A 72089-nucleotide genomic window follows, 5' to 3' on the forward strand; every position below is an offset into this window, starting at 1 on the left:
CTATCTTTAGGATTCGCGTCAATTAGGGTGTCTGTTCCCTAATTCTTAGATTACCAGACTTAATAAAAAGGGGCATATTCGATTTCAATAATTCAACCATAGAATGTAGTTTCACGTACTTGTGTCTATTTTGTAAATCATTTATAAAACCTGCATGTATTCTCATCCCAAAAATATTAGATTTTAAAAGTGGGACTATAACTCACTTTCACAGATATTTCCTTCCTCGGAAATAAGACTTGACCACAGATCGATTCACGAACCTATACAAATATGTACATATATATCAAAGTATGATCAAAATATAATTACAACCATTTTTATTATGTTTTAAAGATTTGAGTGTATTAAGTCAGCTGTCCTCGTTAGTAACCTACAACTAGTTGTCCACAGTTAGATGTACAGAAATAAATCGATAAATATTATCTTGAATCAATCCACGACCCAGTGTATACGTATCTCAGTATTGATCACAACTCAAACTATATATATTTTGGAATCAACCTCAACCCTGTATAGCTAACTCCAACATTTACATATAGAGTGTCTATGGTTGTTTCGAAATATATATAGATGTGTCGACATGATAGGTCGAAACATTGTATACGTGTCTATGGTATCTCAAGATTACATAATATACAATACAAGTTGATTAAGTTATGGTTGGAATAGATTTGTTACCAATTTTCACGTAGCTAAAATGAGAAAAATTATCCAATCTTGTTTTACCCATAACTTCTTCATTTTAAATCCGTTTTGAGTGAATCAAATTGCTATGGTTTCATATTGAACTCTATTTTATGAATCTAAACAGAAAAAATATAGGTTTATAGTCGGAAAAATAAGTTACAAGTCGTTTTTGTAAAGGTAGTCATTTCAGTCGAAAGAACGACGTCTAGATGACCATTTTAGAAAACATACTTCCACTTTGAGTTTAACCATAATTTTTGGATATAGTTTCATGTTCATAATAAAAATAATTTTCTCAGAATAACAACTTTTAAATCAAAGTTTATCATAGTTTTTAATTAACTAACCCAAAACAGCCCGAGGTGTTACTACGACGGCGTAAATCCAGTTTTACTGTGTTTTTCGTGTCTCCAGGTTTTAAATCATTAAGTTAGCATATCATATAGATATAGAACATGTGTTGTAAGGGTGTAAGTCTAAATTTATATTTATATTTTAATTTTAATTTTAATTTATATAGATACGTAGTATATATTTTAATTTATATCTATAGCATATCATATAGATACGTAGTATATATTTATATTTATATTTTAATTTTAATTTTAATTTTAATTCTAATAATAAGGGTATGTTAGCGAATGTTGTAAGGGTGTAAGTCGAAATTCTGTCCGTGTAACGCTACGCTATTTTTAATCATTGTAAGTTATGTTCAACCTTTTTAATTTAATGTCTCGTAGCTAAGTTATTATTATGCTTATTTAATCCGAAGTAATCATGATGTTGGGCTAAAAATATTAAATTTGGGTAATTGGGCTTTGTACCATAATTGGGGTTTGGACAAAAGAACGACACTTGTGGAAATTAGACTATGGGCTATTAATGGGCTTTATATTTGTTTAACGAAATGATAGTTTGTTAATTTTAATATAAAGATTTACAATTAGACGTCCCTATAAATAACCATATACACTCAATCGGACACGATGGGCGGGGTATTTATATGTACGAATAATCGTTCATTTAACCGGACACGGGAATGGATTAATAGCCACTAGAATTATTAAAGTGGGGGTGAAATTATGTACAAGGACACTTGGCATAATTGTTAACAAAGTATTAAAACCTTGGGTTACACTCAGTCGACATCCTGGTGTAATTATTAAACAAAGTATTAAAATCTTGTTACAGTTTAAGTCCCCAATTAGTTGGAATATTTGACTTCGGGTATAAGGATAATTTGACGAGGACACTCGCACTTTATATTTATGACTGATGGACTGTTATGGACAAAAACCAGACGGACATATTAAATAATCCAGGACAAAGAACAATTAACCCATGGGCATAAAACTAAAATCAACACGTCAAACATCATGATTACGGAAGTTTAAATAAGCATAATTCTTTTATTTCATATTTAATTTCCTTTATTTTATATTTAATTGCACTTCTAATTATCGCATTTTTATTTATTGTTATTGTATTTAATTGCACTTTTAATTATCGTACTTTTTAATTATCGCAAGTTTATTTTATCGCACTTTTATTATTCGCAATTTCATTATCGTTATTTACTTTACGCTTTAAATTAAGTCTTTTATTTATTTAATATTTTACATTTGGTTTTAACTGCGACTAAAGTTTTAAAATCGACAAACCGGTCATTAAACGGTAAAAACCCCCCCTTTATAATAATAATATTACTTATATATATATTTGTATTTTTATAAATTTAAACTAATATAGCGTTAAGCTTTGTGAAAAAGATTCCCTGTGGAACGAACCAGACTTACTAAAAACTACACTACTGTACGATTAGGTACACTGCCTATAAGTGTTGTAGCAAGGTTTAAGTATATCCATTCAATAAATAAATAAATATCTTGTGTAAAATTGTATCGTATTTAATAGTATTTCCTTGTAAAATTTAATAGTATTTTATACCCCTTAGCTTTGACATCAGTAACTGACCCGATTAACTTTGGGTCTTTTTATACCCTGTCAGTGACCATCGGCCGATGGTCTAATCCTTCGGCTCGATGGTCCAGACACTCGGTCGAGTGTCCGAGTCCTTCTACCGAGGGAAATTACAGTCGGCCGGTGGTCTTGGCTTTTGAAAATTTAAAAACTTAACACTTTTCATACTTCAAGCTTTACCTTCTTTTCCACATTCACTCCACCTGGGACTGATCTCCACAGTATAAATACAAACACGCTTTGTACCGTTAAGCTCTAAACAACTTGTTTTCAAATTTTATGAAAGATAAAGAATTCCTTTCACAGTAAACCTTTCCGAGAACTGAGTTGTTAAGCTTACAATATGAAACAGAAATGCACATGCAACTAACTTATGAATGCAAACATTCTCAGATATGCATGCACATGCAAATACACAAAGCAAATTACTGTACAAGATCTAGTGTGTCATGATTAGCAATATTATAACAGACATATTCAATAACATTTAACCTTTTAGATCTGTAATAAATCAACTTCTAACATCAGTTTCATTAAACAATAGCATAAGAAGAGTATATGATGTTATCAGTACAGGAACAGGTAATACTGCTTATCATGAATCACACTGCAAGGGGCATAACACATCCTTTTGTGAGTTGACATATCTAATTGATTAAATCTTTTTGATTCGGGGATCAGAACTGAACTATATTGACATGTTATTCCACAGTTCATTCATTAACTTATTTGATAAAGCATATACAGAACAACTTTCAAATATATATCAGTAAACATTTACCAACTTTCACCCTAGACTTCGATGATCACGTTATATTAATTACTTTAACATTTTTCAATGCCAGATTTTGATCACAAAGTCAGTCCTCATTTGAGATCGCACGATGTTTCAGGTAGAACAATTGAGTACAATATGTTGACGCTGTCCTCTTATCACATCAATGTACTTTCAATTTGATTGAACAGAACTATCTCACGATATTTCTAGCAACCCTGTCAGCCATGAGCTTCTACCTTAAACTTACACTTTTCGTTTAGATAACATTGTTAATCTCAAATTTATTGCATACTTTGTTAAGGCGCATACCGGTCGCTATAAACCCCATACTTAAAAGAAAATAGTATGATGTATGATGTTGGATGGATGGAAGTGATATATGTATGTATATATATATATGTATGTATATAATAACATGTATGTATATATGTATGTATATATATATATATGTATGTATATATATATATGTATGTATATATATATATATGTATATATATGTATGTATGTATATGTATGTATATATATATATATATATGTATATATATGTATGTATGTATATATATATATATATATATATATATATATATATATATATATATATATATATATATATATATATATATATATATATATATATATATATTTGAGTGATGGAACGCTAAGATATCCTCCAGAAGATATTCCCTCTATCCAGGTCAATAGGTACAATCCCACACCACAGACAAAAGATGTAAAGTTCACTAAATGAGATGTGAACTGGATGATTTAAGTTCTCTATATCTGATGATCTGATAAATTCTCCCCCTCGGATGTAGATAACTAAATCGTTCAAATAATTCTCCGATTGGAATATCTGTTGTCTCAGACGTAGATAATGTGAAAATCTTCGAAGCTTTGTTCAATTCTTGATCCATGATTCTCTTGCAGTTAGGTGGTGCATCATGTTATTTATAACTTTAAATAAATAAACAGAGACATAACATAACTTGCAAATTTTTTTTTTTTTTTGATTTTCTGATGTTGCCTTTTCTCCATAAATAAAACAAACAAAATAAATAAATAAATACAATTATACATGATGATGATGCACCACTGTCTTTGACGTTAGTAGTAACTGCATGGAAAACCAATCTTCTGATGTTGAGATCTACAACCCGATGACGTTGCAATATACAAATCATTCTGTGTCTGTAATTCAAGACTGCACTTCTCAACCCTTCAAGAGAAAACACCTCCCTTTGGGTATCCGATATGTATGTTGTTGAATTTCGGTCGAAGTAATAAAGGTAAATAGAAACAAGTATTGCATCCTAGACAAAGTATGCTCACCTTGGGGACTCAAAAAAATTATCCTTTGCTACCGAGTATAAATCGTAGTAGGGGAGACCTCAACCGTCTGTTGAGTTTCTGAACAATCATTTCTCAGTACATATTCAGTGATAAGTAGGTGACTACCCTCAACCGCTATAAATCTTTCCATGATTTCTTCATCATGATATTTATGCTTTGTTAGTGTGATCATCTCTATCTAGAATTAGGCCAATAAAGCCCACTAACACATTATCAGTCATCCTGTATTACTTGGTTGTCACACCTTACATGTCAGTTCAGTATTGCAATCACTTCCTCCTAACATAGAATAAGCAACTCATTTTTAGGTTTTTCAAATTTTATGGATTTTCCATTTTTCAATTTTTATTTGTTTTTCTGGTTTTTCCGATTTTTATGACTTTTTGATTTTCTCTGTACAAAAGCATAAAACTATCTAAAAACATAAGCAAACATGCAGAAATATCATCAAATACAAATCTATCATGCAAATGACAAGAGAACATGCAGATGACCTACAAACTACCATGCAAAGCTATACATATCATACACGTAGTCGCAAGACCTTCACAACTCAATCTCTTGGTTAGGTTCCTCTGTGTTAGGAACCTCAGGTTCAGGAACCATGTAGGAAAGCAATTTAATACCTATTTCTTTTAACAGAAAATCAAAGCGTGGTTTATCAAAAGCTTTGGTGAAGAGATCAGCCCTTTGGGCTGTAGTGTCTATCTGCACTACATCTATCAACTTTTTCTCATAGCAATCTCTAATGAAATGGTATTTAATCCCTATATGTTTCGTTTTAGAATGATTTACGGGATTTTTAGTGATAGATATGGCAGCAGTATTATCAACATAAATAGGAGTGTTAGAGATTTGCAAACCGTAGTCACGTAGTTGCTGTTGAATCCAGATGACCTGTGATGTACAGATGGCCGCGGCAATGTATTCTGCTTCACAAGTGGACTGAGCCACTGCTGTCTGCTTCTTAAACTGCCAGGTAACTAGTTTGCTACCAAGAAATTGACAACTCCTGATGTTAACTTGAAATCTTTCTTACAACCTTCATAGTCAGAGTCACAATACACTGTGAGATCAAAACCATCCTCACATGGATACCATAACCCTAAACTCGGTGTATCTTTCAAATACCTCAGAATCTTCTTAACCACTAACATATGATGAACATTAGGATTCGCCTGATAATGAGTACACAGACAAACCGCAAACATTATATCTGGTCGAGAAGCTGTAAGATACATTAGAGAACCTATGATTGCCCTGTATAACGCTTGGTCCACTAAAGCACCCTCACAATCAGGTGATATCCCATGATTCATAGACAACGGAGTCTTAGCAGGTCTTTCTACTTCCATTTGAAACCTCTTCAGAATATCAGCAACATACTTGGTTTGATGCAAAAGATGCCTTTATCCATCTGAGTTACTTGCAGACCTAAGAAAAACTTTATCGTTCCCATTGAACTCATTTTGAACTTCTGCTGCATGACCTTCTCAAACTCATCAACCATTCCCTGATCTGTTGACCCGAAGATAATATCATCAACATAAACCTGCACTAACATAAGATGTTGTCCCTTCTTCTTGATGAAAAGTGTTTGATCAATGACACCTCTCCTAAAACTGTTTTTAAGCATATAGTTGGACAACGTTGTATACCATGCTCTCGGAGCTTGGTGAAGACCATAAAGTGCCTTTTCAAGTCGATAAACCTTTTCTGGGAAATGCGGGTCTTCGAAACCAGGTGGTTGTTCAACAAACATTCTTTCATTGATCTCTCCGTACAAAAATGCACTTTTAACATCCATCTGAAAAACTTTAAATCCCATGAAGGATGCAAAGGCCAAGAAAATCCTAATAGCCTCCAGTCTCGCTACTAAAACAAATACCTCATCATAGTCAATTTCAGGGATCTGTTGATATCCCTTCACCACCAATCTAGCTTTGTTTCTGATAACAATACCCTGTTCATCCTTCTTATTTTTCAAAACCCATCGAAGACCATAAGGCACACAACCATGTGGTGGATTGACTAGCTTCCAAACCTTTAAATGTTTAAATTGTAACAGCTCCTCTTGCATTGCACTAACCCACTTGTGATACTTCAATGCCTCATAAGCATCTTTAGGTTCGATTTGACACACATAGCATGAGTGAGCATGCACAAACACTCTTCCTGATTTATTTAACGATGAATAGAAAGCTGTCACTACATTTGCACTCTCTGTCTGAACATCGTCTGCTACTGTTGAACTTACACTTGTCACTGGAACCTCTTATGTAGTCGGAACTCCAGATGTAGAAGCTCCATTAGACTTCGCCTGAGGAATACTAATGTGAGGAATGCCTCTTGAATCCACATAATAATCATCAAGACGTTTAGGTGGCAGAATAACACGATTGGATCTACGTACACCTCCTGCTTCAGTTGGCGGTTCAGGCACTGTTACAGTTGGTGGTTGATTATATAGAGGATTAAGATGTTCCTCTGTCAGTTGCGTTCGACTAACTTCCTCGTCATCTTCAAGCTCACTATCTTCATCTGTATATACTACCCCGTCCTCATTTGAATCAAAATTATCTCTAACACTCTGCGGACTTGGTTGCAAGCTAGAAACCGTATTCTGAACTTGCACTGGAATAGTAATAACATTCTCAGTAGAGTTTTGAGAATCAAAGAATATCTGAGTTAGAATTTCTTCCTCTGTAGCATCTGGTGGAATATTGAAGGAATCAAATAACTTATCATATTCAAACTGCCATGCGAACCCTTTACTCACACGAGGCGGAGCATTGCACTGAATATTGACCTCATACCGTTCTTCCACACACTTTGACTCAGTATTATACACCCGTTTGTTCAGATTCCCATATCCCAAGAAGATACCAGAGACAACCTTTGAACTAAATTTCCCTCCAGTGTCTCGTACCAGTATAGTACAAGGAGCACCAAAAGGTTTAAAATGCTTAATGTTTGGCTTTCTTTTGTGTAACAGTTCATAACACATTTTTCCATGTCTCTTCACCACTAGAACCCTGTTCATCACATAACATGCTGTACTCACGGCTTCACCCCAGAAAACAATCGGTAGACAAGAATCAGCTAGCATAGTTCTTACGGTTTCAATCAAAGTCCTATTCTTTCTTTCAGCAACACCATTTGACTGTGGTGTATAGGCAGGACTGAACTGTTGTTGTATCCCCTTCTCATTGCAAAACAGCAGCATATGATTGTTCTTAAATTCCGTACCATTATCAGTACGAATCTTCCTAACCGTTAACTTATATAAACATTCGAGCTTCAGAATCAAAACTTTAATATGATCGAAAGTATCTGACTTGTGTTTCAACATCACAACCCACGAGAAACGGGAATATTCATCTGTAACTACCAAGCAATAAGACTCTCCGGTGAGAGTTTTACAGCTAACTGGACCAAAGAGATCCATGTGCAACAACTCCAAAGGAATATTAATTGAATTATGCTTCTTGGCATTATGTAACTTTTTAGTCTGTTTCTCTTGCTTACACGAAAGACAACCTTCAGGAATATGAAAACTCTTAACATTCACACCTTCAACTAATTCATTGTGGACTAGATTATTCATCTTCCTTAGACTCAGATGACCCATACGCTTGTGCCAGATAATCGACTCCTGTTCAGTAGCTTTAGAAACAAAGGCTTGATTGCCTGTAGCTGCTTTAACATGAGCCTTACGCATATCAAGGATATAGAGATCCTTGCACCTTGGAGTCGTCATCAGAATCATGTCTTCCGGAATTACAAACTCTTTTCTCAAACTATAACACAACTTATCTTCAAAAGCAACAGTATACTTTTTGTCAGCAACTTGCGAAACTGAAAGCAGATTGTTCGACATCTGCTCTACATAATTGACTTTATCAAAGCTAACGTTCTCATTAGCAATAACACCCTGAGCAGTAATAAATCCTCCTTCACTACCTGCAAAAGAAACTGGTCCTCCATCCATTGTTTTCACATTAGAAATCAAAGACAAGTTCCCTGTCATGTGCCTGGACGCCCCACTATCAACAATCCAAGTACTGCAGCGTGGATTGTAGGTGACATGTACATTAAAGTAAGAGGATTAGTTAGAAAGGGCCACCCATTCCCTAATGGCAGTGGGTTTTCCATCAACGCCAACAACTGGTAACTCCACCCATTGTCCTTTAGATCCAGAAGGACCTTCAGGATTTTGAACACCCTTAACTTCTGATTTAGGTTTCCAAACTGTGTTTTTAGATAATGGTTTTCTGTAGTAATCATTAGTTTGAAAAACCTTTATTTCATTTGTTTTCACAGAAGAAGATTTAAACACTGGTGAAGGTGATCTCCTATTAAAGGAATGATTTGGACTAAGATCAACCTTCCTTCTGGGTGTCTGTCAAATGGGTCTACAATTCACCGCCCTGTGTCCGAACATCCCACAATTGAAGCAGTTAACATTATCAAAATAATGAGAATAAAATAATTTGCGTCTAATCGGTGAAAATTGTCTCCTAGGCGGTTCAGCATGTTGTCTAGTCGTAGGGGGTGACAAGACTTGTTGCTTAACAGTCTGTCGACGACTAGGCGGAACATACTTGGACAACATTACCAGAATTGGAACTCTCACCCTTTGGTGGTTGTGCTACCTTAGGACATGTTCCGTTTAACCTTCCCTTACTGACAAACTTAGGTGACACTCCCTGAGTGTTCTTCTGCTTAATTTGTTTGGGAGTCACAATGCTCTTAGAGTGAGCCTTTTGACTTTCAGTCACCTTACTGGCATTAGCAGGGTTTTTCAGGATGGTAACTGGTTTAGTGACAAGATTAAAAGGTTTGCTGTCTTTCTCAGTGTCGATATCAGTATCTGACTCTGTTTCATAGACAATATCTATAGGTTTCTTTGACTCAACCACCTTACTAGAACTCTTAACAGGTGTTTCCTTAGGCTTACCATATCCTGGTTCTACAACCGGACCCTTACATTTCTCAACTGGTTTGTTAATATACTCACCCATAAGTGGTGGGGCAACCTGGTCATAACTTAAACCCTGCTGGTTAGGATGATTAAGAGTCTGTTTCACATAAGACATCCTCTGCCAATTGTCAATCCTAGCTTTCTCAGACTCATATTTCAACTTAAAGGAATCCTTTTCTGCCTTAAGAGTCTCTATCTGTCCCAAATACTTAGTAATCACTTTTCCATCATCTATAACAGTTGATTTTAAGTAACCTACCTGATTTTTTAAAGACTTAATCACATCAACATAGTCTTTCTGTTTATTAAGGTAGAAAAGTGCATCCTCATAGTTCTTTTTATTAGTCTGATTCTCTAAACTTAGGTTTTTAAGGTTAATTCTAAGCTTAGGGTAGGTCTCACATGTAACAGATATCTCATTAAGCTTAGTGATAATACATTCAAGCCTCTCAATTTCCTATTTATAACCAATGCATTTAGAACAATTAGAAACTGAGTCATTACATATCTTATCATTACCGGACGTGTTAGCCATGAATGCATAGTCATTTCTTCCAACCTGAGAATCTGCATCTGATTTTGATTCGGACTCTGAGCTCGTACTATCCGAGTAATCAGCCTCATAACCTCCTTTACCCTCACCTTGATCTGAACAAATTGGACTCTGAACCGTAACAATCTTCTCATCACCACTCTTAAGATCACAGTTGAGCAAATGCTCCAGCTCTTTCCTGAACCAAGTACCAACATCACAACTCATCCCTTCCTCTTCATCAGATGAATTAGTAGTAAACTCAAGATCTGATAAGTCCTTAGCTTTGCGAAACTTATCATACAACTTATCCTTGATTCTCTTCCTGAAGCACAGTTTCATAAGCTCTTCTGCTCTCTTCAACCTAGCATCACATTTGCACACATAGCATGTGCAATTTGGATTATCCTTACCAGTACAACCTGCATTTTTTCGAACAATTCTTTCTTCTTCAATTTCAGCTTCACTTTTACTTACAAACACAACGTTAGCTATCTGTGTATCTACCGAGATGGACCAGTCACATACTTCATCAGCATACGTTGTAGTCAAAGCCTTAGATTGAACAGAACCCGAAGATTCTTTCTCTACAATAACATGTTGTGGAGTAACTGAGATGGTTGTATTGTGAAAAGGATCATGAAAACCGGGCTTGGGTGGTCTCGTGCAAGTTTTCTTAAAGTGACCATATTCATCACAATTGTAGCACCTAACCTGTGACATGTCAAAACCAAACTTCGAATCACGATTTAAACTCAATGACCTTTGTCCTGTTCTCTTCAAGTACTTTCTAGCATGTCTCACAATGCTACCCATACAGTAGAGGGAATCCATCCTCTCAAGCTCGTCCTCATCAATCTGATCATAGTCTTCGTTTTCAAGATGACTATTAAGCACTTGTCTACTAATCATATCATTGTATGAGTTAACAACGATAGCTGCCAAAGCCATATCTTCCTGAATAGATTCGATATATCTCTTCTTGATATTCTCAGTTTGAAACACAGGAGTCTGAGTCTGATTCTGAGTCTGAGTCTGAGTCTGAGTCTGTTGAGTCGGAGAAGCCTCAATCATCTTAATTGTAGAATTCTGAGCTTGTAATTTAGCATTAAAGTAGCCGGACTGAGATGATGGTGCAGACATTTGTGAAGCATTGGCTGTTAAGTATGCTGTCTGTAGTGGAGCATGAGTACCAGAAGATGTCCCAATAGTGGATGCCGCAGCAGCTACAGAACCAAGTATCTTTCTCTTTGCTTCATCCTGAATGTCCTTCTCCATCAACTTCGAAGTAAAAGCTGTCAGTGTCAACGTACGGCCTGATGAACTGTACCTGTTCTGAATCTTTTCTATCTCATGATCCCACTTTTCTGGAAGACCATCTTTCAACACCCTGACTGCCTTATCATCAGGCACCTCAATCCCATTATCTGCCATCCTTGCAACCAATAACCGATATCTTTCTAAAGTTTGTCCTAGAGATTCTGATGGAAGAGCTGCAAACACCCTCCATTCATCCTTCAAAACCTTACCCTTAGTCGCACGATAAGTAGCTGTACCCTCTGTTGCAGATTGAAGAGTCAACCAGATAGTATACGAGGTTTTGTTTCTGTTCTTAAATTGCTGAAAAATCTCCTTTGACAAAGCTTGGGTTAGCTGAACATAACATCTACACTCAAGATTGTACTCTTCATGCTCTATAGGACTAAACTGTGTAGTTTCTTTGGGTTCACCATCTGCTCCACATGGCCATACATACAGATTTTCAATACATTTCCAAAGTCTAGAATCGACTCCGTTTAAGTAAATAACAAACCTAACTTTCCAGTCCAAGAAGTTTTTAAGATTGTCAAGTCTAGGTACTTTATTTGATGAACCAGATTCACTTTCATTAAGTAACAGTTTTTGTAGTCCAGGTGCAATTACTAACGCACTGTATTCATTCATCACTTGTTCGTTTGTGTCAGACATTTTAACTGATTGAGTATTAAATTAAATGTAGTTATAAGATTCTGTCTCAAAAGAGGATCGACCGACGGACAAGACAATCGATCGGAGGTCTATGACAATCGGTCGGAGGTCTGTGACTAACGGCCGATGGTGTTAACTTTGGAACTGAATCTTAGAATTAAGACCTTCGGTCGATGGAAGCTACTATCGGTCGATGGTAGTGGACGATCGGTCTATGGTCAAGAGACGAACGGCCGATAGGTAAAGACAAACGGTTCTATGATATGACAAACTGTCCTCCGGTTCAATATGGTAAAGACAAACGGTTCTATGATATGACAAACGGTCCTCCGGTTCAATATGAGACGATTGGTCGATTGTGTCTGACGAACGGTCGAGGGTCGGGACGAACGGACGATGGTCAAAGACGATCGGCCGAGGGTAGTTCTTACGTATACTGGGCAGGAAAAACTAGGGTTTTCGCTAAAAACTTCAATTTCGATCGATTTTGACGTTCTAAACACAAACCAAACCGTTAGAAACCTAAGAAACTCACCCAGTAACAAAACTAAACACAAAAACACAAGATTTAAACGTAAAAATATCAACTTTTAATCAAAAACCCGTTTTGACCAAAAACCCTAAAATTGAAAACAATTAATTCGACTCAAAAACGTTTAGATCAGCAAGCCTAGGCGCTGATACCACTTTGTAGACGATCTGGGACCTTAGATTAAACGTTATACCTAGAGTAAAGGCGGAAAACACTAAACTAGGATGAATCGAGTACGTTGTTCACTTTGGGATCAATTTAACCAATGAAATATTGATAGAATCGACGCCTAGATGATTGTATTCGGTTGGGGTATGGTCTGGGACAATGGTAACAGCAAAATACGACGGCTAAAGGGTGTAGGGTGTGTAACCTAACAATGTAACCCAACACCCGTATTTATATATAGTTACAGCGACCATCGGCCGGTGGTCTCTGACCTACGACCGATGGTGATAGTCCCTCGACCGATGGTCTCTACCATCGGTCGATGGTCTGAGCTGCCAACCAAACAGCTCGAACCATTTTACGTCATCACATTAATCAAAACAACCACAATGTATTAATGACGAAATCCTTACACGACTGAAATTGTAAACACAATACTAATAGAACATATTACATAATAGAACTTGGGATTATGCACCAACACTTCGTATATCAATTCAATGGAACACTTGAAATAAAATTTTTTTTGTTTTTTTTTTGTTTTTTTTTTGCGAGTTTTACGGATCGAGAGTCGTACAATTTTTTCTTTAATTAAGTGATAAGAAAATGATATAATATAATAAGAAATGACCACTAAATTTTGTCTTAAGCTTTTGTTATACGTCAACTAAGACGTGGAAAGTGTGTAATCACATATGATCCAAATTCTAATGGGATCCAAAAATATAATTCAATAATATATATATCTACGGACGGTTTAATTACAATGTTTTATAATTATTACGTTCTTTCCAACAGTTATTTTGATTTATGTTAGTGCTTATTATATTTTTTGGTATTATTGAACTTATTCTTATGTTAACGAAAAACTTTCGTATACAAAGAGTCTTTTTACTTTACGAACATGTCCTTTAAAATCAGATGACTATTGTGAACTTACAATTATATTATATCTGTTTGTTTTAATTTTGAAGGGGAAAAACAACTACTATCATTTTGGGGATACTGTAAATTGATCTTAGTTCATTTTTAACATTTCATTATGAATAATCTCGTGGGATACGATCGACTTACTCGGTAATATAGATTGCAAACTTGTAATTAAAATGACAAGGTGTGGTGTTCATAATTACGGTTAGTAATTTCCACAATGTCAAAATTGGACCTTCACTTTGTTAACTAACACGTACGAACTCACAAACACAGATCATGTAAAAGATCTCAAATCTCTTCGTAGGGATTAGATTGGATTATGTTTTAGAGTATCTTTGGGGACAAACAACATTCTTTTTGGTTGTAATGTTCTACTTTTAACAATATTGGTGCCGCCCATGGATTTTAATAACTTAAGAATATCATGAAATGTTAGGATGAATGTTTTGCATTCTTCATAGTTATCTAATGACGTAATACTACTAATGTAACTCAAAAACAACAATCATCGACTTTAAATATATAGTCCGTCTCGGGTTCGAACCTCGTCACCCGCTCTAGGAATTGAAATATATTCCTTGAAGATGGCCCAAAGGGAAGGTTTTACCGACCCGCTCCGGGACTAAGGTCTGGCCCGCCTGCCCCTCGGGATGGTTTAAGGGTCGGATCCTCAGAGTGTTGTTCGGGTTTCCTGCCCGAAAGCGCGTGTGTGTGTGCAAATGATGACTAGGCATCGGTCCGGACTGATGCAAGCTTGCCTTTCAAAAAAATATATATAGTCCGTCTGCAAATAAATTCTAATTGTATTTTTATCATCCCATTTTTTTTTTAACGGAAAAATATTATTATTATTATTATTATTATTATTATTATTATTATTATTATTATTATTATTATTATTATTATTATTATTATTATTATTATTAATCTCAGTTTATCATCCCATTTTACTTACATAATAATGAATTAATTGCAATAAAATTAACATCACTTTTGATTTGTAGAATAATTTTAAGTAATAATATTAAAATTTATCAAATGACGGGCGATTGAGGTGATTCAAAAGTCCAGACGTCCGTATTTCAGCGATCTACAACTTTGATTTATATGAGTTGGCGTAATTTACGCCACCCTTGGAGTAAATTACTGTTGGAGTGCGAAGCGAGTTATACAAGGATTCGGAAAAAGAAAAAAAGTCGGTTCAAGAGATAAGGCGCGTCGCGGCCTCTCCTAGGCGCGACGCGGCCTAGAGTGTGAACAGGGGTCGAGCTGAAGAAAACTTTTGTTCCGAATTTTGCCTTGAAGGCGCGGCGCGGCCCTCAATGGGCGAGGCGCGGCTTTGCCTGACGGGGAAGTTTCCAAAAACGTGTTTTCTTGTTCCCAAAGCTATTTCCTTGTTGAGTTTTGCCTATTTAAGCATCTTATTGTAACCGATACATGTATTCACAAATTTTATCAATAAAAGAACTCTCTTTGGTGGTCGAGGATTAAAGTAATCATTCGTGATTACATAAAACCTCGTTAAATTCTCTTCTCTTTATTGTTTTTTGCTAGTTTCTTCATATACATCAATTATTTTCGTTTATTGTAAGTGGGTTTGGTAACCTAGGGTTATCAAGTTTTGTTATGGCTCACATGCTTTATTCCTAACAAGTGGTATCAAGAGCTTTGGTTCGGTTTCAAGGGAACAATGGCGGAAAAGAGTGATGTGAAATTGATAAGTTTGATGGGAATTACTTTAGCTTTTGGAAGATGCAAATTGAAGATGTGCTCTATCAAAAGAAGCTTTACCAACCATTGAAGGGTGTTAAACCGAAAGAGATGACTCAAGTCGAGTGGGAGTTGTTGGATAGCAAGCCCTAGGAGTTGTTCGACTTTCTCTGGCCAAGAACGTTGCTTACAACATCGTGGGTGAAACCACAACGGCGGGTGTACTTGCGGCTTTATCTAACATGTATGAAAAGCCATCCGCTTTGAATAAAGTTTTCTTGATTCGGCAATTGGTGAATGCTAGGATGATGGAGGGTTCCTCGGCGACGGATCACGTTAACGAATTTAATTTGATTTTAACTCGTTTGAAGTCGGTGAATATTAAATTCGATGATGAGCTTGAGGCATTGTTTTTGCTATCTTCATTGCCCGATAGTTAGGCCGGTACGGTTACGGCAGTTAGTAGTTCATCCGGAACTACTAAGTTAACTTTTGAAGGAATCCGGGATTTGATTCTTAGATAAGGTATTCTTAGGAAAGATTCGAATGGAAGTTCGGGTTCGGCTCTAAGTGTTAGTCGGGGAAGAGCTAGGTCAAGAAGTCCGTCAAGGAGCAAGAACGTGGTGTGTTGGAATTGTCAACAAGTTGGTCACTATAAGTCAAAGTGCCCGAGTCTTAAGTTGGTTGGGAGTGTATCGACTGTGGTGATCGAAGATGCGTTGATGTGTCAAAAAGATGTTCTTGACGAATCTTGGGTTTTAGATTCGGGTGCCTCGTATCATGTTACCCCATACATGAACGAGATGGTGAACTTCAAGGAATACTCTGGTAAGGTTCGAGTTGCGAATGGGAGTATACTTGAAATTGCGGGCATTGGTGATCTCGTGGTTAGACACTTGAATTATGCTTGGATCTTGAGGAATGTGGTGTTCGTTCCAAAGCTCAAGAATCAGTTGATTTCGATTGAGCAATTGGATGACGATAATTGGCATGTCCTATTTGGAGATCAAAAGTGGGTGGTGTTTAAGGGAGATTATGTGGTTGCTCGCGGGTTTAAAAAGGAAACCATGTATATGGTTGAAGTTCCTAAGGAGGAATGGCTGGGTGATTTTGTGGAGGCTCAAAGTCCTAGCATGCTAATGCTTTCCGGAATTGTTGAGGGATCTTGTTTGAGTAGGAGCTCAAAGGAAGTTGAAGCTAGTGAAAATTCGGGTCGAATTGGGTACACTAGAGCTTTCGGTACTTCGGGTAGATCCTCTACAATGGCAACTTTGTTGTGGTCGATCGAGGAAGTTGAATAAGAGATTTTCTTAAGAGTCATGGTTAATGATACATCCGTACAATGGGAGTTGGTTCGGGATGGAAAATCGGGTTTGTCAAAAGACGTGCGCACGTATGTGGTCGGTGTTTCAATGGTGAAAGCAAGGGCGGTTATGTGGAAGATCAAGGGTGTGATTGCGTTCTCACACGGCTGTCTTGATGGTATTATCTACATGTTTGATCTACCGGAGGGTTTATTCTTTGTTGAAAAGTTGAATCGGGTGGATGATGTTGTGTACTGGTGGATCGCTTGGGCGATGGGGTTAACAGGGTCGGGTCGGACTCAAACGATACGTTATCTCCTAAACTGAGGAGGTATGTGCCATAGCCAAAGAGAGGTTCTTATTTTTCCCAAGCTAGTAACATAAAGATCGAATTATAGCTCAGCGGTAATTTTTTGGTGTCGAAAGACTTCACTTGTTCGAAGGTTATCGAATGAAGTGCAGCGTGATTCGGGTGCAAATACGGCGGTATCAAAAGGAGGTATAATTAGTGGGTCAAGTTGTTATTGTGGGATGAAGATGATGTTGATGATGTTAGGTTAAGATGGATGCTGTTTAACGTCTCTTCGAGTGGGAGATTGTTGGAGTGCGAAGCGAGTTAAACAAGGATTCGGAGAAAGAAAAAAGTCGGTTCAAGAGATAAGGAGCGTCGCGGCCTCTCTTAGGCGCGACGCGGCCTAGAGTGTGAACAGGGGTCGAGCTGAAGAAAACTTTTGTTTCGGATTTTGCCTTGGAGGCGCGGCGCGGCCCTCTATGGGCGTGGCGCGGCTTTGTCTGATGGGGAACTTTCCAAAACGTGTTTTCTTGTTCCTAAAGCTATTTCCTTGTTGAGTTTCGCCTATTTAAGCATCTTATTGTAACTCATACATGTATCCACGAATTTTATCAATAAAAGAACTCTCTTTGGTGGCCGAGAATTAAAGTAATCATTCGTGATTACATATAACCTCGTTAAATTCTCTTGTCTTTATCGTTTTTTGCTAATTTCTTCATAATACATCAATTATTTTCGTTTATTGTAAGTGGGTTTGGTAACCTAGGGTTATCAAGTCTTGTTAGGGCTCACGTGCTTTATTCCTAACAATTACGCCATTGTTAGTTGAAAAACAGTAAAAAAAAAAAATCATATGGTGGCGTATTTTTATGCCCAAAAACGTGTTTTCTTGTTCCCAAAATTACGCCTTTGAAATTTTTAGGCGTATTACGCCTTTGAATTTTTCAGGCATATTACGCCTGAGTCGGGACAGTTGAGTTTTAAAAGGCCGATTTTCACGAGTCTTTGACTTAAGGGCCAAGATACTTGATTCCTATATAAACTAAATCCCTAGCCACGAATTAAGCTCTCTCCCAACTCACTTTTTGAGCCCAAACATAAACCCTGACATCAAATTCATCATCTTTTCAAGAATCAAAGGTGTATTCATCATGGTTCATCAAAGATTCATCATGTTCTTCATCATCATCATGCTCGGCTAAGTTCTTTTCTTTATTCCTTCCAATGAATATTTAGTGTATTGTTTATTCATTCAAGTGTGCGTGTGGTTTATAGTTTTACTATGATAAAGTTCTTTGATTTATAATTTTGTAAACCATTCAAGTGATTATTTAATGCAAGTTTGTTAATTTTGTTTATTGCAAGACATATTATTGTGATTTAACAATTGTGCTTAATCCACTTAGTGTTAATATACATTATGGATAAAGACAAGTGTTTAGGTTACATGATTGTGCCCAAGATAATTGTTTTAACGAAATTAAGAATTCATGTCTATGTGATTCAGATAACAACTTCATAAGCACACATGTTTGTTTGAATGAATGATACCTAATTGGGATTTGAAAGGGATATAGGGTTTTAATCAATTGCTAACAACTTTTATTTTTTGATCGGTTGTTTATGTGCTTTATATAAACCATTTAAGGTTTAAGACTTTTAGCTTTTAATTAGTTTAATTCAGTTTTTAATCATGAAACCGTTCTAAGAATTGCTTGCTTTGACCACAATCTCTCGTGGAACGAATCCTACTTACCCTAGCTAGTCTAGAGTATTTAGTTCATTTTTGATTGGTACTTCGACGCCGATCAATAACCACGTTAAATTCCTTGTGTTCGTTTACGTTTCTTGCACTATTTTTACGTTTTCACTTAGTTATTCGTTTGTTGATTGGTTGGTTTGATAACTTGGGGTTATCAACTCTTGTGTAACATCATCAATTTGGGCCTAGAGGTATTTGACTAAATTTCCCTTCGATTAATATTAATTTATTAATATTAGTAATTTTATAATTATGTGCTTATAATTATTTGAGTATACTGTTAGATTGGTTTTGTGACAAGGGTCACAGAACATATCTGTTTATTTTAATTGAACTTCGTTAGGGTCACCTAATGAGGTGTGTGGTATTTCGGATAATTGATAAATACCTATGTGTATCACGGAATAGGTTTCCCTCATGAGAAGGAAACCCATTTGATTAAAGACCATGGTTCATTCAAAATCCTCTTTTGGAAACTTTACAAACACCGAACACCTACACATCCATATCTCATAAACCCTAATCTCAAATCTTGTAATCTTAATCTCAATTGAAAGCATAAATCATTGCATAAGTTTTCTAAAACGTTTTAAGGTAATTTACAACCAATTTCATGTCCAAAAGCTTATTTCAAAATTAGGTTTTTATCAAGTTTTGTATAAAAGTGTATTTTGAACCAAAAGTTAGATTTGATGGTGTTGTAAACAACAATCTATGATAAGAAACGTTTACATATGATTTATATGTGTTTTTTACAAGATTTGTTATCAAAACAGTGTAAAAACAAGATTTTGGGTGTTTAAACTCAAAAACCTGATGTTGATGCAGATGAACTGCATCCGTATGGATGGAGGCTGAAACCGTATGGATGAGTCTCGAATCCGTACGGATGAGTTGTACCCGTACGGATGGAGGAACCTTGTAACCGTACGGTTGAGAATGTATTCATACGCATGGAGATCGTATCTGTACAGATCAAACTTATCTCTGTACGGTTGGGCCAGATCCCTACGGTTGGACATCAACAAGGTGTATTTCATTATTTTACTATTTTTAAGCCGTTGTGCTGCCCGTGTGTCTAATGTATAATTAGAACACTTCATTGACTTTGTTTATACTGTCCTCAGGTGATAAAGAGAAGGAGGAGACTCGGTAATATAAGACTTTTGAGTTCTTGCTGACATCAGGTAAGTGGGACTGTCCTAACTGTTATATGTATGTAGTAGCGAGTTTTATTTATAATATATGATGTACTATGCTTTGTGATGATATGTGCACATGGATATTGTCGACTATGATATCTATTCGGCAACCAACTTTGAGTTATAAAGCTGGGTGATGTGTGCGAGGTGTAGTACGAAACACTATTATTTTTATTGTGAAATACTATTAAATACGATACAATTTTACACAAGTTATTTATTTATTTATAGAGTGGATATACCTAAACCTTGCTACAACACTTATAGGCAGTGTACCTAATCGTAGAGTAGTGTAGTTTTTAGTAAGTCCGGTTCGTTCCACAGGGAGCTAGCTGAGTTTAACGCTATATGTATTTTAAACTATAGTTGTATATATATATATATATATATATATATATATATATATATATATATATATATGTATATATATATATATATAAGTAATAATAATATTATATAAAAGGGGGGTTTTGCCGTTTAGTGACCGGTTTGTCGATTTTAAATAAAGCGTAAAGATAAATGACGATAATATAAATGACAGAATTTAAATTGCGATAAAGTAAATTGCAGTAATTAAAATGACAATAAATAAAGGTACGATGAAATATGAAATAATAGTATTATGCTTATTTAAACTTTCGTAATCATGATGTTTGACGTTTTGATTAATTGTTACCCGGATTAATTGTCCTTTGTCCTGGTTTATTTGATACCTATCTGGTTTTTTGTTCATAATAGTCCATCGGTCATAATTATAAAATACTCGTCAAATTAACCTTATTTCCGAAGTCAAATATTCCAACTAATTAGGGATTCGAACTGTAACAAAGTTTTAATACTTTATTAATAATTACACCAGGTTATCGACTGCGTGTAATCCAAGGTTTTAATACTTTGTTAACAATTACACCAATTATCCTTGTATGTAATCCACCCCTGTTTTAATGAGATATGAATATTAATTTACTCACTTGATCAGAATGAATAATCAATTACCCAACCCGAATAATTAATTAAATGATCGTAAAAGATGTCGTATAAACGTCACTAAATAGAACATACATAATCATTTTAATAATTATTAGATTAACTAATTTGAAGATAGGTTCGACAGATTCTAATGAGTTGTCATTCAATTAGACAATACCCCCTATCTATTAATAGTCAATAGTCCAATGTCCACAAGTGTCGGTCTTTTGTCCAAACCTTAATTATGATACAAAATCTAATAACCCCGTCTTAATATTTAGTCGAACATCACGATTACTTTGACTCAAATAAGCATAATAATAACTTAGTTACGAGACATTAAATTAAAAAGGAAGAACATAGCTTACAATGGTGATTAATTGCGTAGCGTTGCACGGATAGAATTTTGACTTACAAAACCTTAAAACATTTCTTACATTAACCCAATTATTATTAAACTTAATTTAAACTTAATATTATAAATATATATATATATATGTTTTCGTTACAGAGAAGGAAAAGAAAAAAAAAGATGTGTAAAACTCGTCCGAAAAATGCCGAATTTATAGACTTGGCCACCATTTCCCTGCCATGCAATCGCATGGGAATAAGGCAGCCAGGCCATGCGATCGCATGGCCAGCTGGATCCAGCTCAATCACTTTGTTTTCTAGTTTGCCGACGTTTTATTTAAATATATATAATATATATAATTTATATTAATTATATATATATATATATTATATTATATTCTTGTGCATAGTTGACTTGTAATTTTAGGTCCGTTGCGTCGCGCGTTGATAGTTGGCTTAGGTCCCGGTTCTGGATTTTCGAACGTCCTTTCGTACGCGGAGATATCTTGTACTTTGCGTTCCGCGACTTGTACTCTTGTCATTTTTAGACGTTTCTTATCAATAAATGGAGCCACTTGAATTATATCTTGTTCATTTGAGCTTTTTGGTCACTTGCGTCTTTAAATCGTCGTTTTCTTCTTTTGTCTTCGCACTTATTTATTTAAACGAATATTACATAAAAATAGAACAATTGTAACTAAAAGCTTTACATATTGGAAGGATATTGTGCCTAAATATATGTTCATTTGGAGCACTATCAAATATCCCCACACTTGAGCGTTGCTTGTCCTCAAGCAATACAGAACTTGAAATAAAATCACACTTCACTCGAATCACCTTTTTATTCTCACACTTTATACATCAGTGACTTTGATACGGCTGTATAAATAATGATAGTAACGATGTGGTTTACAGTCCCACATGACTATTAAAAATTTAGATCCTTTAAGGAAATTGGATCTTTATGAAAACATTTGATCTTTTGAAAATTCATTCTAGCTTTTACCCTAGATAAGTTTTCCGGAATAACCCTTCACCGGTGTTTGCAAAATGTTTTTGTGGGTTGCGTGGATTTCATATTTTACGTTTTTAGCTCAAAACTTGCAGTTTTGTGTCACCCACTTGCTAACCTTGTATTAGAAAAGCACACGTCCAGTTTACTTGCTCCGTATATTACCTTTCTGTAAACTACCATCCGGTTGTAAAGGAAAGCGTTGAACAAGCAACTGTTAAGACAATGTCTAATGACATGCTTTTGATTATGGTTTATATCGTGTCAGATGCAATTACTATCCTTTGTAGGAGAAATACTAAAGATCACCCTATAATTTTTCGGTCTGGCACAAGGTCCTGTCTTCGACCATGCTATGCAACCACCGTTCTTACGGTTGACACCCGATTTGGTTCAGGTGACCTAATGAATTCCGGTGAATTCTTAGGATTTTAGGTTCAATGGTAATGAACGCATTGAAAATGGGTTTTGAGAAAACAAATCGGTTTTAATTTGATCAAAATATTTTCTCGTTCAAGCTCGAGTTTAGATATCATCGAATTCCATGAGTTTGTAATTCTCAATCTTCAAGGTCAATCTCAAGGATTGAGTAATATCAGTCTTAAAAGCTGATTTTTAATCTTTAAGGAGATTATCCTTTCTGGGGGTCTGCTTCATTAGTCTTATCAAGCTAATTTGCACAGTACCCTCCCCATTTTACGAGACAGATCCTTTCATGGTTAGGATAAGTCTGACCACTTGGCGACCCTGTTTGATGCTGAGGTCCGTGGATTTCCTGCTGATTTTAGAGATGACTTTTCTAGATTTTTCGTCAACCTACAGCTAGTCTGGACGACAACTTCCTGACCTAAATCAAGAAGCGCGTGTCTTTTTCGGAAGACTTTACTTCCTTTTAATGATGGAATTGATTCATCGTGTAGATCCATCTTTCTTTCAAATATATTACAGTAATTCGGGTAAAAATGATTAGTTTAGTCCAAAGCAAAAGTACCTGCAATAATCTTGTACAAATATGTGATATATGTTTTGAAGAAATTGGTAAATTCTTCCCACACTTAGCTTTTATTTATTCTTTTCTTTGCCTTTTTATTCTCCTTTATTCCATTTTAAATGAATTCAAGTGTTTTGGGTTGTTTCTCCATTTATGTTCTCTCCGAAGTAACAATAATTTCAGTATTATAACATAGTTTTATCGTTCATAAATATATATAAACATGATTTTGAATTCATTTAGTTGAAATTTTTTTTTTTCAAATTTTCACAAAATTTGGCAATTAAACTAAGTGTAAACCCGAGAGAATTTATAACCCTTCCGCACACTTGAGATCTTGCAATGCCCTCATTTGCAAGAAATCAGTAAAAATTTAAATTCATGAGGGTGATTAGTGTAGAAAAGTGATTAAAAATACCGAGTTTGCAAACATATTGTTTTATATCACATTGGATATTTTACGTCTTGTCGTTAAAATTAGTAGTTTTTGCTGAACTTAATGTCAGTCTTTGAAAGTGCGATGTTTTACCCTGTTTTGTATATAAGATAAGCTACAAACATACATAATATTTTTATTATTATTATTATTATTTAAAATCTTTATTTATTTAAACAATTTAAATGAATAATTTTTTAAAATTTTGTTTCCTTTTACTTTAGGTAGTTTCGGTATGTTTACCTAGTCCGTCCCTCGACAAAATTTAAAATTTGTCGTTAAAGCGATTGTTTTAAAAGCAAAGATTTTTGGGTTTTTTTAATTTTTTTGGTATACTTTAGATCAATAAAATTTAAAATAATGATAACAAAATATTTCGCCCCACCCTCGGGTAAAGCAATTTCGGTTCCATGACCTAGTCTTAAACTTACGATGAATTTTAGAAATCATTTTTTAAACTTAATGAAATAAAGTAATTTTTGTTTTTAAATCACACAAAAATTAAAAAAAAATGCAAATTAATTTCATACAAAACCTACAAAACAAAAATTCAGAGTGGGGGAAGAAAACTAGTTCTTTAGTGTCTGCTAGTGGAAAAGACCAATCGGATTCCATTCTCGGAACTACACGAGAACAGAACAAGTAACTCTAGACATCATTTTCTTTTTAGAACATCTGAATCTCCCCACACTTAGGTAGTTGTGGTGTCGAAATTGTGATTAACTTCATTGTCAATTTCTTTTGGACCATAATCAACTTGCATATCTGTGACTTTTGCTTTAAGCCATTGGTCGGATTCCTGTGTAACATCCACAAATTCAACTAGTTTCGCCTTTTCTTTAGGCAATAGATTGGATACTAACCAGTTAAACAACTTAAAGTTCCCCTTGGTTCTAGAATCGCGAATCCGTTTAATAAGTTTCTTCATTGAACTGTTAATAACGGAGTCATTTAATTTCGTATCAAAAATGGGGTTCTTTGTTATCAAGTCATCATTAGGTGTTACTTCATCTTCCCCGCACTTAGGCGTTTTATTATTGCTAAGCACTACCGTTGGAGTTGGTAAAACAACATGGTTCATACCAATCGTTTTTGTTGGTTCAACGTGTAACATCCCGCCTTTTTCCGTTTACTTTTCGTTTAACTATTTTATAGTCCGTTAAATATTTATAACATCTCCCATTGATACGCGTTTTAAATTATCTCGTTTAGGTAATTCACACCCCCGATTCAACCTTGAGGGACCAATGTTGCCAAATGACCAAACTTTTGACTAGGTCAAAGTGGTCAACACCAACCTCCTCCATTCATTATCTTTCCCATTTTCCATTTTTCTAAATACTTTCAACATATTCTCTCAAACACCAATTCAAAGATTCATCATCCATTTTCAATCTAACAATCAAACATCAAAACAAATTACATATTTAGAATCCTTGCATCTTCCTCTTCGAATCCATACCGATTACTTCTCATTTGGTTAACTTTCTAAAATCACTAGATTTTGTGTTCTTGATGATTTTTACTTATAAAAGTGTTAATTAGTGTCTATGGCTCAAGTCTAACATGAATATGTGATTTATATGTCCGATCTCGTTATTTTAAGCAACTGGCATGAACTTGAATTTTGGTGTGTTTGATTTGGTGATTTTGGTTGCTTGAATGTTGTTAAATGTTATAAGTGCATGTTTTAATTGTGTTACTAGTATCACTAGCCTCAATTTGATGTGTAGGTTGCTTTAGAAAACTTCATAAACTTATTATTGATTTTAGTGATGTTGGTTAGGGTTTGATAGACCTAAATGTGAACATTTGATGTATTGAATGCCATGAATTGTTGTTGGTAAGTGGTTAGTTGAATTGTATGCTTGATTACCTATGAAACGACATATCATATGTGTGCATTTAATTCCCGAATCATAAATGTGCATTTATGAACTTGGAAGTATTTATGATGAACATTAAATGAGCATTCAACTTGAATTTTGATTTTTGTAAATGATGTTTTTAATTGATGAAAGGTGTTTAGTTGCATTCCTCGTTAAATTACCTTTCCAACGATGTATGGTACACGCTTTAAGTGTTTACGGTTTGCGAATTGTGCTTAATTGAAGTTGGTTGAGACTTGAATAATTGAAACTGGCCAAGCACCAGTTCACGTTGATTGACGCGGCGCGGCAATCCGTGGTCGCGGCGCGACATAAGCCGCATTCAGGGACTGACCTACCTGGTCAAATTTCGAAAAATGTTTGCTATGCTACGCACCTCCGATTCACATGTAACTTGTTCTAACATGCTTATATATGATTAAAAACCTCAGAAAAATAGTTCGGGACCCGACCCGAACGTGTTGACTTTTTCGTTGACTTTGACTTGATCAAAGTTGACTTTTGTCCAAACTTAACTAAATACTTATGCAACCATTCTAACATGTTTTTATACTTGTACCTTGCATGAAACTTGACAATTTGATTCACATGCTATAATAATCGAGTCGAAACGAGCCATAGGACTAATTGAACACTTTAACCAATCGTGTTTACCGTTATTGATACGACCTACTTGTTTAGGTCAAGACTAGCATTCGTCCTTGCACACGTTTACTTGTGAAGTACTTTTATACGCTTGCACTCAAGGTGAGATCATAGTCCCACCTTTTCAACAACTTTTACTTTAAACTATGGGATGAGAAACATATACGTATCATACTTTTATGCTTTGAACACAAGTACGAAAACAAACATTCCACGTGCGAGTTTGAACAGAAAGCCTCAATTCAATTATCATTAGTTACACTTGCCGGGTGTAAACGAGAACTTATATTATGTGATCATATGGGCTTGACGAGCCTCATTTGGACGGTTCGCTACCGTTAGCGGATGAAATATATTTTCGAGTATAGTGTATGTTCTAACACTACATAACAGGGTACAAAACAGTTAAGTCTTGATAATTGGGTGCTCGCGAACATATTTTTGGAATACAAACGATTTGGATAATCAACTATATTAAATCTTGTGGTTCAAAAACAATGTTACTAATACACCTATGATTTTACCAACGTTTTTCGTTGACAGTTTTCTATATGTTTTCTTAGGTCCTTAAATGCTATGTGATACATGCTTCCGCACTCTTTTTGATACTTGCTTGGATGTCGAGTATATATGCATACACGAAGCATCTTTTGGATTACTTTCAAAATTGTGTCGCATAGATTTAATTTGTACGTTAAACATTGTAATGTAACTAGTCGTGGAACTACCTTTGTAAACTTGAAACACTTTTACATTTGAAATGACTGCGACATATTTTGGTCAAACGTCATTTTAAAGACTTATGACCACGTAACGGGACCTAAGTAGATGGCGCCGTCAATGACGATTTTGTCGGGTCGCTACAGATGGTATCAGAGCATTGGTTGTAGGGATTTAGAGTTCATTGGTGTCAACCCCGAGTCGTAGGGTACATTAGTGAGTCTAGACTACAACCGGCATATAGACTTGAAGTAGGAATTACTTGACTACTTGTGCATTTATACTCGAACTCTTCTATTCATATCTAACTTATATTCCATCTTAATCTCACGTTGTTTAATTTGATTGAAACGCCACCTTGACTTCGTGAAATAATGTCGAATGCACATATGAATTAGGGTAATATAATTTCCGGGATTATATTACGGTGACTCATATGAACGTTCTGACATTATGACATAAAGAATTTAAGGCGAGTCAAGGAAAATTTTTCTCTTTATCCTCATTCCATATCACAGTTAGTATTATTGAGAATACTAATCAACGATATTCTTGTGTTTTGAAGGAACAATGCCTCCTCGCCGTGTGCCACGCCATGAAACACCCGAACAAGCTCTACAATGAATGATAGCCACCGCCGTGGATGCGGCCATGGCCGGACACTCATCCAACAACAATAACAACAACCACAACAACAATCAAGGGGCCGGTAACTCAAGCGAAGGGTGCTCCTACAAAGCCTTCATGGGGTGCAAACCTCGTACTTTTGATGGGACCGGGGGACCAGTTACTCTCACTCGATGGTTCGAACAAACGGAGGCCGTTTTTAGCATAAGCGGTTGTCAGGACCAAGATAAGGTCAAATACTCCACTCACACTTTCGCCGGTGTCGCCCTCACATGGTGGAACACCTATGTACAATCGGTGGGTACTGATGAAGCCCACGCCCTCTCTTGGGCCGATTTAAGGGAAAAGATGATCATCGAATATTTTCCTCGTGAAGAAACCCGAAAGCTCGAACAAGAGCTAAGAACTTTTAAAGCAGTCGAAAACGATCTCAAGGCTTATAGTCAATGATTTTCCGAATTAGCCTTGATGTGCCCAAACCTTGTGAACCCAAGTCTTCAAGGGTTGAACTTTACATGGATGGTCTTCCAAAGAGCATCAAACATGGGGTAATGTCATCCAAACCCACTAATCATCAAGAAGCTTTGAACATGGCCCCCAAATTGATAGAAACGGTGGACGAAATCGTAGTACCGGCACCTAAAGCCGAGGATAAGTCGGGTAGCAACAAAAGAAAATGAGAAGCCACTCCATCAAGCAACTACAACAACAACTTCACCAAAAAGCCTTTCACCTCCGACACCAAGAAAAGTTATGGCAAAAATACACCTTTTTGCAACAAATGCCACAAACATCACTATGGTGAATGTGACAAATCATTTTGCCACCGGTGCCAAAGGAGTGGTCATGTGGCCAACGATTGTAGAAGTGCTGCCCCCGTCGCTCAAAAGGGGCCCAATGCACCAAAACAGGGTGCTTGTTTTGAATGTGGCCAAACGGGTCATTTTAGAAATGCATGTTCGAAGAAGAAAGCTAACCCCAACACATGTGGCCGAGCTTTCAACATTAACGCCCAAGAGGCCCGAGATGACAATGAACTAGTCACGGGTACGTTTCTTTTCAACAAAACTTATGTTTCTTGCTTATTCGATTCAGGTGCCGATAAATGTTTTATATCCAAGACTTTGGTTCATACTCTTAGCACTCCATCACTCCCCCTAGATACTACTTATGCCATTGAGGTGGCCAACGGGAACCTATTGAGTGCCGACACATATTACCGGGGGTGTACGTTAAACATTTTAGGAAAGGAGTTTGAAATTGACTTGATACCCATGGAACTAGGGAGCTTCGATGTAATAATCGGTATGAATTGGTTAGTCAAAAAGAAATCTCACATTCTTTGGGATCTTAATGCAATCCGGATTCCTATCGAGAACGGTGAACCCTTGATTTTCTATGGCGATAAGAGTTGCACCGGACTCAACCTCGTCTCGTGCCTTAAAGTTAGAAAACTACTCTGTAAGGGTTGTTTTGTGATCCTTTCCCATGTTAAGAAAGTCGAGTCCGATGAGAAGCATATCGATGATGTGCCAATTGTCAGTGACTTTTTCGATGTATTTCCCGACGAATTACCGGGTCTTCCACTTCATCGACCAGTTGAATTCCAAATCGATCTTATTTCGGGAGCCGCACCCGTAGCACGTTCACCGTATAGACTTGCTCCATCTGAAATGCAAGAATTGCAAAGTCAAATTCAAGAACTACTTGACCGTGGTTTTATCCAACCTAGCCATTCACCATGGGACGCTCCGATTTTATTCGTTAAGAAGAAAGATGGATCCCTACAAATATGTATCGACTATTGTGAACTAAACAAATTGATGGTTAAGAACCGATACCATCTTCCACGCATCGATGACCTCTTTGATCAATTACAAGGGTCTAGTGTATATTCGAAAATCGATCTCCGCTCTGGTTATCATCAATTAAGGGTTAAGGGGGAAGATGTCTCTAAAACCCCTTTCCGAACTCATTATGGTAGTTACGAATTTCTTGTAATGTCATTTGGTCTCACTAACGCACCGATGGTGTTCAAGGACCTTATGAACCGCGTGTGCAAACTGTATCTCGATAAATTCGTTATTGTGTTTATCGATGACATCTTGGTCTATTCTAAAAGCGAAGATAACACGAACAACACATCCGACTCGTACTCGAACTCCTTAGACAAGAACGACTCTACGCCAAATTCTTCAAGTGTGAATTTTGGTTGAAGGAAGTTCAATTTCTTGGTCATGTTGTAAGCGATCAAGGTATTAAGGTCGATCCCTCAAAAATCGAAGCCATTAGCAAATGGGAGACTCCTACTACTCCTACTCACATACGTCAATTCTTGGGTCTCGCCGAGTACTATCGTAGATTCATCGAAAACTTCTCTTTTATTGCACGTCCTCTAACCGCGTTAACTCACAAGGGAAAGAAATTCATTTGGGCGACCGAGCAAGAATCCGCGTTTCAAGTCTTGAAGACAAAGCTAACCACCGCTCCTATCTTGTCTCTTCCCGAAGGCAATGATGATTTTGTTGTATATTGTGATGCCTCGAAACATGGTTTTGGGTGTGTATTGATGCAACGAAAGAAAGTCATTGCTTATGCCTCTCGACAACTAAAAACTCATAAACGGAACTACACGACACATGATCTCGAACTCGGAGCCGTTGTCTTTGCACTTAAAATGTGGAGACACTATCTTTATGGAACCAAGAGTACTATCGTCACCGATCACAAAAGCCTCCAACACATCTTCGACCAAAAGCAACTAAACATGAGACAACGCCGGTGGATTGAAACTTTAAACGATTATGATTGTGAGCTTCGTTACCATCCCAGGAAGGTAAACATAGTAGCCGATGCCTTAAGTCGAAAGGAAAGAGCGGTGCCTCTTCATGTCCGAGCTTTAAACATCACCATTCACACCAACCTCAATAGTCAAATTCATGTAGCCCAAGACGAGGCTCTCAAGGATAAAAACATCTCTCTCGAACACTTGAACGTCCTTACCTCTCGATTCGAAGTTAAAGAAACTGGACTCCGATATTTCACCGGAAGGATTTGGGTACCTAGTTATGGGGACCTACGAAGCCTTATTTTAGACGAAGCCCATAAGTCAAGATATTCGATTCACCCCTGGGCCAATAAGATGTACCACGACCTCAAGGAACAATATTGGTGGCCGAACATTAAAAGGGACGTCGCTACTTATGTTGGAAAATGCCTAACTTGCTCCAAAGTTAAAGACGAACATCAAAGACCGTCCAGACTACTTCAACAACCCGAAATCCCGCAATGGAAGTGGGAAAGGATAACGATGGATTTTATCACCAAACTACCAAAGACGGTGGGCAGTTATGATACTATTTGGGTTATTGTTGACCGTCTCACCAAATCCGCGCACTTCCTAGCCATGAAGGAAACCGAAAAAATGGAGAAACTTGCACAACTTTACATTAAAGAGATCGTCGCCCGTCACGGTGTACCCTTATCGATTATTTCCGACCGAGATGGCCGTTTTGTTTCTAGATTTTGGCGTACTTTACAAGAAGCGTTGGGAACGCGTTTAGACATGAGCACCGCATATCATCCACAAACCGACGGACAAAGCGAATGCACAATTCAAACCTTGGAAGACATGCTACGAGCTTGCGTTATCGATTTTGGAAAAGCTTGGGACAAGCACTTGCCTCTCGCCGAATTCTCCTACAACAATAGTTATCACGCGAGTATTAATGTAACGACCCTGGAATTTCCAACGTTTGCTTATTAATAATTATTATGAATACTTGTGATTTAACGAATGTATGTTATTACATTTACTTGTTACTTTGATTGATCATACTTGACTTTGAATGCCTGAAATGTGTTTGTGACATGCGTACATTACCCGAATAATATTTTTGAGTATTATTTACATTCATGATTAAGTCTTATTAATTATTTTGATTAACTATGGTTATTAGTTAATTACTTGGGCTTTTATTGGATTAACTTGTTATTACTTAAACTTGGGCCTTTATTAGTGTTAATGGACTTAAGAAGCCCACCCTACCTCTTTTATGGACTAATTTAGCCCACCTTAATATGTAAGTAATACTTTCAAACATAACTAGATGGTTTAACTTGTAAGGAATCTAGTTACCACCTTATCCCCATGAAATCAACTCTAATAACCAACTTTTGAAGGCTTTAACATGCATTATCTTGTGGACTTTTTCCCTTCCCTCCCCTTTGTTTGAACCGTCGGCTCCCATGAAGTAAAAAGGAGGATTTGCTTCATTTTTGTTACTTACTTGCTCACTTGTTTTCTCCCATTCAAACACACACACAAAATTACTTGCAACTTTTCTCTCATTTCTCTCTCAAGTGTGAGTTTCTTCAAGATTTCTTCTTCTTTTCTTTGTATTAAAAACCATAACCTAAGCTACACATGATCGTCATCATCATTTGTTCATTTGTTGTTGTTTGATACTTGTCTTTGTTAAGTTACTTACTAGTTGTTGTTTATGGTTATTACTTACTTCTTATCAAGAATCAAACTTACTAGTTTGTTCTTCTTTTATCTTGTATTTACAAGAACACTCAAGAACATAAACTTACTAGTTTATGTTCTACCTTTAAAGTTTTAAAGATTGTAAGTTCATGGTTGTAAAAATCATACTTGTGAATCATGTTTGTAAACTTAAAAGTTTACTTTCTTAAAGATCAAGACTTAGGCTTGAATCTTTAAAGTATGAAACCCATAAACTTATTACTTGTTTACTTAGTTTATTTCTTTATATTATGTACTTTAATTTCATGTTTGTTGGTTTAAATGGTCAAGTATTACAAGTTAGTCTTGATCTCATACTTTCTTGAACTAAAATTAACTTTAAAAGTCCAAGAACATGTAAGTAAGCTTTCTTTAATTATAACTTGGTACACTTATGTTAGATCTAGACTTTTGGGTCTTGGATCTTCAAGATCAAACTAAGAACTATGTTCTACAACCTAAGATCTTGATTAGTTAGTTTACTTCCTAGTTTATAGTTCAATATTACTTTATATTTCATGTATGTGTTAAATCTAAGACTTTGATGTAACTTTGGTTCATCAAAACACTTGCGACACTTAATTGAGTTGTGCTACTTATCTTAGACTTATACTTGGGTTATGATGGTCAAAACTTGGTAAAGATGATGCAAACACATCAACGAGTTGTACACTTGAAGCTATATGCATCAAGGATGAGAACCGTGATAAGCATCGAGTACCAAGAACCACCGGAACCTACTGTTTTACTATTTCTCTGTCTGACCCGTATGACCTGGGCTACTGTAAAGATGATTTTAAGATATCTCTGTTCAAGTAGATAACTTTTCATTTAGGACTCGTCTTAATCTGAGTTACGGTTTAGGATATATGGCCCTCCGATCGTCACTATGTCCTTTTAACGTTGTGCTGAAAATTCTGACCTACTCGCACTTAGACCGTCGCCACGGTCAAACGAAGACAAGTTTGCTTCTGGGATTTTTACCACAACTAAAGGACTCATATACGGAGCCATGACCACTTGTCTCACCTTATTTCAGTAGGTATAAGGGCCGTGGTGACTGACCGAACTCAGCCTTTGTTTTAAACTCTTTCATGAACGAAACTTGCTTTACACCTTTTGTTCGATGATGAATGATGATGACCTTTAAGACCTAATTTACATACTTTTAAACCTATTCGGATGATTTACTGACTTAGTACTATTTGACTTAGGTTGTGGACTTTCCGGACCTACACACTTACTTATTTCCCGAGTCATACTTTACCGCTACTTTATCATTGTGAGTTATAGCATCCCTTTTTACTTTAACTATTTTGGGAACTGAGAATACATGCGCATTTTACATTTTACATACTAGGCACGAGTACTTAAACTTATATATGTGTGGGTTATACAACGGCATAAACATTCCCTTTAGCTCGGTAACGTTTAGTCATTGGTTTTTGAACCGGTAAACGCGAATCTTAGATATGGATCCATAGGGTTTGAAATCCCCATTCGGGCTAGTCGCGCTAGCATTTAAAGAGTGTTTAATACTTCGTAAACATACGCACTTGCCAAGTGTAATTTCAGGGGGTATAAACGTTAAGTTAGTTACCAAGTGCCCACGGTTAACATATACTTTATCATACTGTTTTGAAACTCTCTTTGTAGCACTGAAAACTCGTGGCCTACCTTACATACTGTTATACTTAAAATATAGCTCACCAACCTTTGTGTTGATGTTTTTAAGCATGTTTTTCTCAGGTGCTTAAGGTTGCTTCCGCTGTGTACTAGTCTTGCTGTAGACACCCGCTGCTTTAGAGATGTCACTGCATGAACTACTTTATCTTGCATTCAAACTTAATTACATTTGAAACTATGATTTGTAACGACTAAGGGTCACGTACTATTATTAATGGCTTCTGTTCATTGAAGCATACTTTTGGTTACTAAACATTTGACGTTGGTTATAACGTCACCTTTTATCATGAATGCAAACGTATTTTGAAATAGCATATAGTGTTTGACCTTGTAATGATCCTGTTGTTGATGGTCCGTACATGGTGATTTAGTATGGGGCGTCACATTTGGGATCAGAGCATTGGTTGTTGGGAATTAGGTTGCATTAGTGAGTCTAAGACCGACCCGAGTATAATTCACTAATAGGACTAATCTACAACTTGCTAGTTTACTTGTTTCCGCTGAACTTGCTACATGCTGCTGCTTACTATTACTGCTATATGCCGTATGCTACTACATGTTTTCACTACTGCATGATATTACTTGCTTTCGATTGCATGCTACTTCTGCACGATTTACTGTTATTGCCATGCTATTTACCGTTATACGTGATTTAGACTGTTGGCCTAATACGTGCTTGCTTTATGACTTACTGACATGGAAAATTTATTTTTCCTTGTTCAGATATCAGATATTCCACGTGCTATCGTTTTGGGCAGTTCAGACTCGTCAGCCACCACACCTGCCACTGTTGCCGATCCACCGATCCCGTTACCCACCAGTGATCCCGGCGCTTCGTCTTCCGGAGCTAGAAGTCATGCGCCTGCTCCAGTGGTTACTGTAGACGGAACCCAGGACCCTTCGGAGATTCCAGCTCCATCTGCCCCCGGACCCTCGGTGTCACAGCCCCGCTCCGGTGAGATTGTGATTCCCGCGAAATTCGGGGAAGGTCCATTCCGTAACCGGTATCACCATTGGTGCCAACGCGCCCCTGATGGACGTCTCATTCCGATCGGACCCGCCCGTTACCGACAGATGATAGCCGCCCAAGGAGGGCCGCCCGTGCAGTCACCACCACATGATTCGGACGACCCATCATCCGCTGATTCTTCATCCAATGACTCATCCACAGACGACTCGAGTGATGATGACTCCAATGAGGAGGACCCTGATGCACCTGTACAGCCACCCTCCACCCCACCGAAGAAGCGGTATCGCTTCGACGGTACTATTATTCCGGGGATCAACGGAGGACGAGCATTCATTGACGCATTTGGTCGGCGTCGTAGGGTTACTGCCTGTAAGCGGCTGGTGCCGTACCCTGCCAACCAACTCGTGCGTAAGGCACCCTGTTATGTACTGACTATTTCTGGAGCTGGACCGTCTACATCTGCACCACCGGCACCACCCGCACCACCTGCACCGCCTGCCCCACTATCTCCCACTGTCGAAGAATTGACAAGGGAGGTGGAAACCCTCAGTGCTTGGGTAGCTGAGCTAGAGGACCAGATGTTCCATGTTATGGACATCCTACACCCACCTTCACCGTAGGGCTTTTGTATGTAGATTTCATTATGTAATCTAGTTGTGGTTTTATGTTTCACTTATGTATTGTACGAACTCATACAGATGTATGCAACTTATTATTAATGAATGGAACTTTGCGTTATTTAATTCTTGCACGACGTTCTATTTACATTACTGTACGATGATTCTGTGGTATTTGTACCTAGATGCATTATTTAATAACATGTGATGTGTTGATTCCGTGTTGGTTACATAAACTGTATTATTACTATTTGAATACTGGATTTTGACTTGAGTCAAAATTTTTGTTTAGAACACCATGGCCAACGGACGATCAACACCTACCACTGCCCAAATCGAGGAGATGATTGTCGAAAGGGTAGCCGCAGCCATTACAGAAATGCAACCCCAAGCTCCACCGCCACCGCCACCACCACCGGTTATTCAACCCATTCGTAATGGGTGCACGTACAAAGAGTTTTAGAGCTGTAAACCTCATAGCTTTAGTGGAACGGAGGGGCCGGTTGGTGTCACTAGATGGTTTGAAAAACTTGAATCTGTGTTCCGAGTCAGCAACTGTTCAGAGGAGAATAAAACCAAGTTTGCTTCATGCACGCTGTCTGATGGCGCACTAACGTGGTGGAACACGTTGGCTCAAGCAAAAGGTATCGATGAGGCGTTTGCTACCCCATAGGAGGAATTCAAAGGGGCCCTGATTGAGGAATATTGCCTTAGGACCGAAATCCAGAAGATGGAGATGGAATTCATGCAGTTAAAGGCCGTTGGGAACGACCTTGATGGTTACAATAGGAGATTTTTGGAACTAGCCCTGATGTGTCCTACCATGGTTACCCCGGAATTCAAGCGTATGGAAAGGTACTTCTGGGGAATTCCTAAGAGCATTAAGGGAAACGTCACCTCATCCAAACCACCCAATGTCCCAGAAGTGATGCGCATGGCGCATACTTTAATGAATCAAATTATCATCGATGAACCGGAGAAGGCTAGGTCTTAAGCGGGTAGTAGTGAGAAGCGAAAATGGGATAACAACAGGGGACGGACCTATGAACAGAACCCGGCGAAATGACATGAGGGTTTCAGAGGAAACAACAACGGTGGAAACCCCAATCTGAACACCAACTTAAACCTGAACTATAAGGGAACCTTACCACAATTCAAGTGGTGCTACAAGCACCATACTGGGTATTGTAATGTTGTTTGCGAAAAGTGCCAACGGACTGGATATATCGGGAAGGACTGCAAGGTCACCACTTTGAATGAGAAGCCGAATACCAATGGACCGAAAAAGTGCTACGAATGCTGACAGACGGGCCATTTCAGAAATGCGTGCCCCAACAAAAGAAAAGATGGCGGACCACCCCGTGGCAGAGCTTTCAACGTTAATGCAAGGGACGCCCGAGAAAACCCCGACTTGGTGACAGGTATATTCACTATCAACAATCTATTAGCTTCTGTCTTATTTGATACTGGTGCTGATAGAAGTTATGTATGTAGACATTTTTGCGATAAGATTAATTGGTCGTTAGTCCCGTTAAAAGAGAGTATGCTTGTCGAGGTCGCCAATGGAAAACTTGAGAAAGTTGACCATATTAGTCGAGGAGCTATTATCAACATAGCTTGTGTAGATTTTGAAATTGATTTGATACCTATCAAATTGGGAAGTTTTGACGTGATCGTCGGTATGGATTGGTTGAGCAAGATAAAGGCTGACATTATCTGTGGAGACAAATCTCTTCGTATACCACAAGGAGATGGTGAACCCCTGACTATTTACGAAGAGAGATGTACCTCGAAGCTGAACCTAATTAGTTGCGTGAAAGGGCAAAAGATTATGATGAAGGGACGTCTTGCTGTCCTAGCGCATGTGAAAACGGTAGAAACTGAGGTGAAGAGCGTGAACGATGTTCGAATTGTGAACGAATTTTCCGATGTCTTCCCTAAGGAATTGCCTGGATTACCGCCACCGAGAGCAGTAGAGTTTCAGATCGACTTAGTGCCAGGAGCTGCACCTGTAGCTCGCACACCTTATAGACTCGCACCTTCCGAGATGCAAGAATTATAGAGTCAACTACAAGAACTACTTGACCGTGGATTTATTCAACCAAGTTTCTCGCCTTGGGACGCACCTGTGTTGTTTGTGAAGAAGAAGGATGGATCCTTCCGTATGTGTATCGACTACCGTGAACTCAACAAATTGACTATCAAGAATCGGTATCCTCTTCCCCGTATTGACGATCTTTTTGACCAACTACAAGGATCGAGCGTTTACTCTAAGATCGATTTGCGATCCGGTTATCACCAGTTGAGGGTGAAAGAAAGTGATGTGATGAAAACTGCGTTCAGAACTCGTTATGGTCATTATGAGTTTCTCGTGATGCCATTCGGATTGACCAACGTACCTGCCGTGTTCATGGACCTTATGAATCGTGTCTGCAAGCCGTACTTGGATAAGTTCGTTATCGTCTTCATAGATGATTTCCTCATCTACTCTAAGAGCGAAGAAGAGCATGAGCAACACCTCCGACTAGTACTTGAACTCTTGAGGCAAGAGCAACTTTACGCCAAAATCTCCAAGTGTGAATTTTGGTTGAAGGAAGTCCAATTTCTGGGTCATGTTGTGAGCGACCAGGGTATCAAAGTTGATCCCGCCAAGATTGAAGCTATCAGCAAGTGGGAGACCCCCACTACTCCAACGCATATTTGCCAATTTCTAGGTCTCGCCGGTTGCTACCGAAGGTTTATCGAAGGTTTCTCTCTGATTTCGCGTCCTTTGATCGCGCTGACTCACAAGGGGAAGAAGTTCATTTGGGAACCCGCACACGAATCAGTATTTCAAACTTTGAAGAAGAAGTTAACCACCACACCTATCTTATCGCTTCCCGAAGGCAGTGATGATTTCGTTGTTTATTGCGATGCTTCGAAAAGTGGTTTTAGTTGTGTACTGATGCAACGATCAAAGGTTAATACCTATGCCTCCCGCCAATTTAAGATTCACGAGCGGAACTACACTACTCACGATTTTGAACTTGGAGCTGTTGTCTTTGCGCTTAAATTGTGGAGACACTATTTGTATGGAACTAAGAGAACTATCTTCACCGATCACAAGAGTCTCCAACATATATTCGATCAGAAGCAACTGAATATGAGACAGCGTTGATGGATTGAGATGCTAAACGACTATGATTGTGAACTTCGTTATCATCCTGGCAAGGCCAATGTTGTAGATGACGCTTTAAGCCGAAAGGAGAGGATGACACCTCTTCGTGTTAGGGCACTGAACATCACCATCCAATCGAACCTCAACAGCCAGATCAGAGTAGCCCAAGATGAGGCTCTCAAGGAGGAGAATATATCTCACGAACATTTGAACATACTTGTCTCTCGATTCGAGGTTAGGGAGTCTGGACTCCGATGTTATACCGGAAGAATTTGGGTACCTTATTATGGAGATCTACGGAACCTTATACTTGATGAAGCCCACAAGTCAAGATATTCGAATCATCCCGGAGCGGGCAAAATGTACCACGACCTTACGGAACAGTATTGGTGGCCGAATCTTAAGAAAGACGTTGCAACTTATGTTGGCAAGTGTTTGACTTGCTCGAAGGTTAAAGCCAAGCATCAAAGACCCTCTGGGTTACTTCGGCAACCGAAAATCCCACAATGGAAGTGGGAAAGGATCACAATGGATTTCATCACCAAGCTACCAAAGACGGTGGGCGGATACGATACCATCTGGGTTATTGTTGACCGCCTTACTAAATCTGCACATTACTTGGCTATGAAGGAAACGGATACGATGGAGAGACTTGCTCAATTATTCATCAAAGAGGTTGTATCTCGTCATGGTGTATTTTTATCGATCATCTCAGATCACGATCCCCATTTTGCTTCTAGATTCTGGCGTTCTTTACAAGAAGCCATGGGAACTCGTCTCAACATGAGTACTGCTTATCACCCACAGACCGACGGGTAAAGTGAACAAACTATTCAGACTTTGGAGGACATGTTGCGTGCATGTGTCATTGATTTCGGAAAGGCCTAGGAAAGGCATTTGCCGCTAGCTGAATTCTCGTACAACAACAGTTATCACTCGAGCATTAATGCCGCACCTTTTGAAGCATTGTATGGCCGCAAGTGCCGATCTCCTATTTGTTGGGCCGAAGTAGGTGAAAAGCAAATCACCGGACCCGAGGTAGTCCATGAAACAACGGAGAAGATTGCTCAGATTCAAGCGAGACTTAAGACTGCCCGCGATCGTCAAAAGAGTTATGCCGATCTTAAACGTAAAGACTTTGAATTCAACGTGGGTGACCGTGTAATGTTGAAGGTTGCACCTTGGAAAGGTGTGATTCGTTTTGGAAAACGCGAAAAGTTAAACCCGCGGTACATTGGTCCTTTTGAAATCTTAGAATGTGTCGGACCCGTTGCTTACCGTTTGGATTTACCAGCACAATTGAGGTCAGTTCATCCTACCTTCCACGTGTCAAACTTGAAGAAGTGTCTTGCTGCACCCGAACTCATCATACCACTTGAAGAACTTACAATTGATGACAAACTCCACTTTGTGGAAGAACCTGTTGAAATTATGGATCGTGAGATGAAAACTTTGAAACGCAACAAGATTCCTATCATCTGAGTACGATGGAATGCCAAACAAGGACCTGAGTTTACTTGGGAGCGAGAGGATCAAATGATGCAGAAGTATCCTCACCTATTCCCGACTCCTCCATCTACCTCAGCTTAATATTTCGGGACGAAATTTTCTTTAACAGGTGGGTAATGTAACGACCCTGGAATTTCCAACGTTTACTTATTAATAATTATTATTAATACTTGTGATTTAACGAATGTATGTTATTACATTTACTTGTTACTTTGATTGATCATACTTGACTTTGAATGCCTGAAATGTCTTTGTGACATGCGTACATTATCCGAATAATATTTTTGAGTATTATTTACATTCATGATTAAGTCTTATTAATCATTTTGATTAACTATGGTTATTAGTTAATTGCTTGGGCTTTTATTGGATTAACTTGTTATTACTTAAACTTGGGCCTTTACTAGTGTTAATGGAATTAAGAAGCCCACTCTACCTCTTTTATGGACTAATTTAGCCCACCATAATATGTAAGTAATACTTTCAAACATAACTAGATGGTTTAACTTGTAAGGAATCTAGTTACCACCTTATCCCCATGAAATCAACTCTAATAACCAACTTTTGAAGGCTTTAACATGCATTATCTTGTGGACTTTTTCCCTTCCCTCCCCTTTGTTTGAACCATCGGCTCCCATGAAGTAAAAAGGAGGATTTGCTTCATTTTTGTTACTTACTTGCTCACTTGTTTTCTCCCATTCAAACACACACACAAAATTACTTGCAACTTTTCTCTCATTTCTCTCTCAAGTGTGAGTTTCTTCAAGATTTCTTCTTCTTTTCTTTGTGTTAAAAACCGTAACCTAAGCTACACATGATCATCATCATCATTTGTTCATTTGTTGTTGTTTGATACTTGTCTTTGTTAAGTTACTTACTAGTTGTTGTTTATGGTTATTACTTACTTCTTATCAAGAATCAAACTTACTAGTTTGTTCTTCTTTTATCTTGTATTTACAAGAACACTCAAGAACATAAACTTACTAGTTTATGTTCTACCTTTAAAGTTTTAAAGATTGTAAGTTCATGGTTGTAAAAATCATACTTGTGAATCATGTTTGTAAACTTAAAAGTTTACTTTCTTAAAGATCAAGACTTAGACTTGAATCTTTAAAGTATGAAACCCATAAACTTATTACTTGTTTACTTAGTTTATTTCTTTATATTATGTACTTTAATTTCATGTTTGTTGATTTAAATGGTCAAGTATTACAAGTTAGTCTTGATCTCATACTTTCTTGAACTAAAATTAACTTTAAAAGTCCAAGAACATGTAAGTAAGCTTTCTTTAATTATAACTTGGTACACTTATGTTAGATCTAGACTTTTGAGTCTTGGATCTTCAAGATCAAACTAAGAACTATGTTCTACAACCAAAGATCTTGATTAGTTAGTTTACTTCCTAGTTTATAGTTCAATATTACTTTATATTTCATGTATGTGTTAAATCTAAGACTTTGATGTAACTTTGGTTCATCAAAACACTTGCGACACTTAATTGAGTTGTGCTACTTATCTTAGACTTACACTTGGGTTATGATGGTCAAAACTTGGTAAATATGATGCAAACACATCAACGAGTTGTACACTTGAAGCTATATGCATCAAGGATGGGAACCGTGATAAGCATCGAGTACCAAGAACCACCGGAACCTACTGTTTTACTGTTTCTCTATCTGACCTGTACGACCTGTAAATATGATTTTCAGATAGCTCTGTTCGATTAGATAACTTTTCATTTAGGACTCGTCTTAATCCGAGTTACGGTTTAGGATTTATGGCCCTCCGATCGTCACTATGTCCTTTTAACGTTGTGCTGAAAATTCTGACCTACTCGCACTTAGACCGTCGCCACGATCAAACGAAGACGAGTTTGCTTCTGGGATTTTTACCACAACTAAAGGACTCATACACGGAGCCATGACGACTAGTCTCGCCTTATTTCAGTAGGTATAGTGGCTGTGATGACTGACCGAACTCAGCCTTTGTTTTAAACTCTTTCATGAACGAAACTTGCTTTACACCTTTTGTTTGATGATGAATGATGATGACCTTTAAGACCTAATTTACATACTTTTAAACCTATTCGGACGATTTACTAACTTAGTACTATTTTACTTAGGTTGAGGACTTTCCGGACCTACACACTTACTTATTTCTCGAGTCATACTTTACCGCTACTTTATCATTGTGAGTTATAGCATCCCTTTTTACTTTAACTATTTTGGGAACTGAGAATACATGCGCATTTTACGTTTTACATACTAGGAACGAGTACTTAAACTTATATATGTGTGGGTTATACAACGGCATAAACATTCCCTTTAGCTCGGTAACGTTTAATCATTGGTTTTTGAACCGGTGAACGTGAATCTTAGATATGGATCCATAGGGTTTGACATCCCCACTCGAGCTAGTCGCGCTAGCATTTAATGAGTGTTTTATACTTCGTAAACATACGCACTTGCCAAGTGTACTTTCAGGGGGTATAAACGTTAAGTTAATTACCAAGTGCCCACGGTTAACATATACTTTATCATACTGTTTTGAAACGCTCTTTGTAGCACTGAAATCTCGTGGCCTACCTTACATACTGTTATACTTAAACTATAACTCACCAACCTTTGTGTTGACGTTTTTAAGCATGTTTTTCTCAGGTGCTTAAGGTTGCTTCCGCTGTGTACTAGTCTTGCTGTAGACACCCGCTGCTTTAGAGATGTCACTGCATGAACTACTTTATCTTGCATTCAAACTTAATTACATTTGAAACTATGATTTGTAACGACCTAAGGGTCACGTACTATTATTAATGGCTTCTGTTCATTGAAGCATACTTTTGGTTACTAAACATTTGACGTTGGTTATAACGTCACCTTTTATCATGAATGCAAACGTATTTTAAAATAGCATATAGTGTTTGACCTTGTAATGATCCTGTTGTTGATGGTCCGTACATGATGATTTAGTACGGGGCGTCACAATTAATGCCGCACCATTCGAAGCATTATATGGCCGAAAATGTCGTTCACCTGTTTGTTGGGCCGAAGTAGGCGACACACAAATCACCGGACCCGAACTCATTCATGAAACAACCGAGAAGATCGTTCAAATTCGAGATAGGCTTAGGACGGCCCGAAGTCGTCAAAAGAGCTATACCGACAAACGATGCAACGACCTTGAATTTCAAGTCGGTGATCGCGTAATGTTAAAAGTCGCACCTTGGAAAGGTGTAATTCGTTTCGGGAAACGCGAGAAGCTAAATCCGCGGTATATTGGTCCTTTCGAAATCTTGGAGCGTGTTGGAACCGTTGCTTATCGTTTAGATCTTCCGCCTCAACTGAGCTCCGTTCATCCTACTTTCCATGTATCGAACTTGAAGAACTATTTTTGCCGAACCCGAACTCGTCATCCCTCTTGAGGAACTTACTATTGATGACAAACTCCACTTTGTGGAAGAACCGGTTGAAATTGCGGACACCTCCGTCAAGACGCTAAAACAAAGTAGAATTCCGATCGTTAAGGTCCGTTGGAATGCCAAAAGGGGACCTGAGTTTACTTGGGAAAGACAAGATCAAATGCAAAAGAAATACCCTCACTTATTCGCGGATTCGGAAACGCAAGATCTCGAGGAAGAAACAACGACTACTACACCTACTTAAATTTCGGGACGAAATTTCTTTTAAGGAGTAGGTAATCTAACATCCCGCCTTTTTCTGTTTACTTTTCGTTTAACTATTTTATAGTCCGTTAAATATTTATAACATCTCCCGTTAATACGCGTTTTAAATTATCTCGTTTAGGTAATTCACACCCCCGATTCAAACTTGAGGGACCAATGTTGCCAAATGACTAAAGTTTTGACTAGGTCAAAGTGGTCAACACCTACCTCCTCCATTCATTATCTTTTCTATTTTCCATTTTTCTAAATACTTTCAACATATTCTCTCAAACATCAATTCAAAGATTCATCATCCATTTTCAATCAAACATCAAAACAAATTACATATTTGGAATCCTTGCATCTTCCTCTTCGAATCCATACCGATTACTTTTCATTTGGGTAACTTTCTAAAATCACTAGATTTTGTGTTCTTGATGATTTTTACTTATAAAAGTGTTAATTAGTGTCTATGCCTCAAGTCTAACATGAATATGTGATTTATATGTCCGATCTCGTTATTTTAATCAACTAGCATGAACTTGAATTTTGGTGTGTTTTATTTGGTGATTTTGGTTTCTTGAATGTTGTTAAATGTTATAAGTGCATGTTTTAATTGTGTTACTAGTATCACTAGCCTCAATTTGATGTGTATGTTGCTTTAGAAAACTTCATAAACTTGATTATTGATTTTGGTGATGTTGGTTAGGGTTTGATAGACCTAAATGTGAACATTTGATGTATTGAATGCCATGAATTGTTGTTGGTAAGTGGTTAGTTGAATTGTATGCTTGATTACCTATGAAACGACGTATCATATGTGTGCATTTAATTCCCGAATCATAAATGTGCATTTATGAACTTGGAAGTATTTATGATGAACATTAAATGAGCATTCAACTTGAATTTTGATTTTTGTAAATGATGTTTTTAATTGATGAAAGGTTTTTAGTTGCATTCCTCGTTAAATTACCTTTCCAACGATGTATGGTACACGTTTTAAGTATTTACGGTTTGCGAATTGTGCTTAATTGAAGTTGGTTGAGACTTGAATAATTGAAACTGGCCAGGCACTAGTTCACGTTGATTGCCGCAGCGCGACAATCCTTGGTCGCAGCGCGACATAAGCCGCATTCAGGGACTGACCTACATGGTCAAATTTCAAAAATTGTTTGCTATGCTACGCACCTCCGATTCACATGTAACTTGTTCTAACATGCTTATATATGATTAAAAACCTCAGAAAAATAGTTCGGGACCCGACCAGAACGTGTTGACTTTTTCGTTGACTTTGACTTGACCAAAGTTGACTGTTGTCCAAACTTAACCAAATACTTATGCAACCATTCTAACATGTTTTTATACTTGTACCTTGCATGAAACTTGACAATTTGATTCACATGCTATAATAATCGAGTCAAAACGAGCCATAGGACTAATTAAACACTTTAACCAATCGTGTTTACCGTTATTGATACGACCTACTTGTTTAGTTCAAGACTAGCATTCGTCCTTGCACACGTTTACTTATGAAGTACTTTTATACGCTTGCACTCAATGTGAGATCATAGTCCCACCTTTTCAACAACTTTTACTTTAAACTATGGGATGAGAAACATATACGTATCATACTTTTATGCTTTGAACACAAGTACGAAAACAAACATTCCACGTGCGAGTTTGAACAAAAAGCCTCAATTCAATTATCATTAGTTACAATTGTAGGGTGTAAACGAGAAATTATATTATGTGATCACATGGGCTTGACGAGCCTCATTCGGACGGTTCGCTACCGTTAGCAGATGAAATATATTTTTGAGTATAGTGTATGTTCTAACACTACGTAACTTGGTACAAAATAGTTAAGTCTTAATAATTGGTTGCTCGCGAACATATTTTTGGAATATAAACGATTTGGATAATCAACTATATTAAATCTTGTTGTTCAAAAACAACGTTACTAATACACCTATGATTTCACTAACGTTTTTCGTTGACAGTTTTCTATATGCTTTCTCAGGTCCTTAAACGCTATGTGATACATGCTTCCGCACTCTTTTTGATACTTGCTTGGATGTCGAGTATATATACATACATGGAGCATCTTTTGGATTACTTTCAAAATTGTGTCGCATAGGTTTCATTTGTACGTTAAACATTGTAATGTAACTAGTCGTGGAACTACCTTTGTAAACTTGAAACACTTTTACATTTGAAATGAATGCGACATATTTTGGTCAAACGTCATTTTAAAGACTTATGACCACGTAACGGGACCTAAGTAGACGGCGCCATCAATGACAATTTTGTCAGGTCGCTACACAACGGTTTTGGTTGGTGGAGATTTAGCCTTTCGACTCACAAAGGTGATCGATTTGTCACCATCACTAAGTGTCATTCTACCCTCTCTTACATTAAATAACGCCCTGGTGGATGCTAATAATGGTCGACCTAAAATTAGAGGAATGTTTGAGTCCTCTTCTATGTCAATGACAATAAATTCGACTAGAAAGGTTAAATTACCTAATTGAACGGGTAGGTTGTCAGCAATTCCAACTGGGTGCCTAATGGTTTGATCAAATAGTCGAACACTCATTTCCGTTAGACTTAACTCACCTACTCCTAATCTCTTATATAATGAAAGAGGCATTACACTCACACTTGCACCTAAATCTGCTAGTGCATCATACATGACACAATCACTAAGTAGACAAGGAACAATAAATTCACCCGGATCACCCACCCTGGGTGGAGGTTTTGGTGGAACTGTCTTCACTGGGTTTATCTTTAAAGTTTTTTTTCCTTGTACTTTCTTATTCTTCTTCTTCTTTCCAGAGGTATCACAAACTTTATTACCTCTTACTTTCTCATACTCAACTCCTTTTCTTAGAAACAGGATGGGTGGTCTGTATGGTGCCACCACTGGCTTTACATACTCGGGTGGTGGTGGTGTTGTAACTTCTTCATTGTTACTCATGTCTAAAACCTTCCCATCTTCAGTATTACTCGGTAGCTTTCCTTGTTCCCTATCACTCATCATGCTAGCAAGAGTACCTACGTGTTTTTCTAGATTCAAAATGGAAGCTTGTTGAGTTCTTAATGACTGATCAAACCTCTCATTTGTTTGGGTTTGAGATGTAATAAAATGTGTTTGAGATTCCATTAGCTTTGCCATCATTTCTTCTAGATTTGACTTTTTCTCTTCAGTTTGTTGTGGTGATTTATACAAGCCAGGTCTTTGTTGATTGAAAGTGTTGTTTTGAGTTGGTTGGTTATTCGGAACTTGTTGGTTGTACGAGTTATTGTTGGGTCCATTTGGATTGTAAAGAATGTTTTGATTTCGATTGAAGTTTGGCCTTGGTGGTTGATAATTATTTTGATAATTATTTCCCGGCCTTTGGTTCATGTAGGAAACATTCTCACGTTGTTCCATCGTTTGTTCAATGTGACAATCTTTCGTTAAGTGTGGTCCACCGCATTGCTCACAACTAATTCGTATTGCGTGAATATCTTTAGTCATCTTTTCCATTCGTCTCTCGAAAGCATCTATTTTTGCAGAAACGGAATCAAAGTCATGGCTAGAATCGGCTCTAGCCGCTTTAGATGACCTAACGATGTCTTTTTCTTGATGCCACTCATGTGAGTGGGAAGCAGTGTTATCAATAATTTCATAAGCTTCAGTTGCGGTTTTCTTCATAATGGAACCACCAGCTGCTATGTCGATGTCTTTTCGTGTAGTAATATCGCATCCTTGGTAGAATATTTGTACTATTTGATAAGTGTCTAAACCATGTTGAGGACATCCTCTTAACAACTTTCCAAATCTTGTCCACGCCTCATATAGAGTTTCATTTGGCTTTTGCTTGAACGTAATAATTTCTCCTTGAAGTCTCACAGCTTTAGATGCCGGAAAGAATTGTTTAAGAAAATTTTCAACTAAAACATCTCATGTATCAATCGCCCCTTCAGGTAACGATTCTAACCAATCTTTGGCTTCTCCCTTTAAAGTTCAGGGAAATAACATGAGATAGATCTGTTCATCCTCAACTTCTCTTATTTTGAATAGAGTACAAATCCTATTAAAGGTTCGAAGATGTTCGTTTGGATCTTCCTTCGGCGCACCACTAAATTGGCATTGATTAGTTACCATGTGTAGGATTTGTCCTTTGATTTCATAATCTGGTGCGTTAATGTCTGGCTTAATAATGGCGTGACCTTGGCCCGTGCGTGTGGCTCTCATTCGATCTTCCATACTTAGAGGTTCTGTTACTTCCATAATTGAATTTGTTGAATACGAATCACTAGAGGATTCTGATTTAACGGTTTGTAGTTCAGGAGGAATGATTAGTGGTTCAGGATCTTGGAATTGTCCTTGAATATCCTCCGGGTTCTCGATAGTGAAATCGGGTTCAAAAAATGGATTATCGGAAATTTGAATTAGGGTACTTGGTCGACTAGATGATAATTCTAAAGAAAAATCAACGGCGACAATATTGGCTAGATGTCTTGATCGAGTTACAGGTGGTGAACGTATGAAAGGTGGTGAACGTTTTGCTCGGTGCATTCACTGAATATCCTATTAGTTATAAAAGATAAAAATTATATAAGCTATCAAATTAATAGACTTTTCTGATTTTGTCCACGTTTCGAATAGCCAATAGATGCAGCAGGTAGCCAGGACCCTTTAAATCGGAAGCCCACAACTCGCCACTAACAAATCCAACTATTACTACGAACCAGAAAATTTTGGATGTTTATCAATTTAACCGCTTAAAATAATTTTTCGTCGAAATTTTGAGGATAAAATCTATGTCCTAAAAACTAGAGCGTCGAGAAATAAAGAAGAAAGAGAATGCGTCGAAAAATGTCTAAAAATAAAAAGTCGAAAAATAATAAAAAGAAAGTAGAGCGTCGAGACTTAAAAGTCTAAAAACTAAATATTAAAACTTGCGTCTAAAGGTATTAAAGCTTAAAAGGATTTCTATATCCAAAACGGCAATAACTTAAAAGGCACTAAAATATATAAATGGCGTCGCAAAATTCTAAAGCGCCTAAATCTTAATATAAAGAAAAAGCACTTAAGGGATTTTACGGCAAAGTCTAAAAACTAGAAATATAAAAATAACTATGGCAAAATACTAAACTTAAAACTATATAGCGAACGATAAATATTACAAAATAAACGATAAAAATACAAATTATAACTAAAATGATAAAAATACAATGACACTTGATCAACGTGATTATATTACAGTAAGTCATGCTGAGTTTCTAATGAAACGTGATGATTCACAAATCCTAACGTCATCATGTGCCATATTACACGACTCTTACATTCTATCTAATCTATAAACAAATCAAGAACATATTTTCTTGATAGTTCTATCTTTTCCATGATTCCAGCAGTTGCTAATTTCATCGTGCTATTACAAATCATTTCTGCTTAAGAATATTATTAGGTTCATTCAAAAATCCATACCTACGAATTCTGGACCATTACTGGCTATACTTAGAGTCGAGAAGAGAATAAAAAGGCAAAGAGCTCCGGTATATAAGAGAAAATATAAAGCCCAATGATAACACCGAAATTACAAACCGTGGATATCAGTGCGTATAGCAATATAAAGACACGGAAGGATTATAAATACAATAATCCCTAGAGCATAGTAGAAATAAACAGATTCTTCCGGTGGGAGTTGGAAAAGAAGAACGATCATTACGATAGTCAGAATAAGAACAAGGATTAGAACCGGATTATACATTATTATAATCTTTTGGATATATGAACTGAGAATGAAGGTATAAAAATGGTAAAAACTAATGGAACGGAAAAGGTAGAATTTATAATGAAAATACCAGACAGAGTAATCGAGGCAGATCACCGTATTTAATTATAGAGATCTTAATTCACCGAAGAATCAAATCTTTTAAATTTCGAAGATTTTCTTTAAATTCCTTGAATTCCAGAATTCAACCAAGACAACGTCAAAAGTTAAGACGAAACTTTATTTATTCATTTCACTCATTTGTGATAGCTTCATTCGTGCTCTTCGAATAATCGATTGTTTTATCTATATTAACCAATAATGATAAAACTCTATTTATCGACTCATATTCATCACGAAAACATTTTTTTTGTTAGTCATGATGACCTCACTCAAATTTCGGGACGAAATTTCTTTAACGGGTAGGTACTGTGACGATCCGGAAATTTCTGACCAAAATTTAAACTTAATCTTTATATGATAACATTATTCCGACATGATAAGCAATAAATTTTGACAAGTTTTAAAACTTTTGAAATGAGTTTCATACAAACAATTGACCAACCATTTGTTCGACGATTCACGAATGTCAGAACTTGTATTAAATATATACTTATGTATATATATATGGATATATGGATTATATCTAACTTGAATATATGATAGTTAAGTATCTCATTAATTATATTAATAATGGGTTTTATATATATAAATTGAGACTACTAACTTAAGGGTTTCGAAAACAATATATATATGTAACATTTAACGATGTAATAACCCTTATGTTAAAATGAATATATATGTATTGTATTAAGATGTATTAATACACTTTTGAAAGACTTAAATACATATATTAACATAAGTATATTCAACAAAGATAGCTATACTCGTATTCGCATTCTATTTCCTCATGAATTTTATTCGTATTTTTACGGTATTTTTACCCGTCTAATACGCAGCTTATAGATGTATAACTATTGAAAAATACACTCCTTAGCAGCCCCATTTTTGGATCCTAGCATCTTTTGTCTTGTTAATGAGTCATGAGATAAAAACTCACAAGTTTACTAACCATTTTGGCAACATATGACTCCATTATTAACTTAAAATTCGTCCATATGTACCACCCCATTTTTTCATTCCATTTTCTCATTCTTTACTCCAAATTACTCTCTCAAAATACTTCTATCTTTATACTAAATCATCACCAATCATTTTTCTCATCATATAGCTTCAAAATCAAGGTAGAACACTTCTTAAAACTCTTGTTAAATTCCTACTCTATTGCTATCTTAATAAGTTTATAAAACTTGTAAAAACTAGAACTTGTTTTGGTGGAAACCAAGCATGTTTATAAACTAATGTAACCTTACTAACTTGACTTTAAAAACACTTATTTATATGTATTATGACATTATATTAAGTTATTATAAGAATTTATAACTTGTATATATGTATAACACCTTAGAACTTAATATACAACAATTGGTCTCTTTCGATTCTTGAAAACTGTTTTGACACACGAATTTAAAAGCTATCTTAAACTTTTTTTAGAGCATATAACTCTGGATATATATTAATATATATGAATCAAGATTTCTGTAATTTTTTCATGATTTTATACAAAGTGAAAGTATTTTTCAAAAATTCATTAGTTGACTGATGACAGATTTTATCCGAATCTGTCCACTGTTACAAGTTAAGGGCATAAGCCTAACTTCGAATATGAAACTAAAACTTTTCGATTATGTTTTGAAAACACAACATATTAAGGAGTCTCCAGCAACTTGATTCATTAAAAACCATGTATTAACAAATAATTTATGAACCGAAAGATTTGGCTAAGATTAATGTTGTATGCTTAATCAATCTAACTAGAAAACTATGCTAACTAAGACCTGGGCTATTTTCCTTGATAACACCTATTAGTGTAAATGTTAATAACTAAAATATATAAGGAAAATTAAAAATATTGAGTTTAGCTATTTTTCATAGCCTACGGACTGTTCCTATGACGAATTATTGAACTGTGCGGACAGATTTACGCACCTGTGACAAAATAAAATTTTAATTAACCTATACTCCGATTCAGAACATATGTCGATTATGGCTGGTTATAAGACTCAAATACCTTTCCAGTGATGACTCTTACACCTATAGAAGTCGAACACACTATGAGATATACCTATCGGGAGTTGACTATTTAAAATCGGGAAATCTATATAAGATTTAAAATAAGACTAACAACTAATTACTAACTTAAACAAGTAAAAATATTATATAATTAATATATAAACTTGTTTTATCAATATTATATGTTAATAATATTATTTAATATATATAATTGATATAGGTTCGTGAATCCGAGACAAACCCTGCACTTGTTCAGTGCCGTTATATACATAATTGCTACGAAATACAGTATTGTGAGTTTCATTTGCTCCCTTTTTAAATGCTGTTGCATTATATATTTTTGGTTTGAGAATACATGCGTTATTTTTATAACTATTTTACGATATAGACACAAGTACTAAAAACATATTCTACGTTGAGTTGTACCACTTTGCATATTTTTCACTAATAGCTTGGTAACTAATATTTACATGTTGTAAGAGCATGTAAGCGCGAATCCTATTGATAGATCTATCGGGTTTGACAACCCCAACCGGGCTAGCCGCTCTAGTATCGTAAACGGTTGCATAGTACTTCGTTTTTACTACACTTGGTACAGTGTAGGGAGATTTCATAATAAAGGGAATATGCCACATTAATTGTTAAGTATGGTTACCGAAGCGCTCATCAACTTATAGAATACTTTTATACACTTGCGAGTGTACGGATGTTTATGGAAACTGAAATCTTGTGGTCTATTACTATTACGAAAATGATTGATTATGATAAACTAATGAACTCACCAACCTTTTGGTTGACACTTTAAAGCATGTTTATTCTCAGGTATTAAAGAAATCTTTCGCTGTGCATTAGCTCATTTTAAGGATATTACTTGGAGTCATTCATGACATACTTTGAAAGACGTTGCATTCGAGTCGTAGAGTTCATCAAAATTAATATTAAGATAATTATAGTTGGATGTAATATGAAATGGTATGCATGCCGTCAATTTTTGATGTAAAGAAAGTTTGTCTTTTAAAAATGAATGCAATGTTTGTAAAATGTATCATATAGAGGTCAAATACCTCGCGATGAAATCAACTATTGTGAATCGTTTATAATGTATATGAATGGGTCATTTCAGTTGGTATCAGAGCGGTGGTCTTAGCGAACCAGGTCTTGCATTAGTGTGTCTAACTGATAGTTGTTTAGATGCATTAGTGGGTCTGGACTTCGACCGTGTCTGCATGTCAAAAGTTTTGCTTATCATTTCGTGTCGAAAATCATCTACTTATCATCCTTAGGAAATTTCCTGCTTACTATTCTTAGTCTAGACACACCTTAAAAGGACCCGTTCATATAAATTATAAACGATTCACAATAGTTGATTACATCGCGAGGTATTTGACCTCTATATGATACATTTTACAAACATTGCATTCGTTTTTAAAAGACAAACTTTCTTTACAACGAAAGTTGACGGCATGCACACCATTTCATAATACATCCAACTATAATTGGCTTAATAATAATCTTGATAAACCCAATGACTCGAATGCAACGTCTTTCAAAATATGCCATGAATGACTCCAAGTAATATCCTTAAAATGAGCTAATGCACAGCGGAAGATTTATTTAATACCTGAGAATAAACATGCTTTAAAGTGTCAACCAAAAGGTTGGTGAGTTCATTAGTTTATCATAATCCATCATTTCTGTAATAGTAATAGACCACAAGATTTCAGTTTCTATAAATATCCGTACACTCGCAAGTGTATAAAAGTATTCTATAAGTTGTAGGCACCCGGTAACAAGCCTTAACGTTCATGTTTTACCCTCTAAAGTACACCAGATCAGGTGTGTTTAAAATAACCTCGTAGTACTAAAGCATCCCATAGTCAGGATGGGGTTTGTCAGGCCCAATAGATCTATCTTTAGGATTCGCGCCTACCGTACATAGACAAGTAGTTTAATGTTACCAAGCTAAGGGTATATTTCTGGTTTAAACCCACGTAGAATTAGTTTTAGTACTTGTGCCTATTTCGTAAAACATTTATAAAACAGCGCATGTATTTTCAGCCCAAAAATATATTGCAAAAGCAAATAAAAAGGGAGCAAATGAAACTCACAATACTGTATTTCGTAGCAATTATGTATATGACGGCACTGAACAAGTGCAGGGTTTGTCTCGGATTCACGAACGTATCAATATTGTGATTCAATATTGCAGGAAATACGTAGACGCAACGAAAATGATATACGTTTGGTTGACCTCACGAGCAATACCCTCGATCAATACCCTTAACCTTCATAGCTATAACCCATAATTTCCTTAGCTCCATCTCATTTGAAAAGTTATTTTGAAATCGTCTGAATATAACTCCGTCGTAGTATTTTATGTATACTAATTATATCTTGAAATAATACTAAGTAAATATATATATATATATATATATATATATATATATATATATATATATATATATATATATATATATATATATATATATATATGTAATTCGATTGAGAGAGTTTAGAGAAATATATTTTCAAGTTTCTATGAAATAATGAAACCTATTGAATTCTATTTATAATAGATTTTTGAATTATTAAAGTGAATTATTAAAGTATGAATTATTAAAGTGAATTATTAAAGTATGAATTATTAAAGTGAATTATTAAAGTTTGAATTATTAAAGTGAATTATTAAAGTATGAATTATTACAATGAATTATTAAAGTATGAATTATTAAAGTGAATTATTAAAGTATGAATTATTAAAGTGAATCATTAAAGTATGAATTATTAAAGTAAATTATTAAAGTTAAAGTTAAAGTATAGTAAAAGTATAAAAACTATGTATGTATAATACGCGTATAAATATATATATAATATTAATTTAAATCGTTATATATATTTAATGAAATAAAATATAAATATCGTTATATTTATTATACTGGTTAAGTAATGAGTTATCAAAAGTGATTCTAGATATTTATAAAAGTTATATACGTTTTAATAATAAAGTTCTTTTTAAACTGAAAACGTCTTTGTACGTTTGAAAATAGATTAATAGAATATTATGAAAACCAATTCTCCACTAACTTTTGTCTAACTTTCGTAAATGACACTTTTTGTTTTTATTTATAAATAGCGTTACAAATTATTCTGAATATCGTTAAGAGGAATAGATTTTCTCAAATTATAGTGGACCTCTCAACAGAGACTTGTAATCATAATTTAATGTTTCTGATAATTCAATCATTTAATATATTTTTTTTTAATTTTGTCGAAAATCATATTGAAACAAATACGTTCGTGTAAAGTATTATACGTTTAATACTTTATTAATATTCTCAAGTTATAATATATATATACATATACATATCTATTTATATATAACGGTTCGTGAATCGTCGGAATTTGGTCGACGTTATAATGAATGTATGAACACAGTTTAAAATTCTTGAGATTTAACTTAACAAACTTTGCTTATCATGTCGGAATAATATAAAGATTAAAGTTTAAATTTGGTCAGAAATTTCCGGGTCGTCACAGTACCTACCCGTTAAAGAAATTTCGTCCCCGAAATTTGATAGAGGTCGTCATGACTAACAATGAGAATGTTATTATAACGATTATAGAGTTTTATCATGTTCAAGAAGAATGGATAAAATAATTCGATTACTCGAAGCGTGTGAGTGAAGTTATCGTAAATGAATGAAATAAGATAATAGTGATTCGTCGTATCTTTTGACGTCATCACGATTGATCTCCGAAAAGAAAATCTTTGTAATCTATATTGGATTTGATTATTCGACGATTAAGGAAATTATGATCCTCTTCGAATTAATGCGATAATCCATTTTGATTTCTCTGTCAGATATTTCACTATAAATCCACCTCATTTGTTTTCTTACAACTCACACCTTCTCAACTCATATTTTAAAGTATTTGTCAATATGCTTCATCCAGTGCTGATTCTTGATATACTCCTCACTTTCATATCTGTCGCTCTTCTTTTTCATCTGCCTCCGGAAGAATCTATTTACTTCTACTATACTCTTGGCTTTATAGTGTTTTTAGTTCTCTCGTGTCTTTATATTGCTATATGCATTAATATATACGGTTTGTGATTTTTGGGTTGTTGTTGGGTTTTATATCTTCCCTTATATTTCAAAGTCCTTGCTTCTTCTATAATCATTGTCATTCACAGTTAATGCTCTCTTCTATTTGCTATGATTTATACTCCCATTTCTAGTTCGGAGCTTTGTCCTTTCATTTCTTCTTCTTGCGATTAAGCACCGCTTGTAATAGTCCAGAATTCGCAGATATAAATTTCGGAATGAACATTGTTATTGTTCTAGGAAGGAAATTGTAATGGCACGATCTTGACTTGTCAAATTACCAGAATACCTCGAAAAAGGCTAAGAAATATTTTCTTGATATTTAGAGATCAAAGAGAATACAAGAGTCGTGTAACATAGCACATGATGACGTTATGATCTGTGAATCATCATGTTCTATTTAAAAACTCAGCATGAATTACTGTAATATAATCACGTTGATCAAGTGTCATTATATTATACTAAACTCATGCTTCAGCTCCCAACACTTCTTCAAGAATATTCCTATTTTAAATTCAAATTTTTTTTAGAATTTAGAAACTAACACAGTTTATTTTTATGTTGTAACGCAGATATTGCGAAGAGATAAAAGATTTCGGATAAGAATAGTTGTGAAAATATCTTCAGGAATATCGAAGATATTATAATAAAAGATACGATAATATGGATGATGAAGAAGATTTGTCTGTGAAGGTTTAGAATAAGAAGTAAGGTGTTTGCTAATGATTTCAGTAGATACTGAATCATTTGGATCCTTTGAAGGCAGGTTTAGTCTTTGTGATTTGTCCACAGCCTCCTTCATGGTCTGCTCAATCCGTTTTCCAGTTTCAAACCTTCTCTTTTTCTCAGCTTTACCACCATACTATTCTTTATCATCAAACTTTTGACTGTTAAAGTCGTTTACAGTTTTTGCTACTTCATCAACATTTTTCCAATTTCGGAGAACTAGTTCATATTTTGGGATGTTTTTCAGAAAATTCACATTCGAAGTATGTAAGTCTAGGAGATAGACGTTATATGTATAACTTTTGACGTAAAATTGTCGCGAAATTTAAAATACTGATTGCTAATTCCCAGTAGTTGGTGTGACAATTATTGTTACAGGATGTAGGTGAGTACATGATGGGGTTTTAATGAATAAGTATAGTGGCTTTTCGGAGAGGCTTAAGTCGAAGGTTAATGAAGTTGTTGATAAGTTTACTGCTAATGTGGCAAGATATGAAAGGTTCCCCAGTAACAATGATGAAGGGGTAATTGTTATAATAAGGTTTATTCGTATAAACAAATGAAGGTGATTTGCTGGAGCTGTGACAAAACTGTCTATTTTGGAAAGAGAATGAAAAATTATATTTGGTAATAAATATCAAAGGATCTGACACGGATACGTGTTAAACTATAACTTTGGTTTCAAGAGCTTTTCAGATGCATGACAGTGGGTAATATGTGGTTGGATCATCATCTCGCATGTCTTTAGGAATTTTGAAGTGTTTGAACACATATTGTAATTGTTAATATACATATGATGTTCTAAGATTTTGAATGATACAAATATTTTTGTGAGTTCCATGAATAGAAATGAGGTTCTAGGACAGTTTTGAAGTCAAAGTATAGTTTTGAAAGATGTAGGAATCTAAGAGTGATGATTTCGGTTATATCTTGAATCGAATTATGAGATTTCAAAATCAGAATATGTAATTAGATTTTGAATGAGTATGGTTGTTTTGATTTCTATAAAAGAATGTATATTGTTGTGAAAGTAGGGAGTATAATGGATGATTTGCTGAATCAGATTCGAAGAATGTAACATATTAATTGTGAATTTATATATCTCTCGGGTATTACCTACCCGTTAAAAAAATTTCACAATTAATATTTTGTACAAAAGAATTTTATTACAGTCTTTATGGAAATATATATGTGTATATTTCTTCAGATGTAATATTGATTTAATGAGTTAATATTAAATTAAACTCATTCGATTTATGGTTAAGGCTAGGATAGATAATTTCTAAACTTTAGAAATTACATAATCGCCGTAGAATGTTTCTCCAATGAAGTTATGAATCAATACTTCATCGTTGTGGTATTCCTTGGTATCTACATGGCGTATGACGTCGATGCTCGTGGGACAGATTGTAAAGTTGAGGTTTGCGATGCGGTTGTTGTTGGTGGTGGTAATGGTACTGTTGATGTTGTTGATGGTGGTACTGGTTATGCTGCTGGTGCTGCTGCTGGTGTTTGTAACCTTTGCACCATATTCTCCAAAGCCACTACCCGAGCGCGAAGCTCGTTGACTTCTTCTATTACACCGGGGTGATTGTCGGTTCAGACGAGCGGATAAATAAGATCTAGAATTTGGTGTAGTATATAATCATGACGAGATACTCTGGAAATGAGAGATAAAATGGTGTTTCGGACAGGTTCGCCGGTAAGTGCTTCAGGTTCATTGCCAAGAGGGCAATGTGGTGGATGAAAGGGATCACCTTCTTCTTGTCTCCAATGGTTAAGTAGATTACGAACCCATCCCCAATTCATCCAGAATAGATGATGGCTAATTGGTTGATCCATTCCGGTCACGCTGCTTTCGGAGCTCATGTGGAAATCCATATCGGCATAGCTGTCGGAATCCGAGGAACTCGAACTGGTTGAGGGATCCATCTTGTATGATCAGGGAAAGAATTTTTGGTATGAAATAGATTGTAGAATTTAGATTTGGTATTCTTTAATACATAATTTACATATGTATATATAATACCAAAATCCCATAAATTACGGAGGAATCTTTGAAAGATGTCAGTCAAAGTTCACAGTAACAGATATGCTAAGATAAGAATTCGTCTATACACTATTATGCAATAAATGTAGGAAAACGCGTCTAGACTTAAGAATGATAAGGAGGTAATTTCCTAAGGATGGTAAGTAGATGATTTCCGACTAAAAATGATAAGCAAAACTTTTGACATGCAGACACGGTCGAAGTCCAGACTCACTAATGCATCTTAACAACTATCAGTTAGACACACTAATACAAGACCTGGTTCGCTGAGACCACCGCTCTGATACCAACTGAAAGGACCCGTTCATATACATTATAAACGATTCACAATAGTTGATTACATCGCGAGGTATTTGACCTCTATATGATACATTTTACAAACATTGCATTCGTTTTTAAAAGACAAACTTTCTTTACAACAAAAGTTGACGGCATGCACACCATTTCATAATACATCCAACTATAATTGGCTTAATAATAATCTTGATGAACCCAATGACTCGAATGCAACGTCTTTCAAAATATGCCATGAATGACTCCAAGTAATATCCTTAAAATGAGCTAATGCACAGCGGAAGATTTCTTTAATACCTGAGAATAAACATGCTTTAAAGTGTCAACCAAAAGGTTGGTGAGTTCATTAGTTTATCATAATCCATCATTTCTGTAATAGTAATAGACCACAAGATTTCAGTTTCTATAAATATCCGTACACTCGCAAGTGTATAAAAGTATTCTATAAGTTGTAGGCACCCGGTAACAAGCCTTAACGTTCATGTTTTACCCTCTAAAGTACACCAGATCAGGTGTGTTTAAAATATCCTCGAAGTACTAAAGCATCCCATAGTCAGGATGGGGTTTGTCAGGCCCAATAGATCTATCTTTAGGATTCGCGCCTACCGTACATAGACAAGTAGTTTAATGTTACCAAGCTAAGGGTATATTTCTGGTTTAAACCCACGTAGAATTAGTTTTAGTACTTGTGTCTATTTCGTAAAACATTTATAAAACAGCGCATGTATTCTCAGCCCAAAAATATATTGCAAAAGAAAATAAAAAGGGAGCAAATGAGACTCACAATACTGTATTTCGTAGCAATTATGTATATGACGGCACTGAACAAGTGCAGGGTTTGTCTCGGATTCACGAACGTATCAATATTGTGATTCAATATTGCAGGAAAGTACGTAGACGCAACGAAAATGATATACGTTTGGTTGACCTCACGAGCAATACCCTCGATCAATACCCATAACCTTCATAGCTATAACCCATAATTTCCTTAGCTCCATCTCATTTGAAAACTTATTTTGAAATCGTCTGAATATAACTCCGTCGTAGTATTTTATGTATACTAATTATATCTTGAAATAATACTAAGTAAATATATATATATATATATATATATATATATATATATATATATATATATATATATATATATATATATATATATATATATATATATGTAATTCGATTGAGAGAGTTTAGAGAAATATATTTTCAAGTTTCTATGAAATAATGAAACCTATTGAATTCTATTTATAATAGATTTTTGAATTATTAAAGTGAATTATTAAAGTATGAATTATTAAAGTGAATTATTAAAGTATGAATTATTAAAGTGAATTATTAAAGTTTGAATTATTAAAGTGAATTATTAAAGTATGAATTATTAAAGTGAATTATTAAAGTATAAATTATTAAAGTGAATTATTAAAGTATGAATTATTAAAGTGAATTATTAAAGTATGAATTATTAAAGTATGAATTATTAAAGTGAATTATTAAAGTTAAAGTTAAAGTATAGTAAAAGTATAAAAACTATATATGTATAATACGCGTATAAATATATATATAATATTAGTTTAAATCGTTATATATATTTAATGAAATAAAATATAAATATCGTTATATTTATTATACTGGTTAAGTAATGAGTTATCAAAAGTGATTCTAGATATTTATAAAAGTTATATACGTTTTAATAATAAAGTTCTTTTTAAACTGAAAACGTCTTTGTACGTTTGAAAATAGATTAATAGAATATTATGGAAACCAATTCTCCACTAACTTTTGTCTAACTTTCGTAAATGACACTTTTTGTTTTTATTTATAAATAGCGTTACAAATTATTCTGAATATCGTTAAGAGGAATAGATTTTCTCAAATTATAGTGGACCTCTCAACAGAGACTTGTAATCATAATTTAATGTTTCTGATAATTCAATCATTTAATATATTTTTTTTTAATTTCGTCGAAAATCATATTGAAACAAATACGTTCGTGTAAAGTATTATACGTTTAATACTTTATTAATATTCTCAAGTTATAATATATATATACATATACATATCTATTTATATATAACGGTTCGTGAATCGTCAGAATTTGGTCGAGGTTATAATGAATGTATGAACACAGTTTAAAATTCTTGAGATTTAACTTAACAAACTTTGCTTATCATGTCGGAATAATATAAAGATTAAAGTTTAAATTTGGTCAGAAATTTTCGGGTCGTCACACACCTTACTGCATTGATTGCATGAATAGTGTATAGACAAAATTCATATCTTAGCGTATCAGTTAATTCATATCTTAGCGTATCTGTTACTGTACACTTGCCTGACATATTCCGTAAATTCCTCCGTAATCTACGAAATCTTTTGTTCTATATATATAGATATTCTATTTTATTAGAATATCATCCGATAGCCGGAAATCATTTCATATCGAAAAATCCCTTATTCAATCGTATGAAATGGAATTCACCACTAGTTCAAGTCCCTCGGATTCCGATATGGAGATTCACTCGAGCTCCGAAAGCAGCGTTACCAGAATGAATCAACCAATCAGCCATCCCCAATTCATCTGATGGGTTTGTAGACAACTTAATCAACGGAGATGCGAAGAAGGCGATCCTTTCCACTAACCAAATTGCCCTCTTAGCGAAGAACCTGAAGCACTTACCGGCGAACCTATCCGAAATACCATTTTCTCTCTCATTTTCAGAGTATCTAATCATGATTATATACTATCTCAAATTCTGAACCTTATTCATCCGATCATCTGAACCGAACATCATCCCGGTGTAATTAAAGAAGTCAACGAGCTTCGCGCCCAAGTTGTAGCCTTGGAAAATATAGTGCAAAACGTACCAGCATCGGCAACATCACCGGCACCAACAGTACCATCAGTAACAACACCCGTACCATCAACCATCCATGCCTCAACATCTCATTCTGTACCTCGAGTATAATCATTGTTCTACGTATCGTTCTACATCATTTATCTTCGTTCTACATGGCGATTATGTAATCTCTGATGTTTTAGAGATTATATATTCTTGTTCTAACGGTAAATCAAATGAGTTTAATATCATATTAACTCATTAAATCCATGATTACATCTGGGGAAAAAAATATGTATATATGTTTTCATAAAGATTGTAATTAAAAGTTCTTTTGTACAAACTGTTAAGGGTGAAAATATTTTAACGGGTAGGTAATACCCGAGGAATATTTAGATTTCACATTAACAAGTTACAATGTACATTCTTCGAATCTGATTCAACAGTCATTTACTATCCTACTTACATCCACAGATATACAAATCTGTCCACCACAGAATAACCATTTTTATTCAATTTCATATTTGGATTTTGACTTATCAGAATTCAACAAGTTGCATAATGAAGAAAACATTGGACAAAATAAAATTTGTTAGAAACAAACAAATTAACTATGAGAAATTTTGTTAAGAATCCACGCTAACTGTTCCTAGCTAACTGTTAATTCCTTATTACATTTATTTATCGCAATTTAATTATCGCAATTTAAATTCTCGCAATTTTATTTATTGTCATTTAATTTTTGTTATTTATTTTACGCACTTTAAATATCGGGACACGTATACAAGATTTTGACATATCATATCGACGCATCTATATATATTATTTGGAATAACCATAGACACTCTATATGCAGTAATGATCGAGTTAGCTATACAGGGTTGAGGTTGATTCTATAATAATATATATACTTTGAGTTGTGATCGAGTCTGAGACATGTATACAATGGGTCACGACACGTATTACTTAATTCGAATATTATATATTGCTAACTGTGGACTATCAACTGAGGACTACCAACATTGGACAATTAAAATGAATTAAAATATTGATTATAACATATGAAACTAAACAATTCTTCAAGTTTGCCACTTGATTTCATCTTAAACCTCATTTGTATCTTGACGATTACAATCTACGTTCAATCCTTTCATGATTCTTAAAAACACCTCAATCGAGAGGATGAACCAACCGCACTTCATCTACGGAAGAAAATATTGATGCATATAGTTATGCACCTGAAAACACTCGGAACCTGAGTAAATGTTTAACACGTACCTGTGCTAGCTCCTTTGGCTTTGTTATTACCGAAAATAACTTTGCAATTTCTTTTCAAATTAACCAATTTTGTCACAGCTTCAGCAAATCAACTTCGACTTTCATTCGAATTAGCCTTATTATAAACTTGATATATAAGTTTGCTTTTCGTCATCGTTATCAGGGAACCTTTTATATTCCACCATATTACCAACAGACGTACCAGCAACCCCGTTGCTCCTAGGCTTAAATCTCTCCGAAAGATCACTATATTTATCTATTGAAGTCTTATCATGAACTCATTGGCATCTTGTAATGATAATTACTATACCAAATACTGGGAGGCATCAATCGGTAATCTCGAATTTCTCAGCAATACTATGACAACAATTATATATATATATATATATATATATATATATATATATATATATATATATATATATATATATATATATATATATATATATTTTAATATATACATATAATTAACTTCTATCTCCTGGATTTACGAACTTCAATTCTGAATTTCTGAAAAGCGCATTAGCCTATGAATCAGATCTCTGAGTTCTGAAAAAAACTGATGAAGCAGTAAAAACTGAAGACTGTCTTAACAGTCAAAAGTTTAATGATTAAGATTGGAGTGTTGAAAAAGCTCACGGATTTTGATAAACAAATTGAGCAAATCATGAAGGACTCTGAACAAATCACAAGGACTAAACTTGTACATAAGGAATTCAGATGATTCTGTTTCTGATGAAATCTTTAGCAAATGCCTTGTTCCTTAATTGTTCTAAATCATTGTAAATGAATTTTTTCATCTCATTTTGATTGTATAATTTTAAGATATTATCGTATCTTTCATTATTAATATCCTCAATATTTCTGAAGATATTTTCATAAATATTCTTGTCCAATATTATTTATCTTCTCGCATTATCAGTATTACATCATAAAAGAAACTGTATAGTTTTTATATTTTGTAAACCTTCGAGTTTAAAATATGGGTGTTTTTGAAGTAGTGTTGGGAACTGAAGCATGAGTTAGTATAATATAATGATACTTGATCAACGTGATTATATTACAGTAAGTCATGCTGAGTTTGTAATGAAACGTGATGATTCACAAATCCTAACGTCATCATGTGCCATATTACATGACTCTTACATTCTATCTAATCTATAAACAAATCAAGAACATATTTTCTTGATAGTTCTATCTTTTTCTTGATTCCATCAGTTGCTAATTTCATCGTGCTATTACAAATCATTTCTGCTTAAGAATATTATTAGGTTCATTCGAAAATCCATACCTACGAATTCTGGACCATTACTGGCTAAACTTAGAGTCGAGAAGAAAATAAAAAGGCAAAGAGCTCCGGTATATAAGAGAAAATATAAAGCCCAATGATAACACTGAAATTACAAACCGTGGATATCAGTGCGTATAGCAATATAAAGACACGGAAGGATTATAAATACAATAATCCCTAAAGCATAGTAGAAATAAACAGATTCTTTCGGTGGGAGTTGGAAAAGAAGAACGATCATTACGATAGTCAGAATAAGAACAAGGATTAGAACAGGATTATACATTATTATAATCTTTTGGATATATGAACTGAGAATGAAGGTATAGAAATGGTAAAAACTAATGGAACGGAAAAGGTAGAATTTATAATGGAAATACCAGACAGAGTAATCGAGGCAGATCACCGTATTTAATTATAGAGATCTTAATTCGCCGAAGAATCAAATCTTCTAGATTTCGAAGATTTTCTTTAAATTCCTTGAATTCCAGAATTCAACCAAGACAACGTCAAAAGTTAAGACGAAACTTTATTTATTCATTTCACTCATTTGTGATAGCTTCATTCGTGCTCTTCGAATAATCGAATTGTTTTATCTATATTAACCAATAATGATAAAACTCTATTTATCGACTCGTATTCGTCACGAAAACATTCTTTTTGTTAGTCATGACGACCTCACTCAAATTTCGGGACGAAATTTCTTTAACGGGTAGGTACTGTGACGACCCGTAAATTTCCGACCAAAATTTAAACTTAATCTTTATATGATAACATTATTCCGACATGATAAGCAATAAATTTTGACAAGTTTTAAAACTTTTGAAATGAGTTTCATACAAACAATTGACCAACCATTTGTTCGACGATTCACGAATGTCATAACTTGTATTAAATATATACTTATGTATATATATGGATATATGGATTATATCTAACTTGAATATATGATAGTTAAGTATCTCATTAAGTATATTAATAATGGGTTATATATATATAAATTGAGACTACTAACTTAAGGGTTTCGAAAACAATATATATATGTAACATTTAACGACGTAATAACCCTTATGTTAAAATGAATATATATGTATTGTATTAAGATGTATTAATACACTTTTGAAAGACTTAATTACATATATTAACATAAGTATATTCAACAAAGATAGCTATACTCGTATTCACATTCTATTTCCTCATGAATTCTATTCGTATTTTTACCTGTCTAATACGCAGCTTATAGATGTATAACTATTGAAAAATACATTCCTTATCAGCCCCATTTTTGGATCCTAGCATCTTTTGTCTTGTTAATGAGTCATGAGACAAAAACTCACAAGTTTACAAGCCATTTTGGCAACATATGACTCCATTATTAACTTAAAATTCGTCCATATGTACCACCCCATTTTTCCATTCCATTTTCTAATTCTTTACTCCAAATTACTCTCTCAAAATACTTCTATCTTCATACTAGATCATCACCAAGCATTTTCCTCGTCATATAGCTTCAAAATCAAGGTAGAACACTTCTTAAAACTCTTGTTAAATTCCTACTCTATTGCTATCTTAATAAGTTTATAAAACTTGTAAAAATTAGAACTTGTTTTGGTGGAAACCAAGCATGTTTATAAACTAATGTAACCTTACTATCTTGACTTTAAAAATACTTATTTATATATATTATGACATTATATTAAGTAATTATAAGAATTTATAATTTGTATATATGTATAACACCTTAGAACTTAATATACAACAATTGGTCTCTTTCGGTTCTTGAAAACTGTTTTGACACACGAATTGAAAAGTTATCTTAAATATTGTTTTAGAGCATATAACTCTGGATATATGTTAATATATAGGAATCAAGATTTCTGTAATTTTTTCATGATTTTAGAAAAAGTGAAAGTATTTTTCAAAAATTCATTAGTTGACTGATGACAGATTTTATCCGAATCTGTCCACTGTTACAAGTTAAGGGAATAAGCCTAACTTCGACTATGAAACCAAAACTTTTCGATTATGTTTTGAAAACACAACATATTAAGGAGTCTCCAGCAACTTAATTCATTAAAAATCATGTAGTAAAAAATAATTTATGAACCGAAAGATTTGGCTAAGATTAATGTTGTATGCTTAATCAATTTTACTAGAAAACTATGCTAACTAAGACCTGGGCTATTTTCCTTGATAACACCTGTTAGTGTAAATGTTAATAACTAAAATATATAAGGAAAATTAAAAATATTGAGTTTAGCTATTTTTCATAGCCTACAGACTGTTCCTATGACGAATTATTGAACTGTGCGGACAGATTTACGCACCTGTGACAAAATAAAATATTAATTAATCTATACTCCGATTCAGAACATATATCGATTATGGCTGGTTATAGGACTTAAATACCTTTCCAGTGATGACTCTTACACCTATAGAAGTCGAACACACTATGAGATATACCTATCGGGAATTGACTATTTAAAATCGGGAAATCTATATAAGATTTAAAATAAGACTAACAACTAATTACTAACTTAAACAAGTAAAAATATTATATAATTAATATATAAACTTGTTTTATCAATATTATATGTTAATAATATTATTTAATATATATAATTGATATAGGTTCGTGAATTCGAGACAAACCCTGCACTTGTTCAGTGCCGTTATATACATAATTACTACGAAATACAGTATTGTGAGTTTTATTTGCTCCCTTTTTAAATGTTGTTGTGTGACGACCCGGAAATTTCCGACCAAATTTAAACCTAACCTTTATATGTTTCCGACACGATAAGCAGAATTTGTAATGTTGAATCTCAAAAAGTTTGGAACTACATTCATGTAATCAATTACCCTTTGACCGTGTTCGACGATTCACGAACAATTATGTGTATATAGATATGTATATATAATATATAATAACTGAAAACATTAACAACGTATTTGATATATATGATACTTTACATGAACGTATTTGTTTCGATATATTTATCGACAGAATTAAGAGATAATATCAAATGATTGAATTATCAGATACATTATGATATGATTACGGGCCAATGTTATGAGGTCCACTGTGATTTAAGAAATCTATTCTTTTTGACAATATTCAGAAAATGGTAAAGTGATCTATAAGTAAGAACGTGGAGTGTAAATAACTTAGATGTTGGATATCGACAAGTGAAGTAACTCGATATTTTTCATTAAGATGATTTCATACGTTTATTAAACCTTTGGATTTTATCCCATGCTTCACCAACAGACTGTAATTTAAAAACTTGAAACCTATTATGAATATATATAATTCTACTTTTCTAAAATGTTTTATGATATAACGATTTAAATTAATATTAAATATATTTATACGCGTATTATACGTACATAGTTTTATACTTTTACTATACTTTAACTTTACCTTTACTTTACTCTTACTTTACTTTTACTTTACTTTAACTTTAATAATTTACTTTAATAATTCACTTTAATAATTCATACTTTAATAATTCACTTTAATAATTCATACTTTAATAATTCACTTTAATAATTCATACTTTAATAATTCACTTTAATAATTCATACTTTAATAATTCACTTTAATAATTTAAAAATCTATTATAAATAGAATTCAATAGGTTTTATTATTTCATAGAAACTTGAAAATATATTTCTCTAAACTCTCTCAATCGAATTACATATATATATTTACTTAGTATTATTTCAAGATATTATTAGTATACATAAAATACTACGACGGAGTTATATTCAGACGATTTCAAAATAAGTTTTCAAACGGGATAGAGCTAAGGAAATTATGGGTTATAGCTATGGAGGTTATGGATATTGTTCGAGGGTATTGCTCGTGAGGTCAACCTAACGTTTATCATTTTCGTTGCGTCTACGTACTTTCCTGCAATATTGAATCACAATATTGCTACGTGAGCATTCATATCTTATCTTTTATATATTAATAGTGTATCCCTGACTAGTGCTCGAGTATATATGATTATGCATGTTTGTATGCTTAGTTTCGTCGTTAAATAGTTTATGATAAATCACGAATTTGATACATATGCTACTGAGATAAGGTATATGATATGCATGTCATTGAAAAGCTAAAGAAAAATTAATAACTTTTCATTTAAAAATCGTGTGGGTTCGATGAACGGATTAAAAGATATGGTCAACTGAATTATTATTAATTTTAATATTATTATTAAAACGATTATTATAATTGTTATCAGTTGATGTTATTACTAAAATTATTTTTATTACTAAAAATTAATATTTTTATTGAAACTATCATTTTATTATTTTTATCATTATTATTATTATCAATATTATTTAATCAAATAAATATGCGTACAAAGATATTTTTACCACACGTAATATAATTACATTAATAATACGTACCACTATATTTTTATGATATTAAGTGAATTTTATAAATTTTATTACTTGAGATATATAAAACTATATTTTTATCATATATAAATTTAAATATAAATTTTTATTTATTAATAAATGACTTGTATTATTTAGTATAATAAGATCTGATAAATATATTTAAATATATAAAACGACTATATATAAGTTTTATAATAAACATGTATAGATTTTGGAAGTCATTTTGGGTCAAGTTGACTTTTGTTGACTTTTGCATGTCGGTCTCGAGCATTAGGATTTTGATACACTATGACCTGACCTAAATTGTTAGACAGATATTGACCAACATATAAATATATATATACTTAATATAGGTTCATGAATCCGAGACAAACCCTGCACTTGTTCAGTGCCGTCATATACATAATTGCTACGAAATACAGTATTGTGAGTTTCATTTGCTCCCTTTTTAATTGCTTTTGCAATATATATATTTTTGGGCTGAGAATACATGCGCTGTTTTATAAATGTTTTACGAAATAGGCACAAGTACTAAAACTAACTCTATGTGGGTTTAAACCAGAAATATACCCTTAGCTTGGTAACATTAAACTACTTGTCTATGTACGGTAGGTGCGAATCCTAAAGATAGATCTATTGGGCCTGACAAACCCCATCCTGACTATGGGATGCTTTAGTACTTCGAGGTTATATTAAACACACCTGATCTGGTGTACTTCAGAGGGTAAAACATGAACGTTAAGGCTTGTTACCGGGTGCCTACAACTTATAGAATACTTTTATACACTTGCGAGTGTACATATATTTATAAACGGAAATCTTGTGGTCTATTAATATATTGAAATGATTGATATGATAAACCTATGAACTCACCAACCTTTTGGTTGACACTTTTAAGCATGTTTATTCTCAGGTATTAAAGAAATCTTCCGCTGTGCATTAGCTCATTTTAAGGATATTACCTGGAGTCATTCATGACATACTTTGAAAGACGTTGCATTCGAGTCGTTGAGTTCATCAAGATTAATATGAAGTCAATTATAGTTGGATGTAATATGAAATGGTATGCATGCCGTCAATTTTTGATGTAAAGAAAGTTTGTCTTTTAAAAACGAATGCAATGTTTGTAAAACGTATCATATAGAGGTCAAATACCTCGCGATGTAATCAACTATTGTGAATCGTTTATAATGTATATGAACGGATCCTTTCAGTTGGTATCAGAGCGGTGGTCTTAGCGAACCAGGTCTTGCATTAGTGTGTCTAACTGATAGTTGTTAAGATGCATTAGTGAGTCTGGACTTCGACCGTGTCTGCATGTCAAAAGTTTTGTTTATCATTTTTAGTCGGAAATCATCTACTTACCATCCTTAGGAAATTACCTGCTTATCATTCTTAGTCTAGACACGTCTTGCTGCATTGATTGCATGAATAGTGTATAGACAAAATTCATATCTTAGCGTATCTTCTAAATCATATCTTATCGTATCTATTACCGTAAACTTTGCCTGACATATTCCGTAATCTATGAAATATTTTGATCTATATATATATAGATATTCTATGTAGTTAGAATACCACCCGATAGCCGGAAAATCATTTCGTATCAAAAAAATCCTTTATCAAATCGTACGAAATGGAATTCGTCATCAGTTCAAGTTCCTCGGATTCCGAAATGGAATCCCACTCAAGCTCCGAAAGCAGTGTGACTGGAATGGATCAACCAATCAGCCATCATCTATTCTGGATGAATTGGGGATGAGTTCGTAGCCTCCTTAATCATTGGAGACAAGAAGAAGGCGATCCTTTCCATCCACCACATTTCCCTCTTGGCAATGAACCTGAAGCACTTACCGGCGAACCTGTCCGAAACACCATTTTCTCTCTCATTTCCAGAGTATCTCGTCATGATTATATACTACACCAAATTCTAGATCTTATTTATCCCTCGTCCGAACCGACAATCACCCCGGTGTAATAGAAGAAGTCAACGAGCTTCGCGCTCGGGTAGTGGCTTTGGAGAATATGGTGCAAAGGTTACAAACACCAGCAGCAGCACCAGCAGCATAACCAGTACCACCATCAACAACATCAACAGTACCATTACCACCACCAACAACAACCGCATCGCAAATCTCAACTTCACAATCTGTCCCACGAGCATCGACGTCATACGCCATGTAGATACCAAGGAATACTACAACGATGAAGTACTGATTCATAACTTCATTGGGAAAACATTCTACGACGATTATGTAATTTCTAAAGTTTAGAAATTATCTATCCTAGCCTTAACCATAAATCAAATGAGTTTAATTTAATATTAACTCATTAAATCTATATTACATCTGAAGAAATATACACATATATATTTCCATAAAGACTGTAATAAAATTCTTTTGTACAAAATATTAATTGTGAAATTTTTTTAACGGGTAGGTAATACCCGAGAGATATATAAATTCACAATTAATATGTTACATTCTTCGAATCTGATTCAGCAAATCATCCATTATACTCCCTACTTTCACAACAATATACATTCTTTTATAGAAATCAAAATAACCATACTCATTCAAAATCTAATTACATATTCTGATTTTGAAATCTCAGAATTCAATTCAAGATATAACCGAAATCATCACTCTTATATTTCTACATCTTTCAAAACTATACTTTGACTTCAAAACTGTCCTAGAACCTCATTTCTATTCATGGAACTCACAAAAATATTTGTATCATTCAAAATCTTAGAACATCATATGTATATTAACAATTACAATATGTGTTCAAACACTTCGAAATTATTAAAGACATGCGAGATGATGATCCAACCACACATTACCCACTGCCATGCACCTGAAAAGCTCTCGAAACCAAAGTTATAGTTTAACACGTATCCGTGTCAGATCCTTTGATATTTATTACCAAATATAATTTTTCAATCTCTTTCCAAAATAGACAGTTTTGTCATAGCTTCAACAAATCACCTTCATTTGTTTATACGAATAAACCTTATTATAACAATTACCCCTTCATCATTGTTACCGGGGAACCTTTCATATCTCGCCACATTAGCAGTAAACTTATCAACAACTTCATTAACCTTCGACTTAAGCCTCTCCGAAAAGCCACTATACTTATTCATTAAAACCCCATCATGTACTCACCTACATCCTGTAACAATAATTATCACACCAACTACTGGGAATTAGCAATCAGTATTTTGAATTTCGCAACAATTTTACG

This window comes from Rutidosis leptorrhynchoides, chromosome 5 (genome assembly GCF_046630445.1).
Source record: "Rutidosis leptorrhynchoides isolate AG116_Rl617_1_P2 chromosome 5, CSIRO_AGI_Rlap_v1, whole genome shotgun sequence".
NCBI classification, from domain to species: Eukaryota; Viridiplantae; Streptophyta; class Magnoliopsida; order Asterales; family Asteraceae; genus Rutidosis; species Rutidosis leptorrhynchoides.